The 72,089-nt window shown below is 34.4% G+C and overlaps 1 protein-coding gene and 2 long non-coding RNA genes across 3 annotated transcripts; 1 reads left to right on the forward strand and 2 right to left on the reverse strand.

Moving 5' to 3' along the window:
- Window positions 1-13,705: 13,705 nt before the first annotated feature.
- On the reverse strand, window positions 13,706-30,838 carry LOC117340644. The gene is made up of 11 exons (XM_033902408.1): window positions 30,814-30,838; window positions 30,249-30,575; window positions 27,988-28,290; window positions 25,851-25,979; window positions 25,492-25,525; window positions 24,688-24,710; window positions 23,277-23,312; window positions 21,540-21,749; window positions 20,946-20,978; window positions 16,298-16,386; window positions 13,706-14,995 (listed from the first exon to the last, which is right to left on the reverse strand). The coding sequence occupies exons 1-11, from the start codon at window positions 30,836-30,838 to the stop codon at window positions 14,819-14,821; spliced, it is 1,386 nt and encodes a 461-aa protein (XP_033758299.1). The 3' UTR covers window positions 13,706-14,818.
- Window positions 30,839-31,642: 804 nt separating this feature from the next.
- Window positions 31,643-34,991, reverse strand: LOC117341137. Its single transcript, XR_004535557.1, has 3 exons — window positions 34,109-34,991; window positions 33,911-33,992; window positions 31,643-32,063 (listed from the first exon to the last, which is right to left on the reverse strand). It is a non-coding gene; the product is annotated as an uncharacterized LOC117341137 (long non-coding RNA).
- Window positions 34,992-63,271: 28,280 nt separating this feature from the next.
- Window positions 63,272-64,523, forward strand: LOC117341054. Its single transcript, XR_004535543.1, has 2 exons — window positions 63,272-63,536; window positions 64,152-64,523. It is a non-coding gene; the product is annotated as an uncharacterized LOC117341054 (long non-coding RNA).
- Window positions 64,524-72,089: the final 7,566 nt, after the last annotated feature.

Consider the following 72,089-nt stretch of genomic DNA (forward strand, 5'->3'; position numbering starts at 1 on the left):
TTAATTTCTGGTGCGATAGTCTTTAGTTCAAAGTATTTGTGTGACTTGTTTGGAGAGTAAGTTCTGTGTGTCTTGTATGTAGGACAGGTATGTATGGAATGTGAGTATGTATGTCATGTGACCTGACATAGACTTTTCATTGGACAGTTTTACCTAACACGCATGCTTTTAATCACTTTTCTATATTCAAAATCACTTCTGCTTTGGTATCCAAGCACATAACATCTACGAAGTCATTGTCCGAATATTCAAAGAGATCTGGTGAGTTTTTACTATTATTGGTGTTATTTTGATACTTAAATGTATATTATATTGTTGTGCTATGATACAACATGTAATTATGTTTTTTATGGATATTTTAATATATTACTTGAGTAGAGAATCTGGGGCTGAGCCACAAGATGTATCTCTTTGTCATTTCATTGTAAAAAGTATACGTTCAAATGTGTAGTTGTGGTTTGTGAATCAACCTTACAAAATTCACATAACTAGTATTATATCAATGTATTTTTATTACAGCTGATGTACAATGTATTTGTAAAATCAAATCCAAAACAGCTGTGTGTTGATGTTGAAACATCATTACGGAACCTCCGCATGATATGTGGGGTGAGTTTATAGTACATTTATTAGAGTAATAGAATATTTACATATATTTGGCATGTGCCTAAAGAGTAAAATACCCATATGGTATATATACTGAAACTAATGTCATTTGTGAAGTATACATTAATATTATTTTAATATTCTGATACACATTTGTTTGATTCTGTAGAGTAACTAGGTTTAGATACTTAAATTATTCATGTGTACATTTTAATATTGTTTAAATAGCAGATATTTCGTCTAATTGATAGATATTGCTCAGTTCTTGTTAATTTTTCATATAACATGCGTTGTGGGAGTTATGTCCCTTGATTGTCACGTCCAATGTAGTTTGTATTGTATATGTGTAAGTGATTCTTTGTCTTGTTATTGTAGGGTTGTTTAATACCGTGATGAACGGTTACAATAAACCAACATGAAGCTGACAAGAGGCATTCGAGTTGTGTTTTGAACCCAGTTACAATTAATTCATAAATTCTCCATGATATAGATGCTTTGATATTCACTGATGAATTTGGTATCCAGTGAAAAATAAAGGAAATGTAATATTTTAGACCAAATTAGACCAAAATGTGAGACCATAACATTAAAAACAGATTAGACCATACTATGGTTTATAGTATGCCTTCAGAAATAATATAATCGCCAGTTATAAGTAGTATCAGACGTTTTTTTTTGGTACATGTACTCTGGGTTTGTTTTATTGTTATTCCTTTGTTCTTATACATGTATACCAAACATTTAATTAACACAGAAGAAGTTGTATTATTTACTATGATGAACGTGTACGTAGGTATACGTATATACATGTACTATTGATAGGCGAGTCCGTCATTCATGAATATTCATTGTGCATGTATAGCTTGAACAATTTATCAATGAATGCACAATAAGACGTTTTAACCAACAGTACATACACAGAATCCAACAGTTCAATCCCTACGTACCTGTCGACGAGATGAGTATCACTATTAAGATGAATATAGAAAGTTCGTTATACTCTGTTTGTTTGGGAGGTTTGACACCAAACATACGTCTGTCCATTTCCATTTAAACTTTATAAACTCATACCGTTACTAAACTTCCTGGTTTGTGACACACATGTATACATATACCCAGTTATAAATAGAACTGTGGTTTTATCCCTTCTCATAGTGCATTTAAAACAGGGGAAATACATTTCTCGAAGAGTGACCTGACACGAATCGAACCTGAGCATCCAGCGTGATGATCTCAGACTCTACCTTCTAAACCACCAAAGAAGCATGTCGTAAAAATCATACCAACCTGCTCCGACAGATTTATGTCCAGTAACTTGAACATAGATCACACAAATCATTTCTGGATTTGTATCTATTTTTCATTTGATTCTCCATAATAATTATGACCTTCATTGTAGTTAAGAAAAACACGCACCACTCATCGAATCAAATATTCAAAGGAGACTAAGAGCAAATTATTTTGAAAAGTAATCAGCAAGAATAACCAACCCTGACTACATTTAACCAATTTGATTAAAATCCATCATGCAGGTTTGAAGTATGCTAATCTAAATTGTTTGTCTCTACTATCGCTTTTGGTAGTTGGCCATGAAACTCAGATACAAAAATAAATTCTCGTTCCTTTAAAGATGATTTGCAGACGAAATGTATACAAAATCATGTCAGTCATTAGTTAAATTTTGACCTACCTCTGGTCAGGCCGTATACAGAAGGGTTATACGTACTATTTACACTGCTAATACAACAGTGGTTCCCCACCAGCAAAGTATGTTTTGGGCTAATATTGAACACAATAATGTGTTTGTACCAACGAAAAAGGATTTCATAACAATTAATGAGCCTCACCCTACAAAGCAGAGGGCTTATAAAGGCATTAGCCTGATTAATTCGAGAAAAAAAATTAAAAAAAAAAAAAAAAAAAATGCCAATGGAAGGCCTCAGATTTATACAAACTTACTCCGTTGCCACATTGATGTTTTATACCAATGGTTGGGTTTTCAGAAATGTTAATTTCTCATAGGGGTCGGTGTAAAGATTATATTACACTTAGAGTTCACTCACCGATACAATGCTTAATTCCCTTGGCTATCATTTAATCAAGAACGTAGATTGTCATAAAACAGCTAAGAAATAATTAGATATTTTAACGAAACAATCGACTAAATAACAAAATAAAAGCACTAATTATACCGCCGATAATATTCATTTTTAAAGCATTTTGTAGAAGAAAAAAAAAAAGTAAAATGTTTGTGAACAAAGACGTTTTTTTTTTTATATCTTGCATATTTTGTTTAGGGTAAAAAGAGTACTTACCCTGCCCAAAGATCACAACTCTGCCATTTGAGCAAAATGTTTGTTTTTGGCCTTGATGTGTGTATCTGCAATGACTTGATGAACGATAGGGGACATAACAGACCACCCTGTTACACTACAAACTTTAGTGGAAACATGTGCCTTTCCAAAGAACATGGCATATTACATGACCCAGAGTGACTAAACAAACGTTGCTACAATGTACCAAATATACCTTAATCTCAATGTTCTTTTGAAATTTATTTTTTACTCTTTCTTCGGGTAAATAACTATAACATACCTATGATCTGAAATATAATTTTAAAGCGGTTCTGTCCTAGATACAAATTCGCATCTAATGGAGACATTAAACACCTAATACAATTTACCGTTCTCAGATTAGAGATAGATGTGTGGGTGTTGGATTTATCTGAATTTTCAGAAATGCAAGCCAAAATCTGAAGATCAAAACGTTGGTGTTGATGATGATACGTGACAGAACATCCCATTATTATTCATAGAAGTTCTATGTTATGACCAGTGTTCTCACGCCAAATGCACATTATTTAAGCGTAGTGTCAATCAAAACTGAACCATTTAGCCCAAGTGCACGTGGTGTCCTTTGTCCTCACGGATTTGTTCACATCATCTCACAAGGAAATATCTTAACCCTAACGTGGCAATAAGGAAAGAGAAATGTTCATGTCTCGATTAACTTACAGATTAAATCATCTATGATCTATTGAAGATATAACTTGACTCCCTTTTCTCCTTTCATGGATGATGCAGATGGTAACGCCTGAAAAACACAGTTTCTATAACTATTGTTCTATTGTTTCTTGGACGCGAACATATTATGAATCACAACAGTATTGCCCTAAGCATTTTATGACAAGATGGCAACTGTCTGATTATAGAGAATATCCTACTGTGGCCGGAAGAAACGCAACTAAGTTCATAATCATAGCCCTACCTAATAATCACATTCTGGACACAGTACGAGCTTTTCTTAGAAGCAATAATGACACGAAGATTACAAAAGGCATCTTGAATAGTCTTTCCTGGCTGGAGAAAGATGGCAATGCCGTTGTTATTCGAGGGTTTAGGAATGGTTTGCCAGATATGAAATCACGTGGTTTGACAAAGATATCGTCTTATCTAAAACCTGGGCTGACTCAACATGACGACCTACAACCTAACCTTGGCCCCAATGAGACCAATTCAGTTCACTTTAGCAAGACAGATTTGAAAGAATGTGCCGTATTTAAACTATTTGGCCTTGGCCACATTTTTACCAAGACGGTCTATTTGGTCATTTTTGAATTCCCCGCTTCTAGTGAAACACGAATGTTTTCCAGTACGAAGTGCAAGGGGTTGTTTATAGTAATATAGCAAAATTGTCCCGACTCGTCCCTCATCCCCCAAAAGCATTATCACCATCATTTATACAATGTCAAAAACAAGTTAGATTGTAATCCGTGGTTAAGAAAAAGCTGACGCTTGGACAGACACCATGGTATAGCATCAGCTCACCTTGGTCCTTCGGGCTAGGTGAGCTAATAATAAAACTTAAATGTTTAAAGTAAATAAAAACACGGTCATTTTAGATTTGTGCTTAAACTTTAATGATGAAAGGCAAATGTTATTGAAAACAATTATTCAAACAGTCTTATCTCTTGATTAAAGCATGTATATGTAGGTATGAAATATAACAAAAATAACAATATAAATATTTGTTATTGATTATTTGCATCTGTATAAGGTTGTATAAAATAAATTTCTGCATTCTGCAATTCTGCCCATAAACCACTGCAAAAACCAAAGGCCAAGGGAGCCTGCATCGTTCAGTTTCAATAATTATGGAAAAACACTCTTATGTCATCAGCTATTTCGGTCAACATTTTCCTTAAACAAACTATGAGCAGTCTGGTTCAAAAGACAGGTTAGTATTTATCTCCCATTATATATATCATCAAGAAGCCCATATTGCTTGGGCTCAGTTTTATTTTTGAAATTTGAACTATGAAACAAAATATAATTATACATGTACAGGAATGTGATTTCTTTCCTTCCATCTCCATATATTAGTTAACGCTTAATTGTAAAGCTTGGCTTGTTTTTTCTAATCAATGGTCAATATCAGAGATCAAATTTGCCCTTGACGAATTATAAATAAGGTCCAAATGGCTCGAAATTTGACCTGATTTGTCTTTATTTTTGGTCAGCTGACATCTTGTTTAATCCCTAAGAACTCTTTTTCTTCACACTGCCACGACAAAAGGTCATGTGTAAAAATACAAAAAATGACCTTAACCTTTGACACTGTGGCCTTGACCTAAGACTGATGTCTGTATAATTCTGACAAACGTTGCTCCATAATGTGATAATAAAATGCTCCTCAGCAAAAAGATACAAAAGTTGACTTTTGAACCCACTAACCTTGACCTTTAGTCAGTTGACTTGTTTATGCCAACTAATTTTGCCTCATAAAGCCATCACAAAATGTTAATTAGTAAAAATTACAAAATTTGTACTTAGCTTTTGACCCAATGACCTTGACCGTAGGTCAGATGATTCTCTCTTTTGTTAATACTGACCAACTTTGCTTCATGTCATAAAATGCTTGTTTTATCATGACCAATTCTGCTTCATAATGCTATAACAGAATATTCCTCATTGAAGATAGAAATTATGACCTTGACCTATCTGTGGTCAGATGACTATGTTAAATTCTGACCAAATTTGCTTCATAATGTTTTAACAAGATGTACCATGACCTTGACCTCTGATCAGTTGACTTGTTTAATTCTTATGAAACTGAATAAACTAATTCAAGTTTTGTTCCCCTTCACCTATTGATGCTTCAGACAAAGTATGGACCAAATCCTTCACTCCTCAGAATGATTTTAAAGAAATTGCCATCCCATATAGGACCCAGACCTACAAGCCCCTGGTGGCTAGATCCAGAGCCTTTATACAAAAATTGGTTCCCTTCATGCTTCAGGCCAAATTTGGTCAAAGTTGACAGAAGAACAGACAGACAATAGTCGATAGAGGGCACAGCATGGCATAAGCTCAACCGTCATCCAGACCAGGTGAGCTAAAAACTACAAATATGCACACAACTAACTAATGTTATACTTTGGAATGATTATCATGGTATATTTAACAAGAGATCAAAGAGGGATCTTGGCGCCAACCATTTGAATGATCTTCATTAAAGACTTCTCCTTTATCTACTTCTGCTCCTTTCTGCCCTTCATCTCATTTGATATCAAGGGAAATTTATAGATGATATCTAAGAAAGACCTAAAAAGAATTTTCAAATATACAATGTATATTAATAACAAATTTCCTGACTAGATCAAAGCCATTATGTTTCCTGGATCCAAAACTTAATGGACACAACTAGGCATTAAGTAGAAGCGAAATGTGAAGTTTAAGAAGCATGTGTCAAGCACCTCTGAAAAGATAGAAATAACTAGTTTCAACTGCCAAAAACCAAGATGGCTACCTGTTGGCCATTCTGTTTTCCTGTTAAGATTCTGATTTATATGTACAAAACAAGGGTCCATGGGAAAGTTTCAGAAATATCCTTTTGGTACTAATCAAGAAATGGCAATCAAAAAAATTCAACTGGCATGATCCAAGGTGGTTTCTTGTCAGCTGATTTATTGAAAAGACTAAGAAATGTCCTTTATGTACTCTCAAGAAATAGTGATGAACATATTTAACTTTAATTTCCATATTCCAAGATGGCTGCCTGTCAGCCATTTTGATTTTCTGATCAGTCATCAAATTAAAAGGGCACAACTAGGAATCAGGGGAATTTAAGCATTAAGCTTCAGGAATATCCCTCCATTTCAATATATTAAACTTCCATTGTCAAAATCTAAAATGGCCACCTATCGGCCATTTTGTTTTTCGGATCATTCCTAAAACCAACAGCACACCTAGGGACCAAGAGGTACCTGCACATGAAATTTAAGAGTGATCAATCTAGTACTTGTCAATAATAGGGAAAACAAATGTTCAGTGTCAAAATTAAAGATAGACACCTGTAAGCCATTTTGTTTTTTCTGATCCGTCCCAAAATATATAGAGTACAACTAAGGACCAAGAGATCCATCAAGTACTTCTTAGGAAAAAGCATACACAAAAATTTATTGAAGAACAGACAGGCAGACCACAGACGTAGAGCGATTTGAATAGCCAATCATCTCAATATGGTGGGTTAACAAGTTAATCAGATCAACATAAATATATATCCAACAAAATTTAACAAGGAAAACAAATCTTAAGGCACAGCAGTATGGAAGGTCAGTAATGACTAATGGAATGTTTTCTTACCTTCATTACATATAACACTCCAGTTACAATGCAAGTTCTATAAGGTTGGTCCTTCAATTATCGTTATAATGAAAACTGCTACATACATCATACACTCATGTCACTTAATTAGGTAGCAGTGTACAGTAGAAATGCCCTATTCTGAAAAATATGGCACATGTTTTAGATATGTAAACATTGCCAGTTAACCCTACATATTACCTCTAATAAAGTATATTAAGTTATTTGCTTAACAAAAAAATCGCCCATGGCCAGCCTGTCCTACTGTAGTGTGCTACCTTATACATCACTTTTTAAATTCTAATTTTACTAAAACCCCCATGAATGTCTGGAATATGTTCCGACTAACAAAATGACCGAGTACTGCCTTGAGAGGTGTATTTTGACAACTTTTTCTCCTAATCTAGTGATAAGGGGAGGTAATTTTGAAAATGAAAACTCCAATAATTCTGTATATCTCTTGAATAAAGTTGTGTTTTGAGTTGAATTTGGTACTTTGAGTCTCTGTGCATGTAATCAAGCAAAAAATACTATACAAATATCAAATTTAGCCTTGTTATACGAGGTCATAGTTACCATGATGTTATCAGTAACTATGATGTCATCAGATGGTATATATGACGTCATAAATACTCAATGGTGTCATAATAAATAACCAAAATCCTATCCAAACCTCAGCTTAGCAACACATGCACTATTCTAACTGATAAATAATGACATGACATCCAAGATTTCGAAATGTCATGCCTATGACATCACAGTCATCTGTTTTCATCTTATGCGGAAAATGCTATTATTTCTGCTTTACCGAAGGAAATGACAATAATTGACAATATTTTATCGACCATACACTCAAGCCATTAAAATTACGTGCTTATCATTGTATATATATGAAAATAATGGTTTCACCAAAAATTTCAAAAAATAACACTTACTGTAATAGGTTCCATGGATACGGGGTAATAAATCAGGTAAAATAAACCAGAATTCAGTCTATATGGTTTGTGGGATACCCAGTAAGTTATTATGGGTTTGTTATAAAACATATAATATTTTTTCAATTAACATCGATTCATTAACATTATGCTTAATCAGCCCACCCTTAAAATGGGCAGATTTGCGAGTTACCTCCCTTGATTCAACTTATATGACAAGCTAGATGTTTAACAAGTTTTAAATCGTTTTTGTGTATTTTTGAGCAATAATGAATGAAAATGAAGCTTAATACACATTTTCAAAAAAAAGAAGACTTTTTTCAACACTTATAAGGTAGCAGTGTACAGTAGAAATGCCCAATTCTGAAAAACATGGCACATGTTTTAGAAATGTAAACATTGCCAGTTAACCCTACATATTACCTCTAATAAAGTATATATATTTGTAATCTGTACAACATTTGCAATTTTAATACAGTAAACTTATATTTTCTGTGATTTTTAGAGCAGTGAATACCATGGTAACAGCTTAAAAAATGCTAAAAAATTGCCAAATATTATGATATTTGACCAAAAATGACACACTTTTCTACTGTAACACAATTTTTTTTCTGAAACCTATTTGAAATTAAATATCTCTATCCCAAAGACAGAATTAATCTTGTTTTGACATATATTGTAAATTAAGTTTTCCTGCTATCTTACCTTTTCAGTGGGCTTCCATTTTTCGCTGAAGGCAAAACTAAATTTCTTATGTAAACAAACTTTCGGAAATTTAAAATCTGGAAACAATTTATTAATTTTTGTTTTAACAAATGTGAGGCCTGTATGTACTACTTCATATTGAATATACCAATTATAGTGTACATTTATTTTTGCTTAACAAAAAAATCGCCCATGGCCAGCCTGTCCTACTGTAGTGTGCTACCTTACACTATAATAATCATGTTATAATATGAATATTGCTAAATTTGATACAGTATAAAGATATTGATAATAAATCTAGATATATTTTTTTTTTTTTTTTGACAAAAAGATATAATCTTTTAACTGGTATTCCTGGGCTTCAGGAAAGCCAATATGGTAAATCCTTGACTTTTGATCTGATGACTTTGACAATTTTGAAGATTTTTTATTTTTATTCAAACTAAGTTTAATTCATAATTTCTGAACAAAGTTGGACGTTGACCTTTCACTTAATGACTTTGACCTTTGACCCAATAGACTAGTTGACTTAGTGATTGATTCTGAACAACTTATTAGCTTAATGATGTACTAATAAGACATTTACCAGCCTTTCTAACTAACAATAGTATACACTTTTAACTTTAATGCTGATTTTAAGGGCTCTTTCCAGAAGCCAAAGCTTCAGTATACAATTATGTAGCATGAAACCTTTTATTTTCATTGACACAAGTTAAAAAAATATTCCAGTGAATTAGATATTCATTAAACAGTAGTGATTAGATTAAACTATATTATTCATATTTAAAAATCCACAAAAGTCATCGCCTGTTAAATAACAAAATCAACCAAAATAATAACACTTTAATTGTTGGTAATATGAATTCCAATAAGATGTACGTGTGACACAACTGAAATACACAGAAAATTCAGAGGATTGCAAAGTTTAAGTTGTGAATTATTCAGACTAACAATATTGACCCATGGAAGACAAAATGTACTGGAATGGATAATAAAATGCAATGAAAAATCTGTGTACTGACAAAAAAAGTTGTCAACATATTAATTAAACACTTGAAAGTCATGAGAAGTCTCTATATAATTCAGCTTGTTTGCTGGGTTTGAAGGTAGTTTTTCGATGTTGCAGTACAAAATGACACTGAAATTATCATCTGATCAAAGTATGATTATATATATATATATATATAGTGAATGTAATGAACTATGGGCTATATATTTGCATACAAAAAAATGAGGATTGTCTAGTAGTTACAGGTGAAAAACCAACAAAAGCTAAAATCTCATCAACTCCAACAGCAAATATTTTTACAATATAACAGGGTCATTTAGTAATAACAATGTCTTTCAGTAACAAGAGATCCAATAGGCCTTGATCACTCACCTAGTTCTAATGCAACTTAAAATTAGAGCCGCTTCATTCTGATATTAGAGTAAGCCAGGTTTACTTATTTAAACATTGTAATTCTTCACCTCAATATATGCTACTGGTGCCATATTGTATTCCCACACCTTTTAATTATTGGGAAAAATTGTCAAAATAATTTTTTTAAACATTTGAGCCTGTATGAAGGTCAATTAAGGTAACCCTTTATGCTATTCTGCTACAGAACCTCCTTGACCTCTTGGGCCTCTTGTTTATTCAGAAAAAGTTGTTAACAAGGTGTTAACATACATATATTTGACCTCTGTGACCTTGAAAGTGGACCATGGTAATTCCTTTGAACCATGACACTTGGAAGCATTTTCATCCCAGTACTCTACAGGCCCTATATCATGACCTCTTACTTATTGGGTACATTATATAAATTAAATGTCTAAAGGGGAAAAATTAACGCTTGATCGACGGACTCCACACCACAGCATAGCTCAATTGCCCTTCAGAAAGGTAAGCTAATAATGATATGAGACATATGCAAAAAATATCATCCAAAAAGGAGCAATATCAAGGCGTCCTTCAAAAATGATACACTTTTTATACTGATTCATTGCGTCAAGTCATTTTTTCAATATAGATCTACTATACAAAAATGAAAAATATTTATGTAAAAATGTTAAGTACTTTCAGGTTTTGTTTCTGGAATGTTTTCAATAATATATATTTTACAAGTGACATAAATACATTGATTCATATTCAATTAATGTATTATATACAAAGCTAATGATGAAATTACACGACAGATCTCTATATCACATAAGGATGTAAAAACATAAATTATGACAAGTGGTCCATGCGGCCTTATCAGTCACCTGAACTCTGATACATACCAGATATACTGATAAATGATTAAACATATTTGACCGCTCTGTCAATGAATGAATGCAAAGGCTATTCATTTGAATAAACTTGGTAGCATGCTACTGGTCAAATATCATGACCCTATATCTAAACTGCAAAGGGCCAATTATGGTCTACTATTGGTCCAAATGAGGAAACTTTTCCAGATCTTACTGATATGAAGTTCACACTATACAAAATTTCATTAAAAATCTATCCATATTACCCAAGTTATGCTCAGAAGGTTCAACGGTAATAAAACTGCAAAGGGCCATAACTCTGTAAGTAATATATCAGTAACATTGTCAAACTAATATGAGATCTTAATGATATTAGACTATATGCTTAGTTTCATTAAAATCTGTTTCTTAAGATTACTCAGGTCATTGTATTTATAATGTCCAACAGCAATAATACTGCGAAGTGCCATAACTGTATGTTACAGGTGAATTGGCCTAGTTATCAAATTCATTCCAGATAATATTGATACAAGTAAGGCTGCATACCAAGTTTAATGAAAATGATTTCATATTATGTTAACACATAATGACGCACAAAAGACCATTGCAATAGGTCGCCATGAGCCTTTGGCTCCCGTAATCTAAAAACTTATAATTTCCTGCCGTGATGACAGGTTTTTTCATGTGAAGCGCTGTAAATGTTCTTTATTAATTGACGAGACAGAGATGAGGACTAATCAGGTAAAAAACATGCGGTAATTTAAATAAGATAATTTGCCACAAAAATAAAAATGATAAGGATATTTATTTTAATTATCAAACTACTTATATGGATAATTAAATAAGATAAGCAATGTGAATATTATGAATGACAGATATAATGCAGAATTGTATGTGAAATAATTGTATGAAGTTACCTTTGAGGCTAAATAATCATAGATAAACTACCAAGTTGACAGAATATTTTGCTACAATTAAGACTTCAAATTACAGTAAATGTTTCTTGAATAGTTCATGAATAGTGACAAGTTTGTATAAAATAGACATTACCCCTGCGAGATGATATTCATGAGTTCATGAATGTTTATGAATCATTCATGAACTTTCAAGAATACTGTAAGTTTTTGATTCATGAAAAAATGTTTATGAATATTCATCAAATACCTCTCATGAACTCTTCATGAACTTTTATGAATAATTTTACAAATTCATAAAGATTCATGATAGTTCATCATATGTGATTATGAACTATTCATGAACTTTCATGCATAGATGATATTCATTAAAATTCATCAAAATGAATGAAATAGTAAGAACAGTTGATAATGAATTTTGAAGAACTTTAATGAATGAGAATTTTATGTGATTATGAACTATTCATGAACTTTCATGCATAGATGATATTCATTAAAATTCATCACAATGAATGAAATAGTAAGAACAGTTGATAATGAATTTTGAAGAACTTTAATGAATGAGAATTTTATGTGATTATGAACTATTCATGAACTTTCATGCATAGATGATATTCATTAAAATTCATCAAAATGAATGAAATAGTAAGAACAGTTGATAATGAATTTTGAAGAACTTTAATGAATGAGAATTTTATGTGATTATGAACTATAATGAATGAAAAAGTTCATGAACATTCATGACCTATGATGATTTCATGAATGAAAAACTTACTTACATAATTCATGAATATTCATGAACATAATTTGAAAAAAATGTTCATGAAGTTTTAAGTTCATGAATTTCAAGAAAATATTCATGAATAAATCAAGAATATTCATGAATTTTGTTCATGAATAATTCATGAATTTTGTTCATGAATAATTCATGAACTATTCATGAATGTTCATGAATTATTCATAATCGTTTCACAGGGGCAAGGCCATATAGACTTCTGAGGTATATATACATGTGTGTATATATACAGGATCTGAAAAGAGCTTTCATTTCATGAGATTTAATGACGAGTCTAAGAAGCTTTTATTTTGCCAGCCAAAACTTTGAGGCAAGTTTCATAAAACTTCTATGAGAATTGAAAACAAATCTAAATTTAATATATTTAAGTTTCAAGGCACAGTGGACAAGTGATAGAACATAGGGTTACGTGACCTCAAGGGTCACTATTATTCGAGTCTCAGCACGGACGCTGTGTTTCATTACATTTTTACCAGTGAAATATCAAAAATTATTCATTCTATAAAAGTGATATTTTTCACTAGTGAAGAACATCATATTTTTCACTAGTGAAGAATATCATATTTTTCACTAGTGAAAAATATCACTTTTGCTGATTTGACCAATCAAATTAATGATTAGAAAATACCAAAATAATTTCCCCATCAGAAAGCCCGACATATATGTCAGCACCTGGACATGGGAAACTACTTTTTTTGTTTACAAATTATCGCTGTAGTCCTAGTTAGCAGGTTTTCGTTGATAAAAAATGTAATAAACAGAATATCTAACAGTGTCTTCAGTAAAACCAAATATATTTCACTCGTGTGGCTAATATTTTGATATTTTTCACTCGTGCTGCGCACTCGTGAAAAATATCAAAATATTAGCCCCACTCGTGAAATATATTTGGTATTACTGAAGAAACTGTTAGATATCCTCTATTTATCCTTTAACAAGATACTTTACTCTGTTGTGTTCTAGTGGACTCAGTTATAAATGAGTACCGGTATGTGGTAGGGCACTGCAAGAAATGTTGTATGTAAGTTGTTGGCGCTGATAAGGCAGCTCCTGTAGTATGCTCCTGAGGGAGTTGAGTAAGACCTTGGCTGGTTTCTAAAGGTAGCTATTTTAGTGCATAATTTCCTAACTGTTCAAATTGTAAAAAAATTGCATAAATACATTCTCAGTAAGAGTCTTTTGGATTTTTTGTTTTTTGTTTGTTTTTGTTTTGAAAAGTTAACTAAAAATTGCTTAATTTATCAAATGTAGTAACGATTAGCATCTTATGATCCACAGACATGGATATAAAATATACTACACTTATAACAATGGAATATGCAAAGTGTCCATTAATTACTGGATCATTTGACCATGAGGTTAAACAATAAATTAACCATCATCCCATCATTATGTTTCACCCATATTTGTTTTAAGATATAAAGTTATCTTTACTGGAGTTGTTTCATCACTGGAACGATCCCTCCATATTCACAGAAACAGGAATGTTATATTTTGACGTCAAGTCAGGGGTGATATCAGGTCACAAATGACCACATCAATTATTTGTTCCCTCAAAATCATTCACTTTGATACAATAGTTTTCAATTTAAAAAAAAAATACACTTAACAGAGTTGAAAAAATATACTTTCGCCTTTGACTAAACTGGTACAAAATATAATGATAAATAACAATAATAATAATTATATAAAAATATATAGGTTCATTAAAAAATCAATATAAAACATCTGAATCAGGTTTTGTCTTTTTGACAAACTGTTGACATTCAATATTTCTCCATACATAGACAGATAATGTCCAGCATTTCTAGGTTTCATAAGATTATGTTTCTCTCTTTTAATCACTTATAAGGGCTTCTTTTTAAGAAGATACTATATAATAAAACACTTTCTTTCATTACTGCTGCACAATATAAATCTCAGAGATTGGAAGATTCTTCTAATGCATCATAGAATGCAAGGATTTTTTTGTACATCCGTAGCTCATTTCCCATCCTCTTTTGTCTGTTCGTTTCCAGACTCTGGTGGTAGGGATGGAGCCTGCTTGCTGAAATCCACATCAGCATAATCCGTTCTATTTTCGATACCATGGGTAACACCAGTTGTTCCTTTGTCTCCATTTTTGAATACCACATCCAGGTATATCAGTCCATCTTTATTCTAGTGGTAGATAAAAGGTGTACATAAAAACATAGTTCAAAAGTTATTGTCGGACAAGAATTAATGGAAAAATTTGCACTTATATTTTGACCTTGAGTTCAGGGTCAGTGACCTTCAGCAGTACACTGCACATCCCCTAAGAGGATGTTACTATGCTAAAAGTGTCATCATCAGATTTTCAAAAACATAGAATGTTTGGTCCCAGACAAGAAATTGATGACCTTGATGTCAATATAATTATAACTTAACAGTATGTGCTTTAAGAATTTGAGAAATATTTTAACATTATCAAGAAATACATATTCGTATGCATGTATACAGTTAATAAGTCTTTATTTAAATGATTAATATAAATATCAATTGCAACAGCTAGTATCCTTTGTTTTACTCATCTATCATTTAACTCTGTCAATTTATTGCATGTGTATTATGGTCACATCTATATAATAACATTGTGCCATACCCGATAACTATGCTCAAGTTTTAAATATATCTCAATCATTTTTTTAAACTTTTTATAGAGTAAATTTATCATGGCGACTTATTTGTCATGCATTTCATAAGCCTTTTAAAACATTCGTTTTGCCAAAACTATACTCAACATGAAATAAAACAAGAGACCTATGGGCCTTAACGGTCACCAGAGATTTGCAATATTTCAGTTAATTCAATTGACCATTTTGGCCCCAACCATCAGTCTAAGGGGTCATCAGTCAGGGCCAACATGAGCATACCATTAAGATTTCATCCCATGCTGATAATATTAACAAAATTAGAATGAATTCCAATAGAAATCAAACAAATGATAGTCAAAATGTGATTTCCTTATATAAACTAAAGTAAAGTTTACCCCCTTCCCAGGGGCAAACATAAGACCCAAGGGTCATGAAATTCACAATTTTGGTAAAGCACCTTAATACCCTTCCATCTATGAAGAGTATTTGATTTTACCATATTTGGGTCTTGAGAAGAAGACTTTTGAATTTTCAGTCAATTTAACCCTTTTTAGCCCTGCACATCAGCCCCTGTGGGGTCAGTCAGGGCCAATATGTGCATACCGTCAAAATGTCATCTCATGCTAATAATTTTAATCAAGTTAGAATTAATTCCAATATAAATCCAATAAATCATAGTCAAAGATGTGATTTCATTTAATTTGGTTCAGTGGTTTTTGGAGAAGAAGTCGAAAATGTAAATTGTTTACAGATACACGACGTACAACGAACAACGACGAATAAAAGGCGATTACAATAGGTCACTTGAGACTTTGAGATTTCTAAATTAAAGACATTAAAATTATACCGCTTGACGTCCTGTTGCAGGAGCATTTTTGTCGGCTTCCTTACAATTGGCATACACATCATTCTTTTCAGCGGCTTTTCCATGACCTCCTACAATATCAAATATATACAGTTTATAGTACATGCGGTATGAATAATGCATTTATTAGTGTTTGTCATTCTAAAATCAATGGTGATCAAGAAATCTTTCACTATATATATGTTTGTAATCTTTTTTTTCTTTTAATTTAGTTTTTATTCATTTTCAAATTTTGTTTACAATACATGACATACACAAAATACATGAGTAAGGACAAAAAACATTCACACTTTTTACCTAAACAGTTACATTTTTACTCCACCCAAGACAATTTTGTGATCGTTGTATTAAATAATTCATTAAACTTTGTTAAAAAGTCATTATGTCAGTGAATAAGTACACAAAACAAACAAACAGAAGAGAGAGAGAGGAAAATGAAAGGAACAGAAAAACTACTGAAAACATACACAGAAAGGACATAATAAACCTTGGTCAGAGATGTTGTATATTTGTATTATTGTTTTAGATTTGTAGCCACTGTTGTAACTGTGTGTCCATATGTATTTTGTTTTTAATGTTACTTTTAGATATTAAAATTTTATGCACTTTTAACTCAAAAATGATATGATTTTTTAGACTGTTTATATTAGGTCCTAATTCCAGGCATTTAGATTTGTAAATATATTGTTTTGTTATGAGTTGTTAATATTAGGTTATCTAGATTGAACTTCGTAAGTGTATTAATTTGCTTGCCAAAGATGAGTTCCTGTTTATCGAATCTTGATCTAAGACTCAGGTGTTTAGTGATAATAGTGATCCTTAATTGTTCTATCAAATTTGATATATATTCACAATCCCATAATAAATGTGAAATTGTTTCAGGGGGAGAATTACAAAATGTACACAAGTTATAATAATTGTCTATTTTTTAAATTTCAAATAAAAAAATGTTTTTGTTGTCAGAATTCTGTGGTTAATTCTAAAATAGCAATTGAAGTTTGGAGCTAGTACAGGTATTAAACGGATATGTGTGTACATGTATTTCTTTCCATTTGTCTTCATCAATATTGAAATTTTGATTCCATTTGTTTTGAGCAATGGGTTTACTTACATTTTTTATTAATTTACTTATAACAGTTTTGAATCTTTCTGCTATTACTCCAAATGCCAATTTATAAATATTGTTTAAAAGTGTTATCGGTCTCCAATTACTTATTTATATATAATAATTTGTTACGAGGTTTGTTATCTTTTGGAATGCATGTTATAATTCTCTGTTTTTGTGTCGCTGAAAGTTCTGATATAATATAACTAATATAGAGATCTTAATATATATATATAAATGGTCCGAATTGTTTCCAAAATATTTTTAAAAATTCAACGGTAAAACCATCCGAGCCAGGGCTTTTATTGTTTATCATTTTAAGAAATGTACTTGTTAATTCATCAATGGTAATGTGTCATTCGATATTTATTGATTCCTGGGCTGAGAGTTTAGGTACAGTATAATGTTCTAGGAGTAAATCTAGATTAACATTTTTTAGTTCATTATTTTTACTTATACTAGTTTTTATAGTAATTTTCAGTTTCCTTTAAAACTTGAGTTTGTTCAGAAATTATTGTCCCATCATCTTTAGTTATGCTTGGAATAATTGTACTGGTAAAGATGCGAGAATCTAAGTAAAAAAAAATAATTAGTTGGTTTTTCCGTAATCTTCATAAATCGTAAATTCATTTCGACATACATAATCATTGATGTAATCCCCTAAGAATACATTGTGGGATATGTTTAAATTCGACTCTGAACAAGAACAGTAATATAGACAATTTCTAGAAACACTTTGTTGAAAATTTTAGAACTCAGGTGTTTCATCTGTTCTGGAACAGTTTCAAGAACCTATCAAGAACTGTTCAAGACCTTAGTAAATTAACAAACATTCTTGATTGATTCTAGAACAGTTTTGAGAGTTTTATCACATTGAATTAATTCCAACATTCATTACTGGGTTAGTATTTTTGATTAATTTGACCTCTACGACCTTGAATATTGGTCATGGTAATTTCTTTTTGTAAACTTTGTTGTTACATCCCAGGAAACTATCAGTCAAAACCTTAATTCAAGGACTTTTGGTTACTGAGAGGAACTTAACCTGTTTTCGCAAATGTGACTCCTGTGACCTTGAATGCAAGTCATGGTAATTTCTTTTTGCAAACTTTTTTGGCTTTATTGCAGGAATCAGCGAATATCTCAGAGCTTGTTTTGGGGCCGAATTTCAGCCCCATTCCCCACAGCAAAATTGGATATTTTTCCAAATCCGAACAGTTAAAATTCCCAAACAAATGATCTATAAAAAAATTATGTCTTTAAAAATACAGATGGTGCCGTCCCATCTACGTTTTATTGGTTATTCTGGCCTGATAAAGGAGATAATGCTCTAGAGTTTAAATACATATAGCATAGATCCATATTTGTGTCTACTTGTTATTTTTACAATCATGTCTCATTTGGTCCATTCTTTTCTGAACTGGTTTAAGGAGTTTTCTCCCTTACCTCTGGCAATAAATTTCTGGGTGAAATACTAATCTTTTTAAGAATTTTTTAATGCTACAATATCAAGGTTATTCTGAAGAAATCTAGATTTATAGATATAATGTTTGATAGTCAAGAGTATCATATTATCTACTTTCCTATTTATGCCAAAATCAGTTAGACCAAAAAGAAATGATTTTTTTTTGTTAAATTCAAATGTGATAAACAGGTTATTTAACAGATTTTCTAAGTTTTGTAGCAAAATTTGTACTTTCTCACAATTCCATAATGTGTGTTCCAATGTTTCAATTTCAGCTTTGCAAATATTACATAAAGGACTATCAAATAATCCCACTTTAAATAAATATGAATTCGTTGTCAGAATATGGCGATTAATCCTAAAATTGAAACCATTGTAATTTAGTATTTTTAGTAACAGAAAAAGGAAGATTAAAAATTATTCTCAAATCAATATCCTCTGATTCAAAATATTCTTCCCATTTTTTGTCTACTAGTTGGAATTACATGATTTTTATATTATAAAAACTTTAGCACCTTTCTTTTTTTTTCATAAAAATTGCCAAATGTTTTGGGATGAATGGTGTTTCTATTTTTGGGTGGATCAAGCCATGTTGACTACAAAGTTCCTTTATAGCAGTTATAATACCTTGATATTGTAAGAAGTTTGCTGTTACACCATATATTTCTCTGAAATCTAGAAAACTAAGGAAATTATCATTATATTTTTTCAAGTCATTAACTACTACTATCCCTATTCTGTACCAATTTTTATAAAAAAAAACAAAAACACTACTATTATAGACTTGAATTCTTTCATTATACCATAAAGGCATGTTGGAGATGGATTTTATGTTGGAATATTTTTTTTCTAATTTGACCAGGCTTTCCCATGCTTTAAATATATATCTTTCAAAAACATATTTGTACAATTAGTAAGACTGAAAGTAATATATTCTGAACCAGTTAACAAGAAGGTTTTCGTCAATACTGGAACTCAAAATAATTTGCCATGTTCCAGATGTTTTAAGTAATCTTCGAACCCATGAGAGTTTTAATGAATCTATAAATGCTTTAATTTGGATCATGTTAAGTCCTCCTTCAGAATAATTTTTAATGATTACACCTCTTAATTTTGTCAATCTTACTGTTCCAGAGAAAGCTGTATATTTCAGTATTTAAACTTTTGATAAAGGTGTTATCTGGATTTGGAAGAGAGATACACAGGTGATTAAACTGAGAAATCAATAAAATTTTTATTATATTTATCATTCCTATAGGTACTTCTCCTATTCCATACCTTTATTAATGCTTTAAGTTTCACTAGTTTTTTTATCAAAACTTAACTTTGGAATATAATATAAATCAACAAGAAAATCAATGCCAAGAACAGTAAATTTTGTTTGCCTCCATTGCAAATTCCATTCCTTAGCCAAAACGTCTTTGCTATATTTTTTTATTTCCAATTCAAATTACTTTTTCCCAGATTCATTTTTAACCCAGATATTCTTTCAAAATATTTTTATTCTTTCATCGCTTCTTGTAGTAATAATTCTGATCTATCAAGAATTAGAGATGTGTCATCAGCATACTGAGAAAGTAGAATGGGGCGATCTGATTCAGTTACTTTCAAATCTACTCCTTTTATCTTTTTGTTGTGTCTTATCTTAATTGCTAAAATTTCAGAACAGAGGATAAAGTTATTCCCTTTTATCCCGAAAAATTGTAAAAGATTCCCACCTTGATTAATTGTAGAGTTAGAATTTTTTTTGAAATGTGTGAATCCATTTTTTGATACTATGCCCAAAAAGAAATCCAATACTTCATTTATAAATGTCCAAGAAACTGAATCAAACACTTTTTCAAAATCAATCATAAGTAGCATTCCCTGTAAATTATTTTCATCTGTAAATTGCATTATATCATAGATTAGTCTAGTATTTTCCCCAATATATCGTCCAGAAATGAAGCCGGTTTGATCTGTATTTATCTTTAAACATAATATGCTTTAATTCTTAAAAAATCTATTATATGATTGAAAGATAAATATGAAATACTTCAATATTTTTCGATTATACATACCTTTTTGTTTCCCTTTCCCTTGCTTTTTTTTCTCTGTTAATAATACAGAAAATGCATCACAGTAAATTCAGGTAACTTTTAAATTAACAAGAGGCCTATATGGGCCTTAACGGTCACCTGAGATTTGAAATATTTCAGTTAATCTAATTGACCCTTTTTGGCGCCACCCATCAGTCCAAGGGGTCAGTCAGGGCCAACATGTGCACATTATTAAGCTGTCATCCCATGCTGATAATGTTAAGAGGGTCAGAATGAATTCCGATTCCAATCCAACATATAATTCACAATTTTGGTTCATTGAATTAGGTAAAGAAGTCAAAATTGTTTACGGACACACGATGCACGGCGAACAACGCATGACGATGGACAAAAGGCGATTAGAATAGGTCACTTGAGACTTTGTCACAGGTGACCTAATAAAAAACATTTTTAAACAACACCAGATTATTATTTTACATATGAATAGTGACATTATCATGAAATCAAGGCATTGTCTATCAAGACATGAAATAATTGTCGATGAGAATGGTAAAGTTTGAAGGTTATCGTAATCAATTGTTCTATTTATACATTTAAGTAGATGATATTGTTTACCTTTCCCGTTCTTGGACTTCAACTTGACCTCTGCATACAGATCTTTTGCTGATTCAGATTTCTCATTTTTGGATTTATCCACAATAGCATAGACAGCATCCGGTGATACAGGCTTTTTCTTTGAAGGTTTGTCAACAACTGCATATTCTGATGAAGTCCCAGGCAGAGGACCCGCAGACTCATACAGAATGTTCGGTTTTAGCCCTGTATCTTGTTTTCAAGAAAACATTTTGTATCAGTAAAAAGTATATACTGCATTTAAAACAATAATTTTAGTCTCTTTTACTTATTTGATTTGAATGACTTTAATCTTAAATTAATATTTTGGTTAGCAATCGTGGTCATGATCATCTGAATAGCTACTGAGATATACACACATTTTGGTCTCGGGGGTTAAGTTTCTTTGCAATGGCTTCTGTTGCAAATTTTATATTTAATACACTTGCCATATATGGATGATTGAATATAAATGGGTTTGATAAAAAAAAATCATAATTTTCTACTGGTCATTTTAGATCCCAGAGATGTCTTGATATTCATGATTATATGAATGTCTGCTAGTTTCCTTGTTAATTTTTTTCTCTTTCAATTAACTAATGTGGCAATAACTTTTTCATGAAGTTGAGCCATAGAAACGAAACTGAGAAAAGTTTGTCAATCACTACTGGGGAAGCAACTATGATAGATTAAAATGTCTATATCCAAGATGTCTGCCTTTAATGTTAACAGGTAAGTCCTAAAATTATCTGGAAACATTGAGAAGATTTGTCAGACACATCTACTGCATGTAGAATATATTTTCAAAAACACCAACATCAAACTTCTATTATATAATACCGTATTTGACCTAATAAGGGCGCCTGCCCTAATAAGGGCGCCCCTACCTTTTTTCAAGGAAATAAATCTTTGACTGAGTGTCAAAATGGTGTTCAAAAGTAATAATTCATGTGAAATATTTTGCTACTTTATGTGTTCAATTTTTTTCAGCAAATTAAGTAACTGGAACACATGTTTTCGCCACATTTTGTGTATTCCTACAGGCTACAGATGACATGTCAGTGCAAAGAGCGCCCAAAACTAAACACACATACAAATAATAACTTACCATCTTTATTTGAAGATAAAGTAAAGACTTCATTCTTGTTGATAAATAACTTTTGTTCAGAACAGAAAGCTAGTAAAAGACATTGTAAATCAATTATTAGGTCAAAGAAAACGATGTCTAATATGATCTGGGAAATCACCTGTTTCTATAAATAGAACACAAAAGAGTTCCATTTGAACATAAATGGTGGAACACACGTTCTCTGGTCTAAAGATCAGCTGGCATGGTTTACAAGTTTACAGGAGTATTCAAGTGATGTTTAAGCTTAATATATGATAATGAATAGATATCTTCATCTGGAATATTTTTATGACTGAATATTTTACCGTTTCCACAACCTTGGGTATTCTGCTATAAGGTATAGTCTGTTTCATAAAACTTCAGAATAACTAATCTTAATAAGGGCGCCCCCAACTGTCAATTACCCGCGCCCTGCGCCCTTATTAGGTCAAATACGGTATCTGGTTGTAAGCCATCTTGTATCTCGGACTATACAAAACTCGAAAAAAGACATTATCAATAGGCCTTAAAATTCCTTCACACAAACAGATGGACATACTGACACTAATCGATCCCTATACTTGCTTACAATCAAAATACATTCCATTTGGTCAGTGTGTTTACTTAATTACCAGCTGATTCATACAGAATGTTTGGTTTCAATCCACCTGTAATTAAAAGTTAATTACCACTTATAAAAATGTTTAGAGGTTTAATTCTATTGTCGAAATTCTATGAGATACTAGTGTAGCTGGTTCCTCCACATAGCATGGTAACTAATTAGTGGTGCTTTTCAGTAAGAGTTATTACCCTTTGGTATTTCTATAGTGGACTTATCTTATCAAAGTCCCGGCAATATGATGATCAGATTCACTTATTTCTTATTTAATACATCAAGTCCATTGTCAAATCCTCATATACCTTTCTTCCTCTTATTCAACAATTCTTTCTCCACACTGACTTTCTTTTTCCTTTTCCTTAATTTCTTCTATCTCCCGTCCTTTCTTTCATAAATACAGTACAAACCAATTTTTTAAAGCCACACTGTAGATTATTTATATATCATCTTCAATATACTGTTGAATTTTAACTAAATATGAAGAATGGAGGGTTGTATGTATGATGTATGGAAAAATTGATTGTAAACGTATTATGTACTGTTAAAAAATCTTCAAACATTAAAAAAAAAAGTTACCACTTCATTAATTTTTACCATCATCGGTCATTGTGAGGAAACACATTTGATTAGTAACATCTTACAATCAATTTTTGTTAAAATTTGAAACAAAGTGAAAACCTTACTGTAGACACAATTTGAACATTATAGACATCAGAATATGATAATAACAAAAGGTTCAATTTGCCTGTATTGATCAACTGCTGCTACTGCAAATTTATAGTTGATCTATGTCATTAATGTTGATCCTAAGCTGACACCTCTTCATTACAATATAAAAGTTTGCTAGCTAGAGTATTCATTTTGACTTTTGAAGCCCATCATCCCAGCATGCTACAGGCCAAACATCTGTACTTTGTCCCTTATACTTATTAATGAGATGTTATTTGAAGGGGAAAGTTGTATGGGTCACTTATCATTACGGATCATTACATGTGTTAGCAATCACAAACCAGGGCGTCTTACTGGTTTGCCATGAGGCCTTTTTGCCTCATTTTGGGAAGAAAATTCATGAACTGGGAAAGCTTTTTTCATGAGTTAAAACTGGAATTTGGCTTTATAATGAAATAATTTCATTTGGGAATGTGGCCAACTTAACGGACCCAAAAAGCCCTCAGAAAAAGCCCTGCAAACTTTTAATCAACTTGACAGTGTATACTGTAGTTAACTTAGTATCTATATATCAATACAGCTCACCAAATCAAGACTTTATGTACAATTTTGTGCATAATATCAATATGCCAGTTTTTCTCTATCTTTTAAGAAATACAGTTACTAAATATAATGTATACAAATTCAGGATGATAGTGTCTTGTGAAAAAGCCTTCAATCTTTCTAAGAAAAAGATGTAAAAAATAATACAGTACCTTCACTATCATCATCAGCAGACCTGAAAAAAATTAGACCATGTATGTTAATTATCTATCTTATCAAATACAAATCAGATAAAAATTTGCTATTCTTAAATAGTGTTGATAACCAAACCTCCCCTTTTATATACTTATAATTTATTTTTCTTTGTTTTCATGGTAAATACTCAAATGTGACTGGTCGAAAAATTCTTTTCATTCTTCTATGAAAGAAATTAATTCTGAGAATGGCGCGAAAAATGTGACGTCACAATACGACAATTGACGTTGGGTATTGATTTGAGAAAAAGAATCCCATTTAAAACCAGTAAAATTGTACATAAAACATGTTTTAAATTAGAAAATCATTTTCAAAAATTAATTATAAGCGTTGATGTCAATTATTTTTTAGTTTCATTGGGGTATGAAACAAATTTTGTTTCCAAACTTAACTTCTGTAAGAATCCGCCATGCGGATTCATACAGTTTGCAAACAAAATCTGTTTCATCAATGACATCAATGCTTAAGTACTTGTTAAAAGCTGTTCTTGCATAGCTCATACCAGCTACAGTAGCTTAACAAAATTTCTTATTATATTGCCTTACAATGCATATCATCTAAAGAGGGCAATCCACTTCCCTAATTAACTTAATCGTTATAGATTCCAATAAAAACATTTACAAATCCAAAGATCTTCACTTTGGCACATAAACTGGTAAAACAATTTAAATGTTTTCAATAAATATCATATCCTTGTTTAAGTATAGACTTTTGATACCATAAGAAACAGGAAGACAATGAACAACAAAATCTTAACCTACCTGTTATCAATCCCCACCATGTCTCCGTCATCACCTAAAAAGTGCAAAAATGTAAATGATTTTAACAATCCCTTTGGAAATATTGTTAAAACAGGAACAATGCCATGAACATAATGGATAATTAATGTGTCATTATTCATGTTTTTGAAAACATCGTAACAAGACTCACTACAGGGATTAAATATATCTACAAATGACAAAATGATTAATTAAAATCTGAGGGGAGAGATTTGTGGGGCTACGGTGATACAAGATACATTAAATAGTGTATTCTCATCATAATCTGACAGGCCTTAAAAGACAGAGGGAGAACTGAGCAAATATTTCATAGATGTTACAACACAGTACACAAGTATCACCTCGGCTCTTTTTTCCAGAGTTCCGTCTCTTGATGACAATGACAGCGGCTATCACAATCAGTACAACAACAACTCCACAAACTGTCCCGATGATCGGTCCTGTAAGAGAACTTCCAGCAGCAGGTCTGGCTGAAATGAGATAAAAAAAATAAATAATAACTTCTATCTACAATATATTATTGGTGCATTTCAATATATAACACATTATTCAATATTCAATGACATGTTCCTTTTATCAAATTATCAAATGTTCAAAATTTACCACCATCGTATATGAGGTTGGTGATATTTTGCATTGTTCCAATATTTTAATATCTGTCTATCTTAATATGTAATTTGGGTTTTCCATACTTTCCAAACTTTTGCAAACTTTTGCACCTTTGCAGCAATGAAAATTCTGATAACCAAACACATTTACATGACATTTTGTAAATGCATTATCAAAATATATTATACATTTTCACAAAAACAAGTGTTGAGAATAATTGTATTAAAGGCACACCAGTCTTGTATTGTTACATTAGTGATGGTGGACAATTATCAATACAATAATTATATTTGCTGTCTGGAAGTGAGGAAATCTCTGTCCTTTAAATCAGGCAAACTTATGACCTGATATATCTATGATATCAAAATTAAAAGACATTGGACTGTCACCAATGTAACATATTGAATATATAGGTCAATGTTGTTTTCTAAACAAACATGACAGCCCTTTTTTTTTTTCAGTTTTGAAATCTTTTTTATCCATCCTTTTACTTATAGTATACATACCGGTACATATATTACATGGTATAATAATACAGACATATCATTACAGCAGTAAGATGTACAATACGTATTAAGTGATGAATAGAGAAAAAAAGGATTGTTCGTTTTTTTGGAATACAGAGACAAACAAACAAACGACCTTCCACTCACGCTTTCTCTCATTTTAATATATTGTGTATAAAGGTACAAAAAAAAGAAAAACTTTTGACTTACTTTTAAGTACATGTTATGATATGTGTGAAGAAGATCTGAAAAATTATTCACTTATATGGACCATTTTTTCACAAAACTATCATACTCCATGTTGTTTTTGTAAATTACCTCCTCTGTTTTTAGATACAAATCTAGTTCTTTTATGAATCCATTACATGTAATACAGGGGAGACAATTTTTAATTTTTTGTTTGTAAATATGAAATTTTGCTATTAATATATACTAACGTATTGAGATATTTGACTTCTTGATCTTTATGTAACTTTCCCAAGATTACATCAGTAACATGTAATTGTAAATTAGTTAAAGTATTATCATATAGCCATACTTTGAAATCTTCCCAGAAGATTGCTACTAGTCTACATTCCCAAAAAATGTGGACTATAGTTTCCGTATGACGGTTACAAAAAGTACATAATGGAGAGTCCTTTAGGTTTATCATATGTAGATATTTGTTTGTACTTATAATCCTGTGTATTATTCTATATTGAAACCATCTTAATTTACAGTCTATAGTGGATGCCCTTAATCAAAACATGCTATAATGTTAATTTGGATATTGTCTCAATCTTGACCTCTTACTTAAAATATACATAAAAAGAAGTTGTTTAATTTTCTAATACATATGTGTCCCATTTAGCTGATAGGAAGTGTGACAAGAAGATTATTCAAAATTAAAAATGACTTAAGCTCAGCATACAGGTTACTGCATAGTCAAATATCAAATCCTAAAATTTGGCCTCTTGCAAATTTTGAAATATTTGACCCTTGCAACATACAAACTGAGTCACCAAACATCTTGATCACTTAAGTATAACAAAGGCAAGATTTGATATTGAATGACAAATTCCTAACATAGTGTTAAGGAACAAAGGAATTTTAATTGGTTCTCTGCATTATAATAACTTAACAAAGTCATGACATACAACATCATTATTAAATGCCTAGCCGAGATAAACAATATAGAGTTGGACATTGAACCTCCACAACAGAAGGTGTTAATTAAGTGAACAACAGCCCAACACTTCAGATATACTGATCGATCTTCCATTGCTTGTCTAAATATCATCACAAATATGCGACTATTACAGATAATTCAGAAAGAGTTAATATTGTCTGCTGTTAAATAGTATGGCAAAAACAAATTAATCACCTTGTGTTGTACAGTTAACTTCCTCGAGTAAAGATGAGTTCCCAAATTCATTAACAGCATATACAGTGAAGAAATGCTTTGTGTCAGCTGTCAGACCTGTAACTGTCGTAGTAACACTTTGGCCACGTCCTGGGTCAGACTGGTTAATATTTCTATCAATCATGATGCTGCTCTGCGTATCTGTCCGTATACCAACTATAAATGTTTGACTAGACCCGCCATTGAATCCGGATCTCCAACTCAGCGTGGCTCGATCTTCAAAAGGGCACATAGCTAAACCCCCATACGGAGAGTCTGGTTTTCCTGCAGAGAAAAAATTTTAATGTCAGAAACATAAGGTCTAATGGGCCTGTATCACTCACCTGCTTCTAGAGATACTTTGAAGTTGATCTAGGTCAATTTTGTAGATGCTCAGCTGAATACCACTTTATTCAAATAATGGAATATGTTATGTTTATTTATGTAAACAATTTTTTTTTTTATCTTTTGCTAGATTTTAGCATATTTCACACTGTGACCTTGAATGTAGGTAGTATGCTGCAGATCCAATATCAACTCCACTTCTAGAGTTACTAATGTAGATCATTTTTGTAGATACTAAGCTGATTAGCACTTTATCCAAATAATAGAATATGATAGGTCTATTTATGTAAACAAATTCTGAAGTACATCATTGCAGCATACAAGTGTACTATTGGACAAATATCAGGGCCACAGGCCTCTTGGTTATTGAGAAATCATTCAAAGATATTTAACCCCTTAGCTGTGACCTTGAATGTAGGTCAAGGTCATTCATTTGAAGAAAGTTAGCAGTGCTTCACCCAAGCATGCCATAGGACCAATATCAGGTATCTGTGTCTGACAGTTATTAAGAAGTTCATTGTAATTGTTTAAAGGAAACAGTTGATGCCAGATGGCTAGACAGCGGATGCTGCCCAACAGTGTAAGCTCACTTGACCTTCTGACAGGCAAGCTAATAATGACATGGTAAATACTTCTGCTATTGAAAGATTAGAAATACAAATGAAGCAATCACAAAGAAAGTAAAATATACAATACACAGGTATTATGATGAGACTCTTATTTTTATCAACCCTTGCTGGGATAATGGAAATGATAATACAGGTATACAAATGATATGTTAGCTTTGATATGTCTCATTTAAACCTTCCCAACTAGGGCCAAGGTCATATTCAGAGATCCACAGTGTCCTTGATCTATGAGACGAAAGGACTTTGACATAGTGACCTTAATATTTGGTCAGTTGACCTCTTGTGTAATTCCAACCAACTTTGCTTCATAATGTCACCTCAAAAAATTCATCAGTGAAAGGAAACAAACTCTGACATTGTTCCTTTGTCCAAGGATATGACTTGACCTTTGACTAACTGATATTCCTTGTTTCATTCCGACCAAGATTGCTTCATAACGACATAGAATGTTCTGCGGTAAAAAGATGCAACATTTGACCTTGACATTTGAATCAGTAACCTTGACCTATGGTTAGTTGACTCCTTATATAAGCCTGACAAACTTTGCTTTATCATGTTACAACAAAATATTTATCAATAAAAGATACAGTACTTGACCTTGACATCTGACCTAGGTTCTTTGACCTTCGATTAGTTGACGCCATGTATAATTCCAACCAATATCTTCATAGTTTCATAACAATTGGTTGATCAGTAAGAATATAGAAAATTTGATATTGCCAACTTAGACCCAGTCACCTCAACCCCTGACTCGGTAACCTTTCCCTTTGTTCATCTCGCTTCTTGCAAACTTTGCTTTAAAATGTCAAATAACAATGTTCATCAGTGAAAAGATTGAGAATTTGGCCATGACCTTTGACCCAGTGACCTGACCTCTGACCTTGTGGCATTGACATTTGGTCAGTCGACTCTTTGTTTAATTTGGACCAACTTATTTTTCTTGATATTGACATAACATAATAAATTTGACCTGGACATTTGGTGATAATTGAAGAGTTCTAAATTTTGTGTAACGTATATATATATAAACAGCCTTGTGAACAGTGGGTAATATAATATATATTTCTCTTCTACATAATACAATAGGAAGAGCAAACAAACACAACAACTGCATTTAACAGCGACATAGGCAATGACTGATGACAATTTGATAACTACGAATATAGCAAACTTAAATCAACTCACAAATTATTAATATTACACAATATCAGTACATTCTATACCCAACTATAATTTACAATTATTTCAATTGAAGATCAAGTTATTCACCTTTCGCTGCAGCAGTAAAACTGAGTGTATCACTGCCCTGACTGTTCTTCGCCGTTACATTGTAGACACCAAACCAGGACGCTTGTATATTCTTTCGTGTCCCGACTGATACGGCAGACAGATTAGTCGCTATAAACTTATTTTGAATATCAAAATTGTCGCTGCCATTGACAAGCTTTGTAACACCCGTGCCTGGTGATGTTTCGAAAGACCAAGAAAAAGTTGGTTCCGGATTCGAGAGGAATATGGCATTCATGACTAAAGTCTCAGTCGTTGCTAATCCAAAATCGTTATTAAGTTTAACTCTTGGGTCCTGGCGTGGTATACCTATTAAACACATGATAAAAGAAAAATTAGATCAAACACACAAACATTATAACTAATTAATACATGTCTTTCTCAACAAAATTAAATCAATTTCTGCCATATTAAAACACAGAGGAGGTGACTGGTTACCTAAGTACTTGAATCCACTCATACCACCATCATCATATTAAGACAACATGCCCATTGGCCTCAGCAGTCATCTGACTTTGAGACCCTCATACTATTTTAACATACATACTTGGCAACACTGTAATGGCCCCCATACCGAAAAAAGGTACAAAAAAGTTATACTTTTTTAGGTACAAAAAAGTTATAACTTTTGATGCTAGATTGGAACCATGTTTAAACAGCGGTTCCAATCTAGTACTAAAAAGTTATAACTTTTGATAACTTTTCTGTACCTAAAAAAAGTTATAACTTTTATTAGGTACTGAAAAGTTACAAAAAAGGTACAAAAAAGGTATAAAAAGTTACATTTCACACAAAAATAGGTATAATTTAGGTACTAAAAAGTTAAAAAAAAGTTATAACTTTTTCTAGGTACTAAAAAGGTACAGAAAAGGTATGAAAAAGGTACAAAAAAGTTATAACTTTTTCTAGGTACTAAAAAGTTAAAAAAAAGTTATAACTTTTTCTAGGTACTAAAAAGTTACAAAAAAGGTACTAAAAAGGTACAGAAAAGGTATAAAAAAGGTACAAAAAAGTTATAACTTTTTCTAGGTACTAAAAAGTTAAAAAAAAGTTATAACTTTTTCTAGGTACTATAAAGGTATGAAAAAGGTACAAAAAAGTTATAACTTTTTCTAGGTACTAAAAAGTTACAAAAAAGGTACTAAAAAGGTATGAAAAAGGTACTGAAAAGGTACAAAAAAGGTATAGAAAAGTTACAGAAAAAGTATGGAAAAGGTACAGAAAAATATAAAAAGATTTTGCTTCAGAATGTTTTTTTATCCAGAAATATACTTATTAAATACATGTCTTCTAGACCAATGAATTACTATTCATAAAACATCACAGAAATCTCCTTTCACTTTGCACATTTTCTTGAAAGACTAACAAAAGCACTATTTTTTTCCTTATGGAAAACTTTATTTCGAATAACAGATTCCTTCCATGGATGAACGCAGCAGTCATGTACTATTACACTGTCATACTCCTGCTCCTGTACAAGGCATTATCCACTTTGTTTCTCTAGTATATATTATAACTACCGTTAATGTAAACATAAAACCAACATGTCATCAAGAATTAAGTATTTTTACCGCATAACACAGCACTCTAACTGGACTGTTATTAATACACATTGTATTGTATACTATATATAAAATGTGTTAGCTGTTTGAGGCATTGTTACACAGGAAAGAAAAAAGTCTGAAATAATGTAAATGTTCCTCTTCTGGGATCCTTTCCTTGAGATTTGACTGACAATACTGCAAGAACACTGATTTTTCCAGGAGCTGATCAGGATTCTTCTTCCGGATTGACACTCTATAGTCCATCAAAAAGAAAACAAAACAAAACAGTTAGTGATCTATTTACATATTGTAACTCTGGTTTGGGTGTAATAACTTAATAATAGGACAGGCTGAGAGTTAATTGGGTTATTATAATTTATTAACTAGAACACTGAAAATTTAAAGGACCCCATCAATTTGATCATGAGGTAATAAATATATCTCCCATAATCATCAAGAACCCATCTGCCTAAATCACTGAGTAATATTGGTTGGAATGATAGTGAAACAAAATCTGACCTTGGCCTTTGACCAAGTGACCTTGACCTTTGGTCAGTTTACTCCAGTTGTCTCAAAATGCAATATGCATAACTAGGCACCAAGGGGAACCTACATATGAAATTTGAGAAAGATCCCTTCAGTACTTTCTCAGAAATAGCGATAACAAACTTCAATTGTCAAAATCCAAGATGGCTGCCTGTCGACCATGTAGTTTTCCGATTGGTCTCAAAATGCATAACTAGGCACCAAGGGGAACCTACCTATGAAATTTGAGAAAGATCCCTTCAGTACTTTCTGAGGATTAGCGATAACAAGAATTGTTTACGGACGGACCACGGACGCAAGGCGATTGGAATAGCCCACCATCTGATGATGGTGGGCTAAAAAATACCTTAACCTTTCAATCTAATGACCTTGAGCTTTGACCCTGGGTTTTGACATAATTTTGTGAACTGTACCTGGCCCATTTCGTGTAAATTGGTCAATAAATTCTAGAATTATTAGACAGCACCAAAATTTGAGGGCTGGGAGACATGTACAGTTGTAATTACTATAGGCTAACAAACACAACTTATCATGTCAAATAAAAAAAAAGACACCCCCAGAGATATCGTGTAATTGTATGATTATTATATAAATATCAATTATATATATATCATATATACAAGACTGTTCTTTGGCCTAAGAAGGAAGAGAAAAGTGATTCCTAAATAAGGAATCACTTTTCTCTTCTTCTAGATCTTAATAATTTGAAAACAGAAGCCTAAAATGTGTCTTTTGAATAAGATCCATAAATAACTTTCTGAGAAACTTCAAAATTATAAAATTCAAAATGACAGCCTGTCAGCCATCTTGCATTGCATACAAGCTAATATATTGGGGGCGGGGATGATCAACTTAAAAGGGAAACTGATGGTGAAAGCAATCAATGTGTGTTAATTCAGCAATAAAACATTTTAAATGAATTCACATAAAATAAAAGAAGAAAGATTCTTCTCAAATTTTCCAATGGTCTATGTAAATAAAATGTGCTAAAAATTGTATATAGATTTTACTTCGTAGATCTATTTCAAATACTTTCACAAATTTTTAATTAGGACTTTATTTTAATGGATTTCCTTGAAATTTAAAGCACACAACAAGTAACAATCCCTCTCATTTATATATATATTTAATTTACCGTAGCCGATTCCGTAAATATTAATTGCATGTTAATTACATTTTAAAAAATAGTGTTGTGCGTATAATTAGGAATAAAGAACAAAATGTTCATACTTACCATAAATTATGGTGCATATATTCGTCTATTTCAGTAAAAAATAGTAACAAATGTACGGGAAAACATGAAAAAAAAATCGGGTAAAATATTATAGCTGACGAAATTATTAATATTGCCTACCCCAATATAGTGTATCGAATTTCAAGAAAATCCATTGAAAAACGAAGTAACGTTATGGGACGTTCATACCAAACGCCATAAACGAAAAACGTGTATGGCCATATATATGTGTAAATCCATTTTAAATATATCATAATATTGACCCTGAAGTGAAGGTGAAGGATTGAAAAATAATCACTTGGCAAGCAAATTAAACTTACGATTGAAAGATGCAACATTTATAAATCGGCTGTGCGTAGGGGCCGGGTGGTCCGAGGATCATGAATGCTGGTGAATTTAGTCCTGAAACATGAAGTATTTCATATGAACATATTAACTCAATGTTGTTTAATGTACTGTATGACGATCGCGAGAGCGACAAAATCTGCGATTCGAAGACAAATTAGAACATAACTTACCCTGATTTCATGTTGTCCGATAATTCAGTGTTTGCCGGTGAAAGGGGTATCATAAGTCGCCAAAAGCTAGACGAAATTTGATATTCTGATCCCAGTTTGTCGATGGTATTCCGTGAGTGGGGAAATTAAATGTCGCAATATATATATATATATAACGTGATTTTGTTCAAGGTCTAAGCTTTCGTCACGTTTCCGTAAACAAACAAAATGGCCGCCACTTGTAATACAAATCTCCCGCTAAACTGAAGGGAGCGCCGCCTGGCGGTGGGTATACATGTGTACAGTAGGGCCTAGTGAACGAAGAAGAGAAATGTCGAATAAAGTTATTAGGCCGCCTACGATATCATAAGAAATCTTATCGATGTTATTAAATATATATATATCTTAGTTATTGTTATATATTTTTATTTAATTATGATTACTGCAACATCGTACTCTTTCACAGTGCACATGATCGCACACATGCATAAGTGTCTGTACAGAGAAACTAACGTGTCATATGATCTGTTATATTCTTGATACCGATAATATTGTGCACAGGTGAGATACCCAGGTAAACTGGCCAATGCAACAAATCATAAGACAGTCAGGCATGACAACGATGTAACTAATTAATTAACGCCCCAGGACACCGCTATGTCAGCAGGTGAACTGGACACTCCTCAGGTACACAGGTATTTCCACAATTCAATGAGTTCGGTACAGTAGACTGTCGCTAATTATATTCTAATTAATGCCCCGAGGAAGAGGTCTTCGGTGATCAGCTTGTGCCTGACGGGGTCGGTTAACTTTTGGTGCGTGGTCCCACTTTTCGTGAGGTAGCCTACACACATGATGTGCACGTTTCAGTAACAGCACTAGGCTACTGTAATGCTACGAGATAAATTCTCCTGCAGATGTCCTTTGTGAATAATCTGACGATCTGGCTTATATATTTATATGACCAATTGATTGTTTTGTTTAATGTGTACTCTGACAAAACATCGTGTGCGCTGTTTTCAGATTAAAATGTTTATTGCAATTTACGTCATATCGAGATCATAAAAACGCTTTACTTATATGGAGTTAAATCAAAGCGTCTGAGAGTTTGGACGATCAAAATGACACAAGTGTTACACACGTGTGTTTGTTTACCGCTGGAGTTTGTGTCCAATGCGGCATAATTGTGCATGCTACTACAAGATTTAATGTTAAAATCGCAAACATCCAGAAAATATGCGATGCATTGACAAAGACCATGCTATGTTAATCCCATTGGTGTGAATGAAGCTTGGGTTTTCCGGAAAATGTTTTTGTGGGTGAGCGACCCAGCGTCCCACGTGATCCCCTAAATTTTACGGACGTAAATTATATCATCATGTTCTATGTACGTACGTTTATGAACGTCTGTGTTGGGATTAACAACTGAGTTTGTTCATGTCCTGACTTATCAATGCTAAGTTGTAATTATTCACGTCCTCTGAGCAATGATTGGTTCTCTGAGATAAAAGATAAACTTTAAAAAGAAAAACTGCCCCCCTCCCCCCCCCCCCCCCCGCATTTCAAGGATGTGAATCTTGTACTAAAAATGCAATAAATTAAAAGTGAATACCTTTTTTAATTTTAAATCTATATGTATGTTATTTATCAAAATATTTTTGATGCCTCTCTGGAATGTAAAATTAATCTATACATGGACAATTCAACACACATTTCGGATTCCAATCACCTGTTACCTAGCTTACCTGTCGTTGAGGTCTTCTAAAGGCGATTCGCCTCTCTGACCCATCACAAATTCCCTACAGTTCACTGATAATTGTATTTTAATCAATTGTATCTACATTATTATTAAGATTTCCATTTAAATGGGGATTGAGCACATATTGATTGAATTACCTGTAATAGAATTTCACTGTCACTGTCTTGTATAATTATTTGTGATTACATTAACAGTAATTATTATGTGTCATAAGCAAACATAAGATTTATTTAGTAATCTTATGGTTGTCCAGAAAAGATACAGACAAGTTTTGCTAAAAATAATCAGTCTTTTAAGATGTTGTAAATATTTTCTAAGTCCAGAAAAGGTACAAAAAAGTTATACATGCAATTTTCTAAGTCCAGCAAAGTTTTGCTAAAATTAATCAATCTTTTCAGATGTTGTAAATATTTTCTAAGTCCAGAAAAGGTACAAAAAAGGTATCCCTCAAATTTTCTAAGTCCAGAAAAGGTACAAAAAAGTTATACATGCAATTTTCTAAGTCCAGCAAAGTTTTGCTAAAATTAATCAATCTTTTCAGATGTTGTAAATATTTTCTAAGTCCAGAAAAGGTACAAAAAAGGTATACCTCAAATTTTCAAAGTCCAGAAAAGGTACAAAAAAGGTATACCTCAAATTTTCGAAGTCCAGAAAAGTTACACAAAGTTATACATGAAATTTTCTAAGTCCAGAAAAGGTACAAAAAAGTTATACCTGAAAATTTCTAAGTCCAGAAAGGTATAAAAAAGTTACATCTAAAATTGTCTAAGTCCCAAAAAGTTATCAAAAGGTACATTCATAAATTCTAAGTTTTCAAAAAGGTACAAAAAAGTTATAACTTTTCTGTACCTTTTGAAAAAGGTACAGAAAAGGTACTAAAAAGGTACAAAAAAGTTATAACTTTTTATACCTTTTTTTGGTATGGAATTATATTTTATATACAAATAACAATTGGGATTGTGCAATACTATAAGTTGGCCCTGTTGGCCATCGTGGATTTCTGATCAACCCAAAAAATAACAAAACTTGGTCAGGACCATCTCAGAATCATTTTAAGCATTAGTTTGAGCTGAATCCCACTGGTGGATCTTAAAAGAAGTTTTAAAACACGGGTAAAAGTTCAAAGGAGTCACGGCACCAATGTAAAAGTTCTGGCTCCTGAGACCAGTGTATCCTCGTATAGTGATTTTTAAGTTTGTCAACTCTGTGGTTCTGTCTCAACTCTTTATGGCTGGCTACAGATCAATGGAATGACAACACAGTTTATACAGTTCAACATTTTATTATATTAAGAATGTAGAAGTGATGAAACATGCATGACTGAATACATATACAATGCTCACGTAACCTAACCGCGCGTCCGGCCCATATCTTGTATGAAAAATATCCACCCCTATCCCTCCCTGGGGATAAAGTACACAAAAATACCACGACTATAACATGTCTACAACGGGAAAAGACCAGCCGAAATAACAACTGAATTACTGACTATATCATGCCTATAATCGAGAGAAAAATACCACCCAACCCTGGATAATTTAGAAGTCTAAGTCCGAAATCTACTACATACCTGACTCTATGAAAGAGAAAGACAAGCCGGCCAGCTACATGTAAGCCTTTGCCAGACTGTTGTATAATACTAAAATTCCCAGCTATATAGCTAAATTTAATTGTATGCCTCAAAATACATGTGCAGTTTGTCCTAAGACTCTAGATAGACCGATACCTGAGAGTAATGTACAGGTAAGGTGATTATAAATAAACACATACCCCGAACATTAGTCAACAAATACAACCGGAAGGGATTCCCCAACGGGAATACCCCGGATAAACAATATGGACCGATGATCACAACAACACGTACTCTGGTTTACAGGATGTAAATACGGAATTATAAACAACATGTAAGTGTTCAAAACCAAAATCTTTTACACATTAAAAAAAATCATGATTGTGCAATCATCTACTAATAATAAAAGTACTTAAATGGCCACTGCCACAGCCATTTCAAGGTTATTAATATGAACACTTTGTGAGCCTCTTTTCCATTACATCCCTACAGTACTTATACACAGCTCAATGGGAACAAGTGGAACTGAAGAAGAATGTTTACAAGATGGCTGCCAACTTGGATTTTGCACCAATCCGAATAATGATAATAATTGGTCAGAAGCATTTTAGGAAAGTTTCAGCTGAATCACACTAGTCAAACTTGAAATGTAATTATGCCATGACTACCATGTCAATCTTTTCTAGGAGGCTAAAAAATAACACGATCAAGCCCAGATGGCCTGAATTGCTCACATGACCAGTAAGAAATTATGGCCAAATAACCATTTTCAATTTTCAATTTCCATGTTGACTGTGATATGTCAATGATGTTTTAAGAAATAAGTACACCTTATATCTAACACCAGGTATATAATTTACTGAATCGCATTAATTTGGTGAATCATAACGTAGGGTTTTGCATAGATACTTGTCCAAGTCAGTTAATGTATTGAAATACCAAAAATTATCTTCGTTGGTTTTTTTTTCTTTCAAAACATCTATGCAATGCAGAAACCATTGCATATTGTACAGTACTGGAGCATTATGTGAAGTGATGTGAAGCATATTGTTTTATTCTGTGTAGTACGTAATGGGGCACAATTATTTCATATTTTAATGGTGACAATGATAATAGGCCAAAGTTATTTGCATGCTGAAACTTTATAGCTTTCAATCCTTGTCACCTGCTGGCAAAATATTATATATAAGGGCCTTCTGGAACTTAAAAAGACGATCAATGAAGTGTTCAAAATGTCTAACACCTATGACTTTGATAACAGCTAGGTCAAGGTTATCGAGACGGGAAAATTTCATATCAGCCCATAACAGCAATCTACTGGCCAAAGATGACTAAAGATGACTACCTTTAAGATTTGCAAATGAATTTTTAACTATTTGAACCGAATGACCTAGAAAACAAGTCAAGGTCATTTATATGAGGAAACTTTATACAACTCTGCCCTAGGTACCTGCTGGCAAAATATCAGCCCTCTGGAAATTGAGAAGAAGATTCTTTAAGTTTTTAACATATCTGAATAGCCACTACCATTAGATGGTTGGCAAAAATAATGCTTAAGGCATCAGGTGCTCCAATAATATAATGTCATAAAGTTTCTTGTCATGTAAATAATCCTCTAACACTACTAGAGAAGGACCTGAAAGGTTTAGGATGTTGGTACTGTCGGCAAATTGAGCAGAAAATATTGTTCTGGTCTAAATCCACAGGAGTTCTGTATTGAAATTCTTAAAAAGATTTTAAATATTCTTGTGTCAAACTGAACAAACAACAAGAGGCCTATATGGCCTGTATCGCTCACCTGGTTGGATTTGACCCAATGTAAAAATAATGTTCATGTTCAATTCGCTTTATTTGTAAATCTCAAACAATGCTATATATATGGTTATATTGTGGGGATCCCAACTGCTTTAAAGAAATAATGAAGTCCAGACTCTCTAAGGTCTGAAAGATCTCAAGAATTGTTTTTAGAACATGCATTCATCACTTTATGACTAGTAGAGATTTAGATGAATTACGTTTATTTCCCCTATTGGGCCCCGCCCATTTGGCACCTCGTGGGTCAGAGTCATAATTTATGCAAAATTTATTCCCCTTCCCCCAAGGATGTTTTTGACCAAATTTGGTTCAAATCCATTCATAACTTTATGACTAGTAGCGATTTAAAGGAATTACTTCTATTTCCCCTATTGGGCCCCACCCCTTTGGCCCCTTAGGGGTCAGAGTCACTATTTATGCATAATCTGTCCCCTTCCCCAAAGGATGTTTCTGACTAAATTGGGTTCAAATCCATTCATAACTTAATGACTAGTAGCGATTTAGAGGAATTAACTCTATTTCCCCTATTGGGCCCCGCCCATTTGGCCCCTCGGGGGTCAGAGTCACCATTTATGCAAAATCTGTTCCCCTTCCCACAAGGATGTTTCTGACCAAATTGGAATCAAATCCATTCATAACTTTATGACTAGTAGCGATTTAAAGGAATTGCCTCAATTTCTCCTATTGGGCCCTGCCCCTTTGGCCCCTGGGGGGGTCAGAGTCCCCATTTATGCAAAATATTGATGTTTCTAACCAAATTAGGTAAAAATCCAATAAGAACTTTTTAACTGGTAGCAATTTGAAGCAAATGTTGACGGACGGACGAACGACGGACGCCGCGCCATGACATAATCTCACCGGACCTTTGGTCCAGTTGAGCTAAAAATGCTGTAGGCTGTGACACTTGCTCATAGTCTTTTTTTTTACGCAGAAGTTGAACCTATATACTTATTTTAACTTTCCTTCATTCTTTTGGTTCCTTTTTCACCATCTTTCTCTTTTTTGTCACTAACTTCTTAAAGCAGTGAAACTGGAAACTGCAGTTGCTAAGAGGTGCTTGTGGTTAAATATCATTGTTGTGTACAAAATGTACATTATATATAGAGTTATTACTTCATAAAATCTTGATATATATAAACACACAATCACTTTATATGTAATAGCTGATGCAATCATCTGTGACTCCAATTCACTATTTCTATTGACGTTTGACACTGTTAACTACAGGTTATTACAAAATTTCAATTTTTGTTAATGGAAATGGAAATTGTACAAATGTTTCCACTATCACAGAAAAAACATGTATGTGCAAATGTTTAATGACCGCACTCCATTAAAAAGCACAAAGGTCCACTTACACTTAAATAGTTTCTTAATATTTGCAGCCAAAATGTACAGGTACACATTATTTTTGTTACTAGTGACAATATAGTTACTGATTGTGATGTAAATATATGAAGACAGATTTTTTACACTTTTAATTTTTTACACTTTTAATTTTTTACCAACTTACACAGAACGTTGATGTGTATATCCCTGGTGACTGCTGTAGTAGAGACACTGTTTCTGACAGAACAGGTGTAGAGTCCGGTGTCCAGACAGTCAGCGTTAGTCAGGGTGTAGGTACTCTCCAGGACGTCTGGGGTGGTCAGTAGATCTGTGTTGTTGGCTTTATAGAACCACTGTATTGTGGACGGAGGGAAACTCTCCACCGAACACATCAACGACTTAGATCCATCTTCAGCCACGTCAGAATCACTGTCAGTGTAATCTAGACTGAGAATATGTGGTGGGACTGAAATACAGACATGATGTTAGAATTAAAACACTATATGGATTGTATGACAACATAGAAACAATTTTAGGACTCATGTAAAATAACATTTCTTAAGGTACAAATACATAACATTTACTAACTAGGATGGTATAATTATTTCTAGAGAATCGTGTTGCCCACCAATGAATTGAATGATCTTGACTGGTTCTATGAAAAGACCATGTGTAATTGGCCTCTGGAACTCTTTGGGAGACTCAGTAAGAAGTGACCCATCAATAACGAAGCTGAAAAATCACTTTAATGTATTAGCTAGACCACAAAGTTCCAGCTTTACTATAACAGTGGTAGCAGAGTGGGTAAGATTCATCATGCAAAATTAAGGATGGAGTGCAGCTCCCTGAAATGTACTTTTACTATACTGTACCTGAAATAAAAATTCTAGGAAAAAAAAGTTAGTCATTAACAAAGGAAGTAACTAATCACACATCTCAAATCATTTTTAACATTTATACCACAGCTTTATTGTAACAGTTGAAGGATATTTCAAAATCCTGATTTTAATCAGTACATTTTGTATGTAATATTATACCAATGATAAGTATATATATATTCACTTTTTTTTTGTTTTATTATTATATACATCAGTTACTAGATAATAGGTTTATTTAAATAGAAATATACTGTTAATTTTTTTTGTAGGTTTTAATAAATGTACGTACAATGTACATATATTCTTCAAACATGATAAGTATGAATGTTCTAAAAATCAGATCAGATTACAGTCACATTGTCAGGAAAAGGATACATGATGAGTATAACAATTATATACACTGATGAATATTTCACTAGTTATGTATTTTTAAGATTAATTTCAAGGTCTTTTTAGTGAGCGACATCAGTTCACTAATATATGTAATGACTCAAATGTATACAATAAGATAAATACACCTCAACTGTACAGTAACATTGGTTTTTTGAACTCCCCAATAACATCCCTAGTTACTTACACTGTACAGTAACACTGATTATTATAGTCGACTCCCCGACAACATTCCTAGTTACTTACACTGTACAGTAACACTGATTATTATAGTCGACTCCCCGACAACATTCCTAGTTACTTACACTGTACAGTAACACTTGTTATTATAGTCGACTCCAAGACAACATTCCTAGTTACTTACACTGTACAGTAACACTTGTTATTATAGTCGACTCCCCGACAACATTCCCAGTTACTTACACTGTACAGTAACACTGATTATTATAGTCGACTCCCCGACAACATTCCTAGTTACTTACACTGTACAGTAACACTGATTATTATAGTCGACTCCCCGACAACATTCCTAGTTACTTACACTGTACAGTAACACTGGTTATTATAGTCGACTCCCCGACAACATTCCCAGTTACTTACACTGTACAGTAACACTGGTTATTATAGTCGACTCCCCGACAACATTCCTAGTTACTTACATTGTACAGTAACACTAGTTATTATAGTCGACTCCCCGACAACATTCCCAGTTACTTACACTGTACAGTAACACTGGTTATTATAGTCGACTCCCCGACAACATTCCCAGTTACTTACACTGTACAGTAACACTAGTTATTATAGTCGACTCCCCGACAACATTCCCAGTTACTTACACTGTACAGTAACACTGGTTATTATAGTCGACTCCCCGACAACATTCCCAGTTACTTACACTGTACAGTAACACTGGTTATTATAGCCGACTCCCCGACAACATTCATAGTTACTTAACATTGTACAGTAACACTGGTTATTATAGTCGACTCCCCGACAACATTCATAGTTACTTAACATTGTACAGTAACACTGGTTATTATAGTCGACTCCCCGACAACATTCCTAGTTACTTACACTGTACAGTAACACTTGTTATTATAGTCGACTCCCCGACAACATTCCTAGTTACTTACACTGTACAGTAACACTAGTTATTATAATCGACTCCCCGACAACATTCCTAGTTACTTACACTGTACAGTAACACTGGTTATTATAGTCGACTCCCCGACAACATTCCCAGTTACTTACACTGTACAGTAACACTGGTTATTATAGTCGACTCCCCGACAACATTCCCAGTTACTTACACTGTACAGTAACACTGGTTATTATAGTCGACTCCCCGACAACATTCCCAGTTACTTACACTGTACAGTAACACTGGTTATTATAGTCGACTCCCCGACAACATTCCCAGTTACTTACACTGTACAGTAACACTGGTTATTATAGTCGACTCCCCGACAACATTCCCAGTTACTTACACTGTACAGTAACACTGGTTATTATAGCCGACTCCCCGACAACATTCATAGTTACTTAACATTGTACAGTAACACTGGTTATTATAGTCAACTCCCGACAACATTCATAGTTACTTAACATTGTACAGTAACACTGGTTATTATAGTCGACTCCCTGACAACATTCCCAGTTACTTACACTTGACAGTGACACTGGCTATTATAGTCGACTCCCCGACAACATTCCCAGTTACTTACACTGTACAGTAACACTTGTTATTATAGTCGACTCCAAGACAACATTCCTAGTTACTTACACTGTATATAGTAACACTAGTTATTATAGTCGACTCCCCGACAACATTCCTAGTTACTTACACTGTACAGTAACACTTGTTATTATAGTCGACTCCCCGACAACATTCCTAGTTACATACACTGTACAGTAACACTAGTTATTATAGTAGACTCCCCGACAACATTCCTAGTTACTTACACTGTACAGTAACACTTGTTATTATAGTCGACTCCCAGACAACATTCCTAGTTACTTACACTGTACAGTAACACTTGTTATTATAGTCGACTCCCCGACAACATTCCCAGTTACTTACACTGTACAGTAACACTGATTATTATAGTCGACTCCCCGACAACATTCCTAGTTAATTACTTTCACTGTACAGTAACACTGGTTATTATAGTCGACTCCCCGACAACATTCCTAGTTACTTACACTGTACAGTAACACTTGTTATTATAGTCGACTCCCCGACAACATTCCTAGTTAATTACTTACACTGTACAGTAACACTGGTTATTATAGTCGACTCCCCGACAACATTCCTAGTTACTTACACTGTACAGTAACACTTGTTATTATAGTCGACTCCCCGACAACATTCCTAGTTACATACACTGTACAGTAACACTAGTTATTATAGTAGACTCCCCGACAACATTCCTAGTTACTTACACTGTACAGTAACACTTGTTATTATAGTCGACTCCCCGACAACATTCCTAGTTAATTACTTACACTGTACAGTAACACTGGTTTTTATAGTAGACTCCCCGACAACATTCCTAGTTACTTACACTGTACAGTAACACTTGTTATTATAGTCGACTCCCCGACAACATTCCTAGTTACTTACACTGTACAGTAACATTGGTTTTTTGAACTCCCAAATAACATCCCTAGTTACTTACACTGTACAGTAACACTGGTTATTATAGTCGACTCCCCGACAACATTCCTAGTTAATTACTTACACTGTACAGTAACACTGGTTATTATAGTAGACTCCCCGACAACATTCCCAGTTACTTACACTGTACAGTAACACTTGTTATTATAGTCGACCAGGGTTGCCAACCTGTAAGTAGCCCAATGTGGGAGATCTCCCACATTGGGCTCTTGCAATGTGTGAGACTTTTTTACGACGTCACGGCATCACGGCGTTTTATTATTTGATTAAATATTGTAGAAAAAATATCAGACATTAACAGATATTTAAGCCATTTATTTAATATATCTTCTTGCTTTGAAATCTCCTCCTTTGGAGCAAGCTGATAGTCAATAATTTCCTCCTCAAGTGAATCCTTCTATCCTTGGTGACATTATATGTAATCTAGCTGCCAGTTATAGAACTTAAAGAATTAAAGTTTCCAATAGTTTTTGTAAGTTGATTATTAATAGTTTTATTCAATAGTTTTAGGGTTAAGATTATAAAATGTTTCGAAGCAATGGATAACTGTTCTATTTATATCATGTAGGCGTTTGAGTGAGTCCTAAGTATTTGCTGGCGTCGACTTGTTGCAGTGTGTGGTCGTGTAGTTTGTAGTTATATGTTGTTTTGGTGCGCTTGTTTGAGGTGGATATGATGTTGCATTTGTTTGGGTGAAATTTCATGAGCCAGTCTTGTTCCCACTGTCCTGCTGCGTTTATGTCTTGTTGTAATTTGTGTGTGTCGTCTATGTTCTGGATTGTCTTGTAGATGATGCTATCGTCGGCGAAGAGTCTGAGGGTGCTGTGTTTGATGTAGTCTGGTAGGTCGTTGATGTATATGAGGAAAAGTATGGGGCCCAAGCAGGTTCCTTGAGGTACTCCTGAAGGTACTATAATCTGTCAAGAGTTTAATTTTTAGCTGTGGTACTGGTAATTATATAAACCTTTGCCTGTAAAACAAACTCAATGCCAACTGACAAAATGTGGCGTTTTAAATCACATACTGCGCTTGATCTGATCGAAAACTTGGCTTTAAACAACTTGCAATAGGCATGCTACTTTACTTTACGAAAACACGTTTAGAAAACCAATCGTGATTTTTTTCCCTCATGGCGATTCTTTGAACTTGGCGACCTTAGCCTTAGTGGACCTGATATCGATCTTTTTCCTTTTAGGCGACGGCATATTTCACAAAATATCAAAGGGATTGTTCAGTTATAAACTGAGAATTTGAATATTACTCACTATTTTTGTAGGCCTAAGCTTAGTTATCGCGTTTAGAAGTCAACTCTCCGAACGTGCTTCCGTCGCTACCGACCGGATGTGAAGCGCGACGCCTGGTGTAATCTTTACAAAAACTGTAAGAGTTATTCCCCTTTGAACAGTCCCAAGCTAAAGTTGCCGATTTCATGGCTTCGCGTGAGGCGACTTGAGAAAACTTAATCAATGTGTGAGATTTGTACCTCACGTTACGTGAGGATTGCTTCAACGTGAGAAGGGACATTTTAGGGACGTTTTTACGTGAGTTTTTCGTCTCACGTGCGTGAGTTGGCAACCCTGAGTCGACTCCCCCACAACATTCCTAGTTACTTACACTGTACAGTAACACTGGTTATTATAGTCGACTCCCCCACAACATTCCTAGTTACTTACACTACTAAACACCTGGCCATGAATCAACCCTCAAAAACCCATTAGTCTGTGCCATTAATCCAACCCATTAAAACATGAAAAAAAATAAGGGGGTGTTTTAATGGGTAAAAGACCATTAAAAGACCATTAAAATCAGAGGTCTTGTTTAATGGGCATTACTTGATATTACTCAGTCGGGGGTAATGGGCATGAAAGGGATCTTGTAATGCCCATCAAAAACATTTGTAATGCCCATTAATGATGCAAATGGTGTCATTTATGGCCATTAAAACATGAAAAAATAATGGGGCCATTAGTTTTTTCCTAGTAGTAATGGGCAATTACCTGCCATTACTGCAGCTGCCATTTTGGAATAATGGGCATTAAACTTTTTAATAGACCTGTACAAGGTAGTCAATAATGGCCATTAAATGATTCAAAATCATGATCAACAGGAATAAATTAATGACCATTACTGTAACTACTATGTTAGAAAATGGGCATTAAATTTCTGGTTTTTAATCCCCATATGTACAAATTCTATATATTGATGGCCATTAAGACACCAGAAGATGAAAATTTGTTTTTAATAATATATATACATAATTCAATTCATTGTATTTTCTCTTACCCTAGACACATCCGATCTGTAATTTTACCAGTTATTGAGATTTTTAGCGACTGAGATACAATGTACCATGATAATTCAATAAATCAATGATTATAATGTTAAGTCAACCTATGACCTGCATTGAGCACTGTCTTAATTATATAACTTGTCAAACTAATAAATTATTACATATAATTACTGCATTGAAATATTCATGAACTTAAAACTATGATGAATGTTCATGAAAGAAATATTTCATGAACATTCATTAATCCTGAAATCAAGATTTTCATTCATAAAATCATCATTTTTCATGAATATTCATGAACTATTCTATTCATGATTAATTCATGAGTTATGAACTTATTTAGAAAATGAATTTGTATGCATTTTACCACTTAATTTCATCAAAGTTTGTCATGAACTGTATCACTTTGCATGTTTGACAATATCCTTGTAGTCCTTCCATTAAAAATTGCATTCAAATGGATCCATCACTTGTTTAAAAATTCATAACTGCTTGAAATGAGTATATGTACACAATCATTTGGACGCAAAATCCTTTTAATATTCTTCAGATAAGAGTGATTTATGTTCATTATTGCATTAATTCTCATTGTACGTATGATGTGTGTTTGTACAATTTAGTTAAATGGGCAATGCAATTTAAGAAATGCCAAAGCTGTTTGAATATTATGTGCACTATGTAAATTTAGGTCACATGCATGGTGATTGATTTTAAGTTAATTCTTACCTATAGACAGGTTGACATATTTCCAGAGTTGAATATTTCATTTCCTGGTAGTCTTGTATTGATCATGAAGCAGGTATGAAAGATAAATACTTGCCTTCATTTGTAAAATAACATGTTATTTATCTCTGTGAGAAAAGCCTCATGGCTGCCATGTATTGGAACTCTCCTGCTAGAAGTTTTTGGGCGGGAAAAATTTGGTGGGAAAATTTGGCAGGAAATTTGAAGTTTTCTTATTGTAAAGGGGTTTAGTAAGCCTGTAGTTTCCTTATTCTTCTTTAAGCCAACAACAAAATTGTAATATAGACATGGAATTAAATTTTAAAACTTTTTAGATATTAAGTTTTTTATTCAATTTAAAATGTAAGGTATTTTTTTATTCAAGAAAATGTTCAATTTTAAAGTCAAATTCTCATTTATTAAAATTCTTCAAAATTCATTACTATTTTATTCATTTTGATGAATTTTAATGAATATCATCAATGCATGAAAATTCATGAATAGTTCATAATCACATAAAATTCTCATTCATTAAAGTTCTTCAAAATTCATTATCAACTGTTCTTACTATTTCATTCATTTTGATGAAATTTGATAAATATCATCTATGCATGAAAGTTCATGAATAGTTCATAATCACATATGATGAACGATCATGAATCTTAATGAATTTGTAAAATTATTCATAAAAGTTCATGAAGAGTTCATGAGAGGTATTTGATGAATATTCATGAACATTTTTTCATGAATCAAAAACTTAGTATTCTTGAAAGTTCATGAATGATTCATGAACATTCATGAACTCATGAATATCATCTCGCAGGGGTGTATTTATTACCAGCTAATACATTGTATTTGATGAAGAACAAACACTATTTGAGTGTTCTCCAGATGGCAATTAAATTTATTAACTAATTATATAAGGTTCAATGTTGTATATACAAAAGATTGTATATACCATTTAATGGCAATGAGAATTGTTTGTAAATAATATGGTAACATTTAATGGCTATATGAAAATATGAGAACATTAATTGTTTATAAACTAATGCCCATGACAAGTTTTGCGGGAATGTGATGCCCATTAAACCAAAGTGTGATTTATTTAATGGCCATGACATTTTTCATGGGCATTGAAACACATTTAATAATGCCTATTATTGACATTCAAACGAGAACTGATGGCCATTAGATATATATTTCTTAAGATTTAATTACCAAGCAAGTATTTTCATGGCTTTTTAATGGGATATCAAGCTCCATTCTAAGAAAGTAATGGGCAGTTCTTAATGGTCATTACAAATTTCAAACAGGAATTAATGGTTCATTTTAATGTGTTTGACGTTTTTAATGGCTTTGGTAGTTTAGTAGTGTTACACTGTACAGTAACACTGGCTATTATAGTCGACTCCCCGACAACATTCCTAGTTACTTACACTGTACAGTAACACCGGTTATTATAGTCGACTCCCCGACAACATTCCTAGTTACTTACACTGTACAGTAACACTGGTTATTATAGTCGACTCCCCGACAACATTCCCAGTTACTTACACTGTACAGTAACACTGGTTATTATAGTCGACTCCCTGACAACATTCCAAGTTACTTACACTGTACAGTAACACTGGTTATTATAGTCGACTCCCCGACAACATTCCTAGTTACTTACACTGTACAGTAACACTAGTTATTATAGTCGACTCCCCGACAACATTCCTAGTTACTTACACTGTACAGTAACACTGGTTATTATAGTCGACTCCCCGACAACATTCCTAGTTACTGACACTGTACAGTAACACTAGTTATTATAGTCGACTCCCCGACAACATTCCCAGTTACTTACACTGTACAGTAACACTGGTTATTATAGTCGACTCCCTGACAACATTCCTAGTTACTTACACTGTACAGTAACACTGGTTATTATAGTCGACTCCCCGACAACATTCCTAGTTACTTACACTGTACAGTAACACTAGTTATTATAGTCGACTCCCCGACAACATTCCCAGTTACTTACACTGTACAGTAACACTGGTTATTATAGTCGACTCCCTGACAACATTCCTAGTTACTTACACTGTACAGTAACACTGGCTATTATAGTCGACTCCCCGACAACATTCCTAGTTACTTACACTGTACAGTAACACTGGTTATTATAGTCGACTCCCCGACATCATTCCCAACAGTACACCTGTACGTCCCGTGTTCTGATCTGTCCAGTTGTCCCAATGACAACACAGGTGAGACAGTAAAGTTGGTGTTGTCCGGTCGTGTCCAGACAAAGGTACAGCCAGGTCTACAGTCCGCTGTACAGGTGATGTCCGGTAACGTGTCCCCCTCTGTCCTGGTGTAGGTAGTGTCGGACGGGGACAGAGCTATGGAGGTACCGGGGGCGTCTGTAAATATTTAATGTTTTCAGTGTATTTCTAGTCTTCTATATATGTAAATGAGTATGTAAATATATTGAAAGAAGGCATAGAAAAGTTGTAACAATTTGTGCCTTATTCATTGTTTTAAATTTTATAATAAATACATTTTAATCAGACATTTTAAAGTTGGCATTTCATTTTGCCAATTGGTATTCTTTCAATTTATTGGTGATCTGGATTAATTCCATAGCGAAACACCGGTGTCTCTTATTTTGAGAAAAGGTCATTAAAATAGAATGTTATAATAGTAAATAATATCTTTGCATCATTTGATTTTACTGCCCTTTCTTAAATTGTGCAATGTAAACATCACTGATATCCCTTTTGCATGTTATCTGAGAATATCAATCATTGATACTAACTTATATTTTCCCTTGATACAATTCAATGTAAGTCTTTTATGCAACATTCCCCCGATAAGGCCCTTTCTCTCCACCCCCAAGAGACCCATATCTTCCATTTTATAATATACAACATTAGATCTCCTTAGCCCAATTATGCTTCAGACTAAGACAAAATCCATTTTGTCATTTGTAGGAATTTAGGGGATTTACCTAAATTTTCCCTATTGAGCCCCTTCCCTCTGGCCCCAAGAAGTCATGCAGTGTCACTATTTATGCAAAATCTGTTCCCCTTACCCCACGGATGTTTCTGACCAAATTGGATCTAAAGCCATTTGTAATTATAGGACTAGTAGCAATTTAGAATTACCTCTATTTCACCTATTGGACCCTGCTCCTCTGGCCCCATGAAGGTCAGAATCATCGTGTGTGGAAAATCTGTTCATCTTCCCTCAAGAATATTTTCGACCGAATTGGGTTCAAATTTATCATTAACCTTACGACTTGTAACGATTTAAAGAAATTACCTCTATTTACTATATTGGGTCCTGTCCTGCTGGCCCCTTGGGGATCAGAATGGTCATTAATACAAAATTAGTTCCCCTTTCCCCACAAATCTTTCTAACCAAATTTGGTTAAAATCCATTCAGTTCATGAGATATCATATATGTTAGTAACCTGCTTTTTTTTGTAGTTAAGTAGCTAGTCAAGTGCAACCTTTGACCATTAACCTTGACCAATGATCACCAAAATCTGATTACTAAAGCAGGGAAATGGAGCCACTTAGGAGTCTGAGATGAAAGATTTTATTTAAACACTTAAAAAGAAAAGTGACCTTTTTCTTACATGACCTTGGTACCCTGAAATCAATCTGTTTAAAGATAACACTATTATATATTGAATGCAAAACTACAAAAGGATGACTTCTTCATCCCTACGTAATACAGTAGAACTATAACAAGAATTATATGTAATTACCTGTTTCACCTGTACACTTTGTCAAAAAATAAGTTTCCAGCAATAAAACTCCAAAATTCAACTAAATTTTTTTCCCAAATACAATCTAAACACCTCCACTGGATAGTAAGGGAAGCACCCTGTATGCATTACAGACATGTGTAAATATTGACACATATTGCTAAACAAATATCATAAAATCACTCATTCTCAAAATTCATCTACATGTAAATATGTAATTTTTTACCAAAAATCATTCTTTCTGAAAGTGACAGAAAAATACATCCAATATATAATAGCATTTATTCCAAGTGGGCTATCAACTGATTTGTAAACCAAATTAAATTGGAGAAGCTGGCAGCACAATGCATATGGTGTAGGACATTAGGTAGATAGGTATTCCTGACTTTTCGGCTTCCCTTTCTGAACATCCCCAGCAGTTACCAGTTCTATGGCACCAGTGGGACTGGAGAAGTTTGAAACATGTTTTTGAATATGGCTGCCGCTGCGGCAATCTTAGGTTTCGGGCCGACCCAAAATAATTACAACAATTGTAGAATTGGTCAGGACCATCATAAGTCATTTGGTTTTCCTGAACAAACTCAAAATGGGCACAACTAAGGAACAAGTGAAGATTCAGCAAAATCCCTGAAGTACTTTTCAAGAAAAAGAGATAATTAACAAACTTCAATAATTGATATCCAAGATGGCCATCTGTTTGCCATTTTGTTATCCTAGTCAGCCAAATTGAATTGGCACAACCAGGGACCACAGGCGCTTGCATAGAAAATATGACTTTCAATTTTTTTTTTTTTTGATATGACAGTGGTATGTGTAATCTGTTAAGCTACAGATTACACATACCACTGTCATATCAAAAAAAAAATTGAAAGTCATATTTTCTATGAAAGCACCTGTGCCAGGGACTAGGGAAACCTGCATGTGAAAATTTAAAAATAACCCTACACATGTAGTGATGACAATGATTGTCCACAGACCAAGAACCACATACAGACTTTGTAGTGTGATTTGAATAGTCCCCCTTCCATCCCCACCATCTGATCAGAAATTGGAAATTGGATGATGGTAGGATAATAAAACCTTGCGGAACAATAAATACCTACACTGTACATGCAGTAACCCTTGTTATTATAGTCGACTCCCCGACAACATTCCTAGTTATTTACACTGTACAGTACCATTGGTTATTATAGTCGACTCTCCGACAACATTCCTAGTTACTGACACTGTACAATAACACTAGAGATTAAAGTCGACTCCCAGACAACATTCCTAGTTACTTACACTGTACAGTAACACTGGTTATTATAGCCGACTCCCCGACAACATTTCTAGCTACTTACACTGTACAGAGACACTTGTTATTATAGTCGACTCCCCGACAACATTCCTAGTAATCACTTACACTGTACAGTAACACTGGTTATTATAGTCGACTCCCCGACAGCATTCCCAGTTACTTACACTGTACAGTAACACTGGTTATTATAGTCGACTCCCCGACAACATTCCCAGTTACTTACACTGTACAGTAACACTGGTTATTATAGTCGACTCCCCGACAACATTCCTAGTTACTTATCATTGTACAGTAACACTGGTTATTATAGTCGACTCCCCGACAACATTCCCAGTTACTTAACATTGTACAGTAACACTTGTTGTTAAAGTCGGCTCCCCGACAACATTCCTAGTTACTTACACTGTACAGTAAGACTGGTTATTTTAGTCGACTCCTTGACAACATTCCCAGTTACTTACACTGTACAGTAACACTAGGTACTATAGTCGACTGCCCGACAACATTCCTAGTTACTTACACTGTACAGTAACACTGGTTATTATAGTCGACTCCCCGACAACATTCCCAGTTACTTACACTGTACAATAAGACTGGTTATTTTAGTCGACTCCCTGACAACATTCCCAGTTACTTACACTGTACAGTAACATTGGTTATTATAGTCGACTCCCCGACAACATTCCCAGTTACTTACACTGTACAGTACAACACTGGTTATTATAGTCGACTCCCCGACAACATTCCTAGTTACTTACACTGTACAGTAACACTGATTATTATAGTCGACTCCCCGACAACATTCCCAGTTACTTACAATGTACAGTACAACACTGGTTATTATAGTCGACTCCCCGACAACATTCCTAGTTACTTACACTGTACAGTAACACTGATTATTATAGTCGCCTCCCCGACAACATTCCTAGTTACTGACACTGTACAGTACTACACTGGTTATTATAGTCGACTCCCCGACAACATTCCCAGTTACTTACACTGTACAGTAACACTGGTTATTATAGTCGACTCCCCGACAACATTCCTAGATTATTACACTGTACAGTAACACTAGTTATTATAGTCGACTCCCCGACCACATTTCCAGTTACTTACACTGTACAGTAACACTGGTTATTATAGTTGACTCCCCGACAACATTCCCAGTTACTTACACTGTACAGTAACATTGGTTATCATAGTCGACTCCCCGACAACATTCCCAGTTACTTACACAGTACCGTAACACTGGTTATCATAGACGTCTTCCCGACAACATTCCCAGTTACTTACACTGTACAGTAACACTAGTTATTATAGTCGACTCCCTGACAAGATTCCCAGTTACTTACACTGTACAGTAACACTGGTTATTATAGTCGACTCCCCGACAACATTCCTAGCAGTACACCTGTATGTCCCGTGTTCTGATCTGTCGAGTTGTCCCAGTGACAACACAGGTGAGACAGTAAAGTTGGTGTTGTCCGGTCGTGTCCAGACAAAGGTACAGCCAGGTCTACAATCCGCTGTACAGGTGATGTCTGGTAACGTGTCCCCCTCTATCCTGGTGTAGGTAGTGTCGGACGGAGACAAGGCTATGGAGGTACCAGGACCATCTTCAATATATAGATACAAGTACATAGCAGTATTGTTTTAATTCATTTTTTCATCAGCCCTTGCTTTTTCAAGTGAGAAAATAAATGCATTATTTGATGAAATTAGGAAAATAGTAAATAAATACAAAATGATAGAATAAAATATACAGTTTAATACTTTCATTTTATTGTTTTCTCCTGTTTGCCTCATGATGTAAGTATCTAGATTAGGAAGCCTCCTGATCATGAGTAAATATGGACTAGTCTACTGAGGAAGTTTTCATTCCATTAACAAGTCCACTATTACATGATCTAGATCTTGTTCTGCAAGTTTGGATGAGTCCCTAAAGTCGGGAATCCCTTTCACACAAATGGTAAAGTTTGAGATTGAGGTGAAAATAATTCACAGAATTTAAACATGTTTCACCAAGTACCTGTGTGTATCTCAATGAGAACACTTTGGTACTCTATATGCTGCTGGGCAGCTTGTTACTTGGGTGTGGTGAGATACTTATTTGTTATAGACATGCAGGGGACATCTCATCTTGCTTTGGGGAATTAGCTTTGTTTAGATGCCTCTGATGCCTGATTGTCTATTTCTTTAGTCGGTATTGAAGTCTCTGATAAAAACAAGCACTGGTTCCATGATTATTAAGTTTTATTTCTGTGTCCAAAATAGTAAATTATAATAATCCAAATTGTTCTAACATTCACACACACTCATGTCCATAATTCCAATCCTTGTTCCTAGCTCTTGCTCCTGTTCTCTAACTCTCTCTCTAGTTCCTAACACTATGTTTTATATAATTGACATAAACAGTAATTCAAGAACAGAATCTCATTGGCTAGTTACCTAATTAAGATATAACTGGGTGGATCTAATAATTAAATGGGCGGAGCTACCACCTGGCTGTCCTAAAGATAACATATGGTATGAGTACAATAACCTGTAAGGCCAGCTTGGACTCACTGCTATTACTTTCTACACCTGTCATTAATTAACCCTATTGAGCAATTATATAAGTCACCTGTAGATTACCTGTGACAGGTTTACAGAGTCAATTAAAGACTTAATTCAATTGAGACATACCTTACTTAGTAAACATCAAAGGAAACCTAAACCAAATATTTCCTGTTTTGTAGGGTTCTATACAAGTTCTTTCCAAAATTCTAAAATCAACATTTTTACTTGTGCAACATGCAAAATATTTTTGAGGTAGTGAAGTATATATGTCTTTGTACTTAATTTGGGTCTACTTCCATTGTCCTACTGTCATTCTTACCCATATCTTGACCTGCAGACAGCAATATTTGTTTCCTTGTTGTCACAAATTAAATCAAAACTCAAATGTTTTCAAATCACCACCCTGATTTTAATGACTATTAATATCTCCTTCAGTTTCACTCAGTTTACATGTCCTATATCTATAGTACCAAAAGTCGAAATTGGCTTTTATTCTGACTTGGACATTCGATACTTGGTGTGTTACACATACAGCTTGGCATCTTTTCATTCACTAAATTGTCATCGCAATCACTAGACTAGTGACGGGTGCAGTATTCTGGATTTCTGATTTGACTTGAAAAGAGTTGTGATCTTAGCTAATCCCTCTGAAGACTTTTCTGTTCATTTTCTTTGGTATTATATAGATATTGTACAACATCTTCGTGTTGTCTACAGATTCTCTTAAACGATTGTTTACCAGCTATATATCTAGGTGACCCGTGATTTTGTGTACATACACAGTACCCGGATCCGATCCCTGTACCAGAAATATTGATATTGGTTTTTTTTTCTCAACGACTCAATGAATAAATCTGATTTTTTCTGATAAAGACATATTATTAAAATTTGAAAAATCTGACAGTTTATATTAAAAGAAAGTTAATCCCTATAACTTTAGTAATCAATGATTTACATTTTTTAAATCCTGATTTTGTGTACACTGCACTCAATTGTGAAAATTTATGGTTTTTGGCTATTCATTCGTAAAAAAAGGTTTATTTTTATGATAATTTCTATTCTACTTTTCATGTTATTCTAGATGTTGATACAAAATTGAAATATAAGTTTCAATTACAAAACAACCACTTGTTCATTTCAAATCTTGCCTTTTTAAGATCCCGGCGATGATCTGAGGGGTTTTTGTTTACCATGGTGGTTAAAATACCATACCACACCGGTCCTGTACCAAGGGCAGGCTGCTCCCTATCCACCACCCCTAGCTAAGACTACTGGTGACCCTGTACCTTTTCATGTCAGATTGGAGAATCAAACCCAGTGGCTGCCTTAAGGTGAAAGGCAAATGTATGTGTTACCACACAATTTGTTAGCCCACCATCTGATGATGGTTGGTTATCTAAAGTCATCACCATCCCATTTAATACAATTTTACCAACCTGCCACGTTGAGTGTATAGTCATCACTGTCTTCTGTTTGATTAGTTAGGTTATAGTTGGTACGTCTACAGAACCAATCAGATCCATGGTCTCCCGTCTGTGGCTGTATGATCCACCGGAACACTGTACCAAGGGTTACTCCAGACATTACACAGGAACAGACATCCGGTGTACAGGGGACGGCGGGGCTGACTCTGATGTTGTAACATTGGTCACCACCTACTTGTATACTACCTACTGGAGTAGTGATGTCAGGACGACGGTAATACTGGACAACATTGGCCTCCTCTGGTACATCACACGTCAGTGTAAACTCAGTCCCAGGGACGGCGTACTCAGACGACCCGGTCAGGGTTACAGCATCTTGATGGGTAATGAAAGAAATTTCATATCCTGAACATTAGTTAACAAAAAGATGTACAGCAGTTATAATTACCAACTATTCAATGCAGTTTTTGTTTTGTACATGACTGTAGATGATGAATTATAACTAATACACTATACATACTTGCTTAATAGAATATGAAACAAAATAAACTGATACCATATTAAAACAACTTATAAAAGGTTCAAACAGTCTTTTGCTCTAAAATCTTTAAAAAAATAAAAGGGCCAAAGGCCCCGAGAAACGTCAGGGTCTGAGGTCATATTATAAGAAATTTAAAATAGGATTTTATAGTCAGACAGTTACATTTATATCAGATGAAATGTCTTAATCTGGCCCTGGTATTCCTATTCTATATATATTCAAGAAAACATGTATAACATATATATCAGCTGACAACATTACAAAAGCTGAGTATAGATAGTTTTTTCCCTATTTCTTTAATGCTTGTGGAAAATTATTGATATACTTCTGAATCAGTAAAGCTACTTGTAAACTTTGAAAAAAAAAATCAACTGAACGACAAATCCGTCTATTAACAGAACATGTTGTTCAAGTGACTACAACGAAAGATAAAATCCAAGATGTACACAGCCGAAGTTTTTTTAAAACTTTATTTGTACTATAAGATGTTAATAAGGCCTATACATCTATTGTATGGCCCCTAGTAACACATTTGAACTCCGATAGAAAACTGCAGTTGCCTTGTCCGATGAGACATATCTAGTTTTGACACCAAAGCCAGTACATCAGTCACGGATCATAATCATTAGATTCTTTTCAAACAACAAATAATAACCTTATTTAATAAAATCCTCACGAAAAACGGCGATGTAGTTTGTTACAACTTGCCCTCAATTTCTGATCATATTTCTTGCGTATTCTAGCGACATACAAATGAATATGAAACTGCGAACGGTCGTTGGTTTATAGTTACCGCCATTTTGGCTGACTAGTGATGAGTCACGTGACAGCTGAAGCAATCTAATTAAAATCTAGATGATCATTCTCACTACGTTACATGAACGTAGTGATAATGACCATCTATATTTTAATTAGATTGCAGCTGAAGTTATCTCTTTGAATGCTTGGGTGCATTTGACTACGTAAATAGGGTTGGTTTTAGGCTTATATGAAATGTTCCTGCATATGAACTCAGGATGAACAGACGTGGATAGTTTAATTTCTCTGTGAATGCATGTACATTTCCACGACGATCAAACTGATTTTTCTACTTTCGTTTTCAAAGCAGGATCGAGACAGAACTACGTAATCCTGCCAACATATACTGAGGAGGAAAATGTTTATATTTATACTCTACAATAGTCTAGAACACCAAACATTCATATTTCATTTTAAATAATTGCAGTAAACATGGTTTACATTACTTAAATTGTGTCAATAATTGCTTTCAAACTAGGAACTATATTAGGCTGCGGATGTATATCATTTGTATGACAGAAAGGAGGAAAAGTTAGCCGGAACAGAGATGCCAAAGGCACCCTGACGTTAAAAATCATTGTAACTTATAAGGGACCTACCATGCATCAATTAATTGTTTTTCCATAGACTTAGTGCTAACGTTTTGGAGTGTTTCATTCAAATTCTTGAATTCAATACGACAATTATGGTTTATAACAAAAGTTTAGGGTCTCATATAACACCTAATCAAACAAGAGGCCAATGGGCCTTAACAGTCATCTGACAAACATTTACAGCAGGGACACACCCATCAATCCAGCATCATTACCATAGATTACCTAGACCTAGCCAGTTATGTTTCAGATCAAATCTGGTTTTTATTCATTTTGGTTTAAAAGAGGAGAAGCATATGAAAGCAAATTTTCAGCCAAGTTCCAATTTTTTGGGCATGCTCCTTTGTCCCAATTGGTGGGACAAGCCTCATTTAGGAATTTCCATTCCCCAATGATTTTTCATACTACATATTAATGTTGTTGTAATCAATTAAGGCATCAATGAGTAGTAGCATTTAAAGGGCAATATTTAATCTAAGTGTTCCTTTTGGGCGCCCCACCCTTCTTCCCCCAGGGCAATAGTTCTCTCTCATTTATATAAATTATGACTGCTGTTCCCTTAAGATGTTTGAAATCAAATTTGATTGCAATCAATAAAGGCATTAAGAAGCTACAATTTTAAAGTAAAAGTTTTGCTAAGTTCTCCTTTTGGAGTCTCGTCCCTCGGGGCCCCAGGTGCCCCACAAGCCTCATTTGTATAAATTGTGATTATATTGCCATCCCTTTATAATGTTTCAAATCAAATTTGAATGTAATCCACCCAAGGGTTGAAGAGGTCTGAGTAGGGTTTTAAAGCAATAATTCACCAAAGTTCCCCCTTCAGGGCCCCGCCACTGTGGCCCCAGGGGTCAGACCTGTCTCATTTATATACAAGAGGCCCACATGGGCCTTAACGGTCATCTGACAAACATTTACAGCGGGGACACACCCCTCAATCAAGCATCATTCCCATAAATTATTTATATGCAGGCAGTTATGTTTCAGATCAAAATCTGGTTTTTATCTTTTTTTGGCTTAAAAGAGGAGCAGCATCTGAAAGCAAATTTTCAGCCAAGTTCCCATTTTTGGGGCATGTCCCTTGTCAAGAATTGTGGGTATAGGCTTAGCCTAATTATTTGCAAACAGATGAGACAACAACATTAATTACATTAACATATGTTTTCACTTGAACATATTTACAAAATCATAGGAAAACAATATTTACTCCATACAAAACACCCTTTCACACTCCCACTCATTCTCTACAATTAATTAATAATGTGCAACACAAAACAAAACCTGTCTCTGAAACCCATTGTCTCTCCGGACACCAAATATATAGAGTTCATCACTGTGGTTGGTTCCCAAAGTTCTCTTCACTCCGATGTTGTTTAACTGCTTCATAATAGGTATATATATGTATACCCTCCGTAGGCACTGTACTAGTCCAGCACAAATATCTCCTTTCTGGTTTCACATAAATAGACCAGGGATTCTGCTGCTCCCACTATGGTCTGGCACATAGACCTTTCTATGGCTAATGGCTCCCTGTCCCAAGGTCACTGTTGGCGTCTCTCTTTAGCATTTCTGAGCACTCTCCTGTTTCATTCCAGGACTCCCACACTCCATTGAGGTGGACATAGCACACAGCTTCTCCAAGTAGCAAAGTTTTGCCCAAACTAGCACACAGCTTACATGTAGTGGCTTCAACTATCTCTAACTTGGATAATAACGTTGGGCACACAGCCCTGGTAACATTTTATTACCAAGCACACAGCTTAGGCATTTCTCCCCTGGCACACAGCCTCTGACATCCGTGAACTTTCCAGGTCCAGGTCCGGGGTTGAAAATGGCCGCACACACAGGTAGCACTTACCTGTGTTGCATGATTTGGTTACGCCTCAGTGACCCTGACTCAGCACTTTCTCTTCAGTGAACTCAGGTACCCTCTACAGTACAGGTGTATTCCCTGATCACTGTATAGGACACTATACCTTACCACTCCATAGTACTGGATAACTGGCAAATATTTTGCAGAGTACAACATAACTTTTTGACATCCCTGTGTCCCAATAGGTCGGACAAGCCTCATTTATATCAATTAGGGATTTCCCTTCCCCAATAATATTTCATACTAAATATTGTTGTAGTCAATTAAGGCATTAATGAGGAGTAGCATTTTAAAGCAATATCTTATAACCTAAGTGCTCCTTTTGGGCGGCCCACACTTCTTTCCCCAGGGTTCAGACCTGTCTCATTTATTAAAATTGATTGCTGTTCTCTTACAATGTTTCAAACCAAATCTGGTTGTAATCAATAAAGGCATTAAGAAGCTTAAGGAGTACGATTTTAAAGCAAAATTTTTGGTAAGTTCTCATTTTTTGGTCTCACCCTTCTGTCCCAAGGGTCCCCACAATTAAGCCTCATTTATAAAAAATTGTGATTGCCATCCCCTTATAATGTTTGAAACCAAATTTGGATGTAATCCAACCAAGGGTTAAAGAAGAGTAGGGATTTAAAGCAATAATTTACCAAGTTCCCATTTGGGAGGAGTAGGAATTTATAGCAAAAATTCACCAAACTTCCCCTTTTCGGGCCCCAGGGGTCAGACCAGCCTCATTTATGTTAAATATGATTGCCCTCCCCCAATGATGCTTCAAACCAAATTTGGAAGTAATCCATCCAAGGGTTAATGGAAAAGTAGCATTTTGAAAGAAAAAGTCTTACAACCAGCGGACGGCGCATGGAGGACAGCCGACGACGATGGACAGAACGTAATAGCTATATATAGGTCATCCTGACCCTTTGGGTCAAATGACTAAGATATGATTGCATTCACCGAATGATTTAATTTTCACACCAAATTTGGATGAAATCCACCAAATCGTTAAGGTGAGTAGGATTTTAAAGCAAAATTCACCAAAACTCCCCTTTTGGGGTCCTGCCCTTCAGGCCCTAATAAGAGTCACAGAAGTCTCATTTATACAAAATATGACTACCCTCCCGCAATGATATTTCACACCAAATTTGGTTGCAATTTAAACAAGGGTTATGGAGGAGAATGATTTTAGAGCAAAAATTCACAAAAGTTCCTCTTTGGGGCCCGCCCCTCCGGCCCTAGGGGTCACAACAGCCGCATTTATAAAAGATATGATTGCCCTCTCCCAAAGACAGGTCACACCAAATTTGGTTGTAATTCATCCAAGGGTTAAGGAGGAGTAGGATTTTATAGCGAAAATTCACCAAAGTTTCCCATTTGGGGCCACGCCTCTCGGTACCCAGGGGTCACACTATCCTCATTTATTTAGAATATGATCATGACTGCCCTCCCCAACTGATGTTTCACACCAAATTTAGTTGTAATTCACCCTTGGGTTAAGGAGAAGTAGGATATAGCAAGAATTCACCAAAGTTCCCCTTTTGGGGCCCATCCCTCGGGCCCTACCCAAACAAAAATACTTTCTTGCAGTAAGCTTGCGGCAAGCTTGCGGCAAGCTTATTTTACTCTTCGCAAGCTATATGCAAGCTAGTAAGAAGCTTGCGCAAGCTTGCAAGCAGGCAGGTCCTAAAACTTAAGCTATCTGCAAGCTCGCAAGATCATGGTTGCAAGCTTGCGAGTCCTTCTGCAAGCTTGCGAGTACTTCTGCAAGCTTGCGAGTCCTTCTGCAAGCTTGCGAGTACTTCTGCAAGCTTGCAAGTCCTTCTGCAAGCTCGCAAGATCATGGTTGCAAGCTTGCGAGTCCTTCTGCAAGCTTGCGAGTACTTCTGCAAGCTTGCAAGTCCTTCTGCAAGCTCGCAAGATCATGGTTGCAAGCTTGCAAGTCATTCTGTAAGCTTGCGAGTCATTCTGCAAGCTTGCAGGAGGGTTCTCTTTTTGCAAGCTTGCAAGCCTTCAGTCCTTTACAATATTCTGCATGTTGTGGACTTAGAAACTTTTCTACTCTGATGTTACTTGTGAGATGTGAAAATCTTCTAAGTCACAGCAGCATGGATTTTCTATTTCAAAATCTGTAACTTTTAGTATTTCATATCAGATTATCTAAAGGTGAATATGAGTTTCTTCAGAGTTAAACACCTCTTTTTGAATCAAAATTGAATGATGATTTCAGTAATCAATCATTACTGTTTAAATTGCAATTCATGTTTGTAAAACTTCAATAATAATCATGACATTCATATCTTTTCAAATTTAGATATCCAACCAATTTATAATAATGCTTAAAGTATTGCTTCATTTATATATTTTACACATGTATTTATAAAATCCTCTTTATTAAAGTTATCAGTGAATATATTATGATATATTTTTGTTAGTATAATCAGTTGTTTCTAGGAATGATATTCATTCTAAGGGTAACCTGCAAATTATGTGAATTGAATTTCCATCAGTGCAAAGTTCAGCAAAATATATGTTGAAGCCTTATTATCAAAAACCTTTCCAACACCAATATGTGTAAACAAACAAAAGGAGAGCATATGTTATCAGTAGACTGGCCCAGCTTGACCAAGGTAATATGATATCAGTTCAAGCTGATGAGTACAGGAAGTCCATGCCAGTCAGACTCCAGACACCATGGGGCCAACCCTGGGGTATAAGGTTCATTTCTAACTGACTGTATTAATTGTGACTTATTTGATGATTTATTTCAGTAATAAATACATAAAATGAAACAATATTGTTAAAGTAACTTCAATTCAATTTTATAGTATTAATAATTTTAAAAAGCATCTGTTGAACTCACAAATCTTCATTTTTATTAAGTCTGTATGAATGAAAAACCTTTCCTGTGCTAAGATTGACCAATGTAAAACAAGGTCCCCACTTTGAATTGAGTTTCCTGTGGCTGCATGTGGACATTTTGCATCTCTGTGAATCAGTATAAATTGTCCTATCAATCACTTCTGGAAATAGAATCAACTTCTGTCATTCTGGACATGGTAAGGATATGTACAACCTATCTACATCTGCATGTTGAAAGTTCTGTAAATAAGTTACATAAACAAACAGAAGATGGACTCAGTGAAGTGATTTAGATGAAGATTTCCAAGGGTCAACAATAAATGGTGAGTGGTGAGATTTATAATAACATACGGATAATGTTTCAATTGATATAAGAATAATTTACTGATCTAAAATAAACATTATTCTATTATCTTTGGAAATTTTGGGTGAAAAAAAATACAGAGCTATAACACTAGCACATCTAACAAAAACAAAAACTTCTTGTATATTTTATCTTTTACAACAGAAAAGCCTAGGAAAGTTGAACATTATATATGAGAAATGTGTATTTTTACATTCATTTCTTGTGTTTTAGATATGTTGCAATTATTGCACAAAAATAGTTTTAAGACAAACTGACAATAAAACCTGTATATAAAACTAACCATGCTTCTGTTTATAAGACAGCACTTCTAGATCTAGGCATCATACAAAATTTTACTCTGTGGATAGTCAACTTGTGATATATATATGCCTAAACTTGGAAGGTCACATATTTGATTCTCTATCATGAAATATCTAGAGTGGTCACATCAGAAAAATTGTAATTAAGCCAGATTTAGTTGTTGACATTTAAAGATGTCTTCAAATATCTAATATAGTTGTTTTGGCTTACAAAGAATAACATCAATTGATCAATATTCTATGTAATATTGCTTTGTTTTATTTTTTTGTAGCACAAATGCAAAAAGATACAGTGAGCTCTGAAGTGGACGGAAATGACAGGAAGAGTTAAAAGATATTGTAACTGTACTGAAAAAAGAACTGGTATTATCAACATATGATGAATATTCTACCGAATGCCAACAAAAACTATAAGCCATTATTGCAGTGACAACAGAGATTAACAATGATAAGAAAAACATTCATGAACTAGAAATTAAATAACCTTTGAGGTATTGTTATGTAAGTGTGCATTAATGATTTAGTTTAAAAGAATATGGAATAAAATATAGATGTTTGTATATAAAGTTCGTATCTATAAGGTGTTTTATTGTAACAGCATGCCGTACTGCTCTGAATGATAGAAATACAGACTTTTACATTAATTTGATGTTTTTGCTTTATTTTTGCTGCATTAAATTTATTTTTCCCTCAGAGCTAGACTATTTCGCTTGCGGCAAGCTTGCATAAAGTGGCTTACCGCAAGCTTGCATAAACAAGCTCGCCGCAAGCTTGCAGAAACAAGCTCGCCCCAAGCTTGCAGAAACTAGCTCGCCGCAAGCTTGCAGAAACAAGCTCGCCGCAAGCTTGCAGAAACTAGCTCGCCGCAAGCTTGCCGCGAGGTTTCAAATACTATAGCTTGCTGCAAGGTTCCAATTCCTAGCTTGCAGATTAAGCTTGCAGCAAGCTTGCAATAATAGTGAATCGCAAGCTTGCCATTTCTGTTTGGGTAGGAGTCAGACCAGCCTCATTTATATAAAATATGATTGCCCTCCCCCAATAATGCTTCAATCGAAATTTGGAAGTAATTCACCCAACGGTTAAGGAGGAGTAGCGTTTTGAAATAACAAGAGGCCGATGGGCCTTAACGGTCACCTGAGATTTGAATTATTTCATTTAATCTAATTGACCCTTTTTGGCCCCACCCATCAGTCCCTGGGGGTCAGTCAGAGCCAACATGTGCATACCATCAAACTGTTATCCCATGCTGATAATGTAAACAGGTTAGAATGAATTCCAATATAAATCCAACAAACAATAGTCAAAAATGTGATTTCCCTATATAAACTATAGTAAAGTTTACACCCTCCCCAGGAGCAAACGTGAGACCCCAGGGTCATGAAATTCACAATTTTGGTAAAGCACCATAAGACCCTTCCATCTATGAAGAGTGTTTGATTCCACCCTATCTGAGAGTACTAAAAGAGAAGAAGATTTTTGAAGTTTTAGTCAATTTGACCCTTTTTGGCACCATCCTTCAGGCCCCTGGGGTGGGGGGGGGGGGGGGGGGGGGGCACCATATAATTCACAATTGTGGTTGACCTTTAGCCATAGAAAATTTCTGCCAAATTTTATTGAATTTGGTTAAGCACTTTTGGAGAAGAAGTCGAAAAATGTAAATTGTTTACGGTTTCTCGGCAGACTAGGCGATTAGAATAGGTCACTTGATGAGACTTCATCACAGGTGACCTAAAAAGTCTTCCGCACGGCGGACGGCGCACGACCATGGACGGAACACAATTGATATAGGTCATCCTGACCCTTTGCGTCAGATGACCTAACAAGAGCTAGACTCATGGGCCTTTAAACGGTCACCTGAGATTTGAAATAATTCAGTTAATTTAATTGACCCTTTTTGGCTCCACCTATCAGCCCCTAGGGGTCAGTCAGGGCAAACATGTGCATGCAATCAAACTGTCATCCCATGTTGATAATGTTAATCAAGTAAGAATGAATTCCAATCGAAATCAAACAAATTATAGTCAAAAATGTGATTTCCCTATATAAACTATAGTAAAGTTTACCCCCTACCCAGGGGCAAACACGAGACCCCAGGGTGATGAAATTCACAATTTTGGTAAAGCATCTTAAGGCCCTTCCATCTATGTAGAGTGTTTGATTCCACCATATATCTGAGAGTAGAGAAGAAGATTTTTGAAATTTCTGTCAATTTGACCCTTTTTTGCCCCACCCATTAGCCCCTGGGGGTCAGTCAGGGCCAACATGTGCATGCCATCAAACTGTCATCCCATGCTGATAATGTTAACCAAGTTAGAATGAATTCCAATCGAAATCAAACAAATTATAGTCAAAAATGCGATTTCCCTATATAAACTATAGTAAAGCTTACTCCCTACCCAGGGGCAAACGTGAGACCCCTGGGTCATGAAATTCACAATTTTGGTAAAGCACCTTAAGACCCTTCCATCTATGAAAAGTGTTTGATTCCACCATATCTGAGAGTAGAGAAGAAGATTTTTGAAGTTTTAGTCAATTTGACCCATTTTAGCCCCGCCCCTCATGATCAGGCCCCTGGGGGGTGGGCACCATATAATTCACAATTTTGGTTGACCTTTAGCCATAGAAGCCCCCTGCCAAATTCCACTTAATTTGGTTTTGCGGTTTCGGAGAAGTCGAAAATGTAAATTGTTTACTGACGCACGGCGACGGACAACTTAACTCTTTACCACTTAGCACTCCCTATACTTTACCACCTAATGACGACATCCGACGCCCCTACCTGTATCCCTAATGACGACATATGACGACATTTCAAATTTGCCACCTTTTTGTAGGGCTCGCTGACTTACCTGTAAATATGAGTTGAAGTGAAACTTTATTTTTGGATTTGCAAACTGTAATTCAATTTTGGAGACTCTCATGATTAATTTGGTTAAGGGGATCAGAATATAGCTTGTACTTATAGGTCACTTGAGACTTTGTCTCAGGTGACCTAAAAAAAGTTGGGTCCTTCGATCAGCTCAAATTTTCTCCAGGGTAGCCATTTTGAAAATGGATGAATTACGTAGGTAAAATTCTCAAAAATCTGAAATGTTCACCATGAGCCGATTATTTTTTGGAAAAAAATTCAATCGGACTTATAAAATTTACATCACCATTTCTTTATTGATAGTTACCTACAACAAAGATGTAGCTATCAGGCCACATATCTATTTCCTTACTTTATACTGGCCAGTCAGTGGCTGCCAGACATTTTATTCTTGGCTCAAATTTCTATACACAGGGGATGTTTCAAAAGTATATTTTTCGGCATAGCCATATAATTTTCTTTTGGCTTTGGATATGACGCAATAGGTGGCGTTACTGATCAAGATGAAGTATGTGATTGGTTAATGTAGCGGTAAAAGCAAAATGCAGATATGCAGTTAAAAACGAAACAAAGTTAAGATTGAATGCAAGCTGAATAAGTGGATGTATCTATTCAAATGGCACATTATAATCAAAGTACTGTAAGTACTGAAGACACAGGGGTGCACTTTTTTTTCGCAGTCATGAGAGAGGTAGGCGGAGCTTATTCTGGGTGTTGTAAGATGTAGTAATGTAATTTGAAAAGTTGAGTACTCTACTTCACCCAAATACTATTTTCGTGACTATGATAATGAAAATAATTGCACTATTTCATGGATTCAAAATGTTTTTTTTATATGATAAAATGGTAATTGGCTTATATTGAAAACTAGAAATGGCATTTACACCTCTAGCATATTTAAAGGGGAAGTAACTCCATACTATATGGATTGTAAGGGTTGCACAAATTTGTTTCAATATATACACTCATAAGCAAACAATACTTGTTGTGTTGATTACATCTTGGCTATCATAGATACCGTATATAATAAATATACCGGTAATGATTATGTAATATATGTATCCACACAGTGTACTGGTGAATTAACCTACTGAATTTGTTGTTAGGCAATACCTTGGTACACTAATACCAAAATAATATATTGATAGTGCAAGCAGTAGATGGTTTATGCTACAAATTCCAACATTCTACACATATCTGCCGGAAATGGGTGATTTGTTTTTAATTTCTTTGTTTGCAACAAGTAATTGCTATAATGTCACGAACATTTTTAACTCATAGGCAAAGTAACAGATCAGTTATATAGGCATTAGGACTTCGCCGAAAATAGCACAACGGAATGCAGGGACACATCGAGATTAAGTGTCCCGTCACAAAATCAAATTTGACAAACTGAAATCCCCAGGAGGAGGGTCCGGACTTCCATGTCTTGCAGACATATTTCTAATTTCCAAAAAAATAAATCCTTTCTATATATATGTCTTTACATATATGACAGATAGAAATAGTCTTAATTTTGTTATGTAAATAAGTATAACATATATACACATTGTATATAGATAACAGGATAAGGCTGTCCACTGTATAGGTAAAGGTGCCATGCTGGGCCTATAACCCCTGACTGAAGGGAAGGGTCTGTCCCCCATGGTGACCATATGGTACAGGAGACATCCTAAGCTAAAGATAGTTTAAGAGGTTGTGTTTGTTTTATATTTAAAACAATAAATAACTGAATAACTATTTTAATGTGGACTATAATATCCATACCTTTAGATGCAGTAAGTGGTCTAGAATTTATACATTGTTTTATAATTCAATAGACAACATAGTTTGAAGCTGGGTAGCTTTTACTGTAATGTACAGTAAATAGAAGTCTGTATTTCTAAGGTAATATTTATACTTGATAATGGTTTTATGTAATTTCTATATCAGTAGAAAATAGAAGAAGTCCTCTTTTAGATACAACTTTTATATTGATTGTAAATAGTGAAGTTTGTTTGCTATGACAAATGAAACTAGTGTAACAAATACAAACTAGTCCTGTCAAGCAATATCCAGAGATCCCTAGGGAGTCTATACTGGGTGTCCTCCGCGAGGGACGAGCTGAAACTATAAGGTGAGGGCTAAGAGCCCAAAATAGAGCGTTTACAGAGATAACAAAATAAGGGGACTCATAATAGAAAGAATCTAGGATTCCAGAATCAGGAGAATGAATAAGAAAGGAAGATTCCATTAGAAGGACGATATCTATTAGAAGGAGGTTTTCTTGGATACTAAAATATTATATTCAGACTCTGGTTTAGAGTCGACAGTGAACAGTTAAGTTCCAAGTATGGATGATGTATATGGGTGTGACAGAGAGCGTTTGGATAACTATATGTACCGTACATCAATATAAGTATTCATGTTTATAGTAAAATAAAACATGAGGAATGGCAACCTTGGACTACTGTGATATTTTGTGACATCATCATGGAGAGCACTTATGTAAGTGTTATGGCCGAAAGCGACGTGCGGTCATACAGGCATGAGAGAATAAGAAGATATCTCAATTTTGTCCACATCATACATACTGTACCTCTCAAACAAGAGGCCCAATGGGCCTGTATCGCTCACCTGGCTCTACATCAACTTTGACGGTGATTGAGGTAATTTCTACACATACTATGCTGATTACCTCTTTTTTCATATCAATGAATTTTCTAGTCCTTCATTCCAGCATAATATTTGCCTAATATGAGGTTTCAGAGACTCTTGGCTATTGCAAAATTATTGTGTACAGATTTAAGCCAATTTCACCCCTGTGACCATGAATAAAGGTCAAGGTCATTTATTTGAACAAATTTGGTAGCCCTACGACCCAGCATGCTACAGGCCCAATATCACGTCCCTGGGCCTCTTTGTTATTGAGAAGAAGCTGTTTGAAGATTATAGCCTATTTGACCCATGTGACCTTGAATGAAGTTCAAGGTCATTTATTTGAACAAACTTGGTAGCCCTTCACCCCAGCATGCTACCGGCCCAATATCAAGTCCCTGGGCATCTTGGTTATTGAAATGAAATCCTGTGAAGATTATAGCCTATTTCACCTCTGTGACCTTGAATGAAGGTGAAGGTTATTTATTTGAACAAACTTTGTAGCCCTTCATCCCAGCATGCTACAGGCCCAATATCAAGTGTCTGGGCATCTTGGTTATTGAGAAGAAGTTGTTGGAAGATTATAGCCTTTTTGACCCATTTGACCATGAATGAAGGTCAAGGTTATTTATTTGAACAAACTTTGTAGCCCTTCATCCCAGCATGCTACAGGCCCAATATCAAGTGTCTGGGCATCTTGGTTATTGAGAAGAAGTTGTTGGAAGATTATAGCCTTTTTGACCCATGTGACCTTGAATGAAGGTCAAGGCCATTTGTTTGAACAAACTTGGTAGCCCTTCACCCAAGCATGCTACAGGCCCAATATCAAGTCCCTAGGCCTTTTGGTTATTGAGAAGTTTGGTTTGTTTTTTTTAACATCCTATTAACATCCAGGGTCATTTAAGGACGTGCCAGGTTTTGGAGGTGGAGGAAAGTCGGAGTACCCGGAGAAAAACCACCGGCCTACAGTCAGTACCTGGCAACTGCCCCACGTAGGTTTCGAACCACTCGGCCACCGCGGCCCCATTATTGAGAAGAAGTCGTGTAAAGATTATAGCCTATTTCACCTCTGTGATCTTGAATGAAGGTGAAGGTCATGTCTTTGAACAAACTTTGTAGCCCTTCACCCCAGTATGCTACAGGTGCAATATCAAGTCCCTAGGCCTCTTGGTTATTGAGAAGAAGTCGTTGGAAGATTATAGCCTTTTTGACCCATGTGATCTTGAATGAAGGTCAGGATCATTTCTTTGAACAAATTTTGTAACCCTTCACCCCAGCATGCTACAGGTGCAATATCAAGTCCCTGGGCCTCTTGGTTATTAGAAGTTGTTTAAATGAAAAATTGACGCCGGACGGACAGCCGGACGACGGACGCCGCACCACGACATAAGCTCACTTGCCCTTCAGCCAGGTGGGCTAAAAATAAAACTACTCATTAACAAAATTGCAGTGTTTATGTTTAATACTTTTTGCTTCAGTGGCTTCTTGACATAATAACTAAAAGATCTGAGTGCGAGATCTTTGCACACACCATTAAATGATCTTTATTGGTCAAATGAAAGATCCTGTTAAGCACTGTTATAATAAGCTAAATTGGTGCAAGAAACACAAACCAGTCCAGTCAGGCCATCTCTATTCCTATATTTAGGGAGTCTGATTAGGGGCGCCCTCCGCCAGGGAAGAAGGAGCACCTACGAGTGGTATATAGCGAGGGCTAGCTAAGTGCCTAAAATAAGGTTATATTTTTGTTCTTATCTAGATTCTTATCTAGTTTCTATTCTATTGAGATCATTTGGCTACAATGCTTTGATATTATATTTAGACTCTCTGTTAATATTATTGATATTGGATAATTCTATGTATGGATTATACGATATGGATATGTGTACTGACTGTAATATTTTGTGATCTGGAATATGTCATTGAAAATTTGAAAGATGTGTTGAAAATGCATGACAGTTTAAGTCACTGCTTTGAATAATCTTTTAAATTTTATTAGCTTGTTTTTTTTGTTTTTTGTTTTCAAAGAAGATGGAGAGCTAGAATCATTTTCTAATTTTATTAGTTAATTTCTTCAAGGAAGATGGAAAGCTAATGTTGTCACCCCAGTTTCGGTTACGTTGGTTTTCAAATGTTAATACATTTGGTGTAAGCTGTTTATCGATACATGTGAATGGCACATGACTAGTACAGTTGATCAATAAATGTCAATGTCATATGACTAGCACTGTTTATCAATGGATGTCACATGTCAAATTAATAGATTTTGTGACAAAAAGCTGCTTTTTGACATGCTTTGAACTTTATCGATTATGTGAAAACAATATTTTTTTGGTGCACATCTAAGAGTTAAAAGGTGTCAAAACATTACTTTACAGATATTCGGCATATATAACATTTTGGAGTTACATTATCCCTTCGAATCCCCAAAGCCAAATTAAATGGGCTTTGTTGTCGTCATTCACATTTTTGAGTAACAGTATTGCATATTTGCCAAATATGGTCATTGTGTAGCAAATACATTGGGTTTGTGTGGAGACCTCCTCCTACACTAAATAATCCATTTCTTTCAAACTTAGTATACATATACCATGGCATAAGTTGTGTACTAGGCCCACTCTAGAACTTCGTTAAATTGGCCTGGGCATCATGTATCAATGTGGTTTGTTTGGTAATCTCTTCAAAGTTTTCAAACTTGGTATGT

Source organism: Pecten maximus, chromosome 13 (assembly GCF_902652985.1).
Source record: "Pecten maximus chromosome 13, xPecMax1.1, whole genome shotgun sequence".
In the NCBI taxonomy this organism is placed as follows: Eukaryota; Metazoa; Mollusca; class Bivalvia; order Pectinida; family Pectinidae; genus Pecten; species Pecten maximus.

Coding starts and splice junctions, on each gene's coding strand:
- LOC117340644 (XM_033902408.1), bottom strand. CDS start 30,838: ATGGGGGCCATTACAGTGTTGCCAA. Junction 24,711..25,491: donor ATGGTGGGGATTGATAACAG/GTAGGTTAAGAT, acceptor AATTTTTTTCAG/GTCTGCTGATGATGATAGTG. Junction 21,750..23,276: donor CATTCTGTATGAATCAGCTG/GTAATTAAGTAA, acceptor CTTGAAAACAAG/ATACAGGGCTAAAACCGAAC.